We start from the raw sequence: 71,409 nt of genomic DNA, 5'->3' as shown, positions 1-71,409 counted from the left end.
CCAGTGAAGGCACATATGGAACACTGTGTCCAAATCTGGTTACTACAATACAAAAAAGGCTCTGAAGAAAGGAAGGAAGGAAGGAAGGAAGGGAAAAGAAGAAAGGAAAGAAAGAAAGAAAGAAAGAAAGAAAGAAAGAAAGAAAGAAAGAAAGAAAGAAAGAAAGAAAGAAAGAAAGAAAGAAAGAAAGAAAGAAAGAAAGAAAGAAAGAAAGAAAGAAAGAAAGAAAGAAAGAAAGAAAGAAAGAAAGAAAGAAAGAAAGAAAGAAAGAAAGAAAAGCAAAGAGCAAAAATGATAAGTAGTCTGGAGGCTAAACATACGATGAATGGTTGAGGGGATTAAAAGAACTGTGCTACAAATTTGGATTTGACTTCAAGGTTACAGTAAGCTTTCAGGTTCTTAATTGTTTAGGGTCATATTCACAGCACTCAGCAAAATAGATGATTAAGATTGCCAAAGCTGATTCTTCAACATACAGAAAAATGTTTGCTAGCTCAGATCTGAAGTGTACTTGAGAAAGAATTACATTAAGATCGGTGGCTTGTTTCTATTCCCTTATGTAGGTAAGGAGGCTTCTATCCATTTCTTTCAGTGATGGTAACTTGGAGACAAAATAACATGCAGACATGATAAATAATACAGAAATATAAAAATGAAAGCACACAAATAAGATACAGTAAAAGCTTTGAAATGAGATCACCACATGTTCTTGAACAACAGAACATTGCAGGACCGATGAGAGAATTTTAAGTAGGAGGTCTACAATGAACTTGGATCTGTAATGGCAAAGTACAGCCTTTTGCTTCAAATGATCTTGTGTGTCTTCAATAAAACCCTATGAAAATAAATGCCATTTTACTATTAAAGATTTGAAATATCATAGAGGTTACACCACAAATGTCTTTGCTTCTCACCTTGTAACTGTTCCCTGATTTATTTCTGTGTTAATCTCATAATGTGTAATTATGTACTTCCTGTGTAATGGAAGCATTCACTTTTTTAATTCAAAGCATTTTGAGTTTCATTGTTTATAAGACTTACAGAGCATTTGCAAAGATGAGTAGCATGTCATTATTTGCTTCTTCTACACTCTAAAGGAATGTAAAAGAAAGTGGGGAGAGATGGATAAAAGCAAGTTCTGCAACAAATTTAAGAATTAGGTACTTGCTGTATCGCTGAGGAGGGAGGGTAATACTTCATGTAAAGTCTTTACTCCAGGTAATCCTTGACTTAGAAGTGTAAATTCTGCTGGTCAAGAACTTGATCACCATAGGACCATGCCTGATTTTACAATCATTTTTATGGCAATCGTTATACAAATCCATTGTCTACAATGAGTGTTTTTTACTGAAACCAAAAAATAAATGCCGATTGCCAGCAAAAACCTCAAATTGCGGTTGCCAAATGCTACAAATGGTTATAAAGACTGAGTGCCCAGAGTGTGCTTGTGTGACCACAGGTAGGGGGAGGGTCAGAACTTTGGATCCGGGTGGTAAGTATCCCTGGGGAGATCCACCATCATTTCAAACAGTTGCTAAGTGGCTGGTCTTAAGTCGAGGACTATCAGTTCTGGCTGTGGGGACACTCTTGTTATAATCAATAGTTTTCTCCTGTTTTTCTTCATTTCCTGATGAAGAGGCTGTCATTTATTCAACTTGTTAGATTTAGATTCCATTCTTCCCTCCCCATAACAGCCTTGGGAGGCTGAGCTCATCTAGTGGATGATTCGCCTAAGATATCTCACGAGCTTTCATGGCTGGGGGCAGACATTCCCCAAGGGGTCAGCCTCCAGCTTCACTTGGCCAGGGATATTTTTTTCCTAATATAGTCTGTGGATCTGGTCATCTTTGTAAAGAACACTGACCTGATTTATTTGAGTGGCTTATGGAGTTGTGCCTAGGGGAATTCCTTTTTCTGAAGCTATTGCAGCAGCTACTTCCAACCTCCCCATGTTCTGACCCTCGGTGGGTGGCAGCACCTGGCTGACTCTGTCTGGGTTTGTCAACCAAGCAGCTGTGGGTCCTGGTTCATGAAGGCAATCCTCTTTTGTACTCCTGCCCAAAATGAACACGGGCATGTCCATAACGTCACCGACCATTGAGTTCAATTTGAAGAAAATGTTACCCTTCCCTATTGAAAGAGACGATCGGTGAGAGCTTTTCCTCATGTACAAATTGTACTCGGCAGCCTCCTGATTAGTTGCATGCTCCAGGGCAAGTGGAATTATTGCTTGCTTTCGCTGACTTCATACCTTTGTTATTGCTGCACTCAGCAATGACCCACTATGTCAGGAGCAGTGTAATCCCGTTATAAAAATGTCTCACTCAAATTATTTCCGATTAGTATTGAAACATTTATAGTTTTAAATATCTAGAATATGTTGTACGATTAATGTGCTGAAGGATTCATTAATTTATAACTCCCAAGACGTTGCAGAAAGCAGCCGTGGAAAGTGTGAAATCCTTAATATGGAAAGCTGTCTCTCACCAAAGGGCATTTTTCTAAGTTCAGTCTGCTACTGTCTTTGTGTTGCATCATTAGAGAAATACGTGCTATGGCACAGAGAAGAGGAGAAAGAAGCTGATGTAAGAAAAAATCCATGTGGATGTGTTATCAAGCTGATAAGGAATACTGTCTGTAAAGCAGGTGCAGAGCATCTGCAAATATCCTGTAGGAATAGACGGCTTTTTGGTGTAATGAATGATCTCAAATATTTATTTTGATGGAAGATTAATATTTTACCCTCAAAGTATTTATATGAGTATATTTAATTTGTGCTATGTTTAATGCTAGTAATGCTCCAGAATTTGTTCTCCCCTTCCCCCAAAATAAATACTGTAGATCAGGGGTGTCCAACCTTGGCAACTTTAAGACTTGTGGACTTCAACTCCCAGAATTCCTCAGCCAGCAAAGCTGGCTGAGGAATTCTGGGAGTTGAAGTCCACAAGTCTTAAAGTTGCCAAGGTTGGACACCCCTGCTGTAGATGCTTCATAATGGAATGCTTGAAGCAGATTTCAAATGGGTTGATTCTTCTCTTTCACTCAGTAGAGAATAACGGCTCATTATACTGGACTGTTACAGGGCTAGAAAGGAGAATATGAAATACAGTTAGGAAGAGTCAGATGCAGACTTCTCCCAAACAAGATGGGATTCATGTAGAATTGAACTAGGCTGAGTCACTAGTAGAATCAAAGGATGTGGAGTGTGGTGATTGCAGAAGTGCTTTGGTGAGGTGCCCTCTCTGTGTGTGTTCACCTGTTTGCAAATGTGTTATATGTTAATTTGTGTAGTTTTTACTTCCAACTCTTTTACAATGAAATTCCATATTATTGTACCTTTTGATTTGTCTATTCCAAGCAGGATGTTTTAAAAGCAGTGCCCTTTATTCTTGCCAGACTTGGCATATAAAGAGCCTCTTCTAGGAGTTAATAAACAAACACAAACAAAATGGATAGCCATTAGCTGTGTTTTGCTTTTTTCAATTCTGGAGGCCTTAGGATAAAATGTGTGCTAGTCAGAGTAAGAGAAAGTTAAATTGATTTCATGTAGCTGCTCTGTAGGAATCCATCCCATGGAATCCTTTTCACATATGACCAGCAATCAAGGGAGACTTTATCGGACTGCAGATTCTGTTGAGAAAGCCATTGGTGCCCCCCCAGTCCCAACAGAAGAAGATGAAGGATCAGAGATTATGCAGAATTTTTAGTTCTGTCTTAATAATGAGATTTCGTTTTCAGGCAATTGTTAGCAAAGGCTTTCTCATGTAGATGCTTTAGCATTGTAGGTCAGTCATTGGCCAGGATGCATGTGTGATTAAAGTTGTGAACCAGAATGTTTGGGGACATTGTGTTAGAAATTGTTAGCAACCAAGATTTGTGAAATTATTGGTAGTTGTGATGACCCAGGGTGGGATACAAAACAAACACAGTCACAGAAAACAGGTGAAGCCCCTTTTATTCCTTCAGTGTGCTTCCAAGCTTCAAATATCTTTGACGGAAGACAAAAACACGAAGAAGGAAAAAAGTAACACAAACCAGGCAAGATAAGGGCTGGAGGATGTCCACAGTTAACACACACTAGGAAGGACGCCAAACTCAGAGAGGAACCATAAGCTAGAGATATTTCCATGCTTTGTTTCCAGCGTTCGCCCATACGCATGTCTGTCCTCTTATTCAGTTGTCACATCTGCAGCCCATGAAGAGGATCAAGGCCTTCTCCTCCCAAGGAGACCACGTCTCTCCCTTATCCTCTCCTCCCTGCGTGCCCTAGGATGGAGAGGGGATGGGCCTGGGTCCTCCTCTGGCAGCTCAGCCGGCCTCTGCCCTTCCCCAGCCTCCTCCACCACCTCCAGAGCCACACTCCCGTCTCCACCAGGGGCAGGACAGTAGTATTGATTGTGATATTCTTCTGAATTGCCTTCCTGGGTTCGATTTCAGGGGTTTGAAATGCTGGGATTCTAGTCTGCTATCATGAAGTTAATAGGGTGTATTTTGGAGGCTATTGTTTTACACCATGGCACTAGAATTCTACTGTTGCCCATAGAATTGCGTAGTTTGGTTGTGTCCCAATGCATTTTTATATTTCTGTGAAACCAGTGTGTGGTTTACATCCAACAGAGTGCTTTTTGACATGTACTTTTAAGACTACAATTAGCATCCATAGAATAATTTGGATTTGACAGTGGGTCAACGACAAACACGTTGAAGGTTAATTCTGAGTGATAAATTTGCTCTTGATTAATAGAAAATTAAGCAATACAATTGAGATTTAGTCTGTTCTAGAGGTAGGGAACTTGTGCCTTCCTTAAAAGAGTAACATTGCTTTCCTATTTCTTTATGCTTGTAATTGTTAAGATTTGCATTGGTTTAATTTTCTATTTTCTACTTTTAATAATTGTTGGCGTAAGATACTCAGCTTTTTACTCAACTGAGTGGAAAGTAGAATGTAAATTAAATAACCAATTGACCATATACTGACAAAATTTCTGAGGAGGTGGCATAGAATATGCCTATCCCGTTATTTAATGTGCTAGCTGCAGTAATTCATGTGCTGGCTTCATCTGTATCATAAACACCTTGAAGTGATGATGAAACTCTTTCAATGTGCTCTATAATGGGTTAATCTTGAAAAGCGTTTGGAAATAGCTGTGGACATAATATGCGGCATCCAAAGTGCTATTCAGTGCAAAGTACAATGATCAGATCATACCAGTATGAAAAAAACAGCTGGTTTTGAAACTATCCAGCTGTTAAATATCTTCAGCATAGGCCCTTTAGGTATGCCCTCATTTGCAGAGACCCATACAAAGGATTTCAATGCTCATTTCCTGAGTGCAACATTTTGAGTGAATTCTCATATCTTTTAAATTCCATGTCTCAAGTACTTATAACTATGGTCTTAATTTGTTTGTATATTTTGCTTTCTAGCCCTTGCCCTGAATATTTCTCAGATGAAAAGATAAGATATAAATTCAATAAATCTCACTGAACCTGGCCTTTTGTACCTATAGATCTGCATAAACTGAATGTACAAGCTAAAATACTCTACTCTTCTCTTATAACTGGACTTTACAGATAAAGATTAGTATATTGGGCAAGTCGGTTTGCAAAGGAACTGTCTTTGTAATTGTTGGTAATCTAATCTAAATCATCCCCAGAAATACATATTAAATTTAGGAAATATGAATTCAGAAAAAGTTATGTCTGTTATTAAAAAAAACTAGTGCTAACTAAAAATCCCAAAAGAAATATAAAAAAATTGGGATCCCCTGACAAAAATGTGGAATGGCGCAAGTTTTTTGAAATGTGTTACCCTTATGCAGAGATTTCAATTCTTCACTTGGTAATGTGCACAAAAGAGCAAAGATTGTATTGGTTTTGCATAATTGGCACTTTTAGTTAAATAGGCTCAATCCAATATTAATTCAGGAGGCATCACTCCAGAATTCTTACCTTTCGTTCCAATTCTTCATTTTATTCACACAAAAGACAACCTTGCAAAATAGTTGAACTAAGAGAGAATAAGTAGCCCAATGTCACACAGTGAGTTTTCATAACTGCTAGAAGACTCGTACCTGTATATTCTGGCTTCTGGTCCAATCTTCTAATCAATATGCTACAATTTTAATTATTAAAATGTTACCTTTTTTTTTTTTTTTTGCTGTCAGGCATCTTGTGCTGTTGTTGGGTGTTAGAGGATTTCAGTATGTGTTCTGACCCAAACCTTGTTCCAAGGAAACAAACATGAAACAGAGGTACAAGAAAAACGTTTTAATGATTCTTTACGAACTCCGTTCCTTCACGGTTAAAAGGCTGTTTCAAACTAATTGTCTCTGATAAGAACGAGCCTTGCCAAGGTTATGCAAGGCTGCCAAGAACACTAGATAAAGTTGCCAAGAAATATTTCAAACACCAAGAGTCTCCAAACACCAACCAAGATATTCCAAACGTCCACAAGGCCCTGAGTGCAAAATTTTCTTTGCTTCTTGCAAAGAACTCTGGTTTCTCAGCTGGCTTTTATCTCTTAAGGGAGGGGCCATTACTGTGCTGCCTTACTTCCGAGTCGCCCGTGCTGCTGCAACTGCTCTGGGCACAGGCTCCTCGGGGACTTCTTCATCACTGCTGCCAGCTTCCACAAGCTCCGAAGGCAGCACTCCACTCCCTGATGGTCCTGGCCCCATCCCTGCATCACACGCAGGCCCCTTGTCCGAGTCCTCACTCTCCGAGACACCAGCCGTCCACACCTGCTGCTGATGAACCCCAACAGTATGCTGCAGAAAGTTTTTTGAGGTAGTAGGTGAGGGATGTGGAGCCGGTCTACAGGGCTACTGTGGAACACGCCCTAAGCTTTTTATCTTGATGTGGCAGAAAAATTGGTGGTGTCAATCCTAGTGATAAGCAGAGAGCAACCCCACTCAGGCAGCCGGAGCATGTTGGGCTGCTGGGGGAGGTTTGATGGTCTGGAGTGACAATGACATAGCACCCGTAGAGAACCATCAGCAGTTCAGCAACAGTGCTAAATGCCTGTTTTTCCACTGGAGTTATAGGAGCTGGGAGGAAGCCAGTGAAGGACTGAAGGCAAGTGCCATATCAGCAGTAACACCAACCAGATGTTTTTGTGGGAGGCCATCCTCGAAACTAGCAGTACTAAACAATGTTCATTTAGTCTCTACGCTTGCCTTTCTGGCCAAGGTCACCGAGGAGGCGGTAGGTCAAGGTCCTGGTGGTTATCTTTAGACATGAGATGGGGCCAGGTTGCTTGTGGGACTGCCTCACCAAACCTTTCCGCCTGCCATTGAGGCAGTGTCACTTGGTGGGTCCTTGGAAGACTGCCTCCTTTCTCATGGCACCTGTCTTGGGGATCAAACATCCTCCTTGAGATACAAGCAACCATCGCAGGGCTGTGAAGATTTTGGACCTTCTCCTTGGAGTCAAAGTGCTCGTAAGAGCTCTGATACGGTTGAGGTGCATTTGTTCCCGAGATCGCTACCGTTGATGCTTTGGATTGTGTTTCTGTTTCATTTTTACCTGCCCAACACCTAGGGTGCCTTTGATAGATGGGCAGCCATAGAAGTATGATGATAGATGATAGATAGATAGATAGATAGATAGATAGATAGATAGATAGATAGATAGATAGATAGATGATAGATAGATAGATAGATAGATAGATAGATAGATAGATAGATAGATAGATAGATAGATACTGGTGTTTCTTATTCATATCAGTATGTTGATCTTTTTTGAGGGGAATAAATTTCATGAAATATTTGAGCAGAGGTTGTTTTGCTTGATTTCAAAGCTAATGGTAACAGTGCATCAGTTTACAATAAAAAGGGAGATTTGGGGCAGCTGATTTTGGTAGCTGGTTTCCATAGAAGCAGCTCAGAACAGTATGTGTCTATTAGGGAAATCCATAATTAACTAACTGAATGCAAACATGGGGGAATTCTTTCATGTTTCTGTTCTGCCGATAATTGTTTTTGGTTACTTAGCTCGTCTATAAAAATTCTGTTTACTTCAGTTGAAAACTGATGTTGCTTTTTCTTTTAATGAATCAGATTTAAGCTTTAGGTCTGTCAAAATCAATATTGCAATTATTCATCGTTATAATGCCCAAGTTTTTTGTTTTTTGTTTTTCAACTGAGAACAGCTGTTAAAAAGGCAGGTTGGGGTGTGTAGTGAGTCCGGAGCAAGAAGCAAGGAATCCTGGACCAGATACAGGTAGTCCTTGATTTACAACCAGAATTAAACCCAACATTGATGTGGTTAAGCGAAAATTTCTTCAGTGAGTTTTGCCCCCATTTTACGACCTTTCCTGCCACAGTTAGGTGAATCACTGCAGTTGATAAGTTAGTGACCTGGTTGTTAAGTGAATCTGGCTTCCCCATGGCTTGTCAAAAGATTGCAAAGAGTGATCACATGACCTTGGGGGCCCAGGAATGGTCCTAAGTAAGAACCAGTTGCCAAGCACCTGAATTTTGATCACATGATCAGGGGGTGCTACTAAGGCTGTAACTGTGAAAAATGGTCATGTCATTGTAACTTTGATCAGTTGCTAAACGTTATAAGTCGAAGACTACCTGTAGTGTAGGAGATGACCAGGCTGAGCCTGAGGGAGGGGTCAAATGCATCATAAATCTCGCATCCCTGCGCCCACAAGAGAGCTAAATCCAGCCCACCTTGAATAAGCATAAGCGCACCAACGTGCCTACCGTCCCTGTCCTATTGTTTCTTTTATTTTTCTTATATGTATCCATGTATTCATAACTATGTTTTTTTACTCATACCTATTATCTTGTAAGCAATTGACAAACCAAATAAATAAAATAATAAATGAATGTCTTCCTTCTCTACCACTAATTTTCCTCAACCCTTAGTAGTCCAGATCCTTATAGAGAGCTTAAGCTTGCAATAAATCTTTATACTCAGTTGAAGGGCCTCAGTCTCCTGATTTCCCCAGCGCTTGACATACAGTATCGCTTTGTAAGCCTGTGCCAGATGTAACCAAATGGCCATCATAAGAAGCAGGTTTGAAACAATTTGTTACAAAAAATCAGGGAAAAGAATCCCAGTATTTAAGTTGTTATATATCTGGTTGTTAGTCTTCGTTAGAAATTTATGGTGTAAAAGTTGATGCTTTTCTGTGTAAAGCAGGGCTCGCCAACCTTTCGGACCTCAGGGACCGCTAAGTTCATAAATGACATATATAAAAAACGCAAACAATTTTTCTGCGGATCGCCAAAATTTTCTCGCGGATGACGTGGTGACAGCTGGTGTAAAGTACCTTATCTTGAAAGCCATCCTTGACTTCCCACAAAAGCATGTCACAGATTAACAGATAATCAGAGTTGGAAGGGACCTTGTAGGTCATCTAGTCCAACCCCCCTCCCAAGCAGGAGACCCTACACCATTTCTGACAGATCCAGTCTCTTCTTGAAAGCCTCCAGGGACGAAGCTCCCACAACTTCTGAAAGCAACGTCTGCTCTATTGATTGATTGTTCTCACTGTCAGAAAATGTCTCCTTATTTCCAGGTTAAATCTCTCCTTGTTCAGATCTGTAATCTCTAGATTTTCTGGGAGCAATCCTTCCATAATTATAATTTCTGCTCCCACTATGCTGCTGAAAAGAAAAAGCTTAGAATAATGGGACGAAATAACTGTACAATGAGATTTTTCTCCCACTATTATTCTTGGTGTTCCAGAGAATACTCCAACTCTTTAGAACTGATTTTGATAGAGGGGGAAACTTAAGAGGATATTTTACTACTGTATTGTTCTGACAGCAGAACGATTTCGTTAGATTTTGTATGTAGCAGGTTGGCTCAGCCTACAGAGTGGCATGTTGGAGGTCTCAAACCTCTTTTGGAAACCCTTTGAATATCCACTCCTTGTTTTGGCTCCTGCTGTGGGTTGGTTAATACCACTGATCGGTGACTTTCCTGACATCCTCTCCCTTATCTTGCTATGGGTGAAAGATCTGACTCTCCCAACCTGAGCTGTCCAGTTGGCAATTAAAAGGTACTGACGAAAAAAAAGGCTCTGATGCAAACTCTGGCGACTAGACAATTTAACTCTTCCTTTGGGAAATAAACCAATTTCACAAGTCATGAGCAAAATCAAACTTTTAAAATGCAAGAATCCCTGTTTACAGAAATCCCTGTTTACATAGTTAAATACGAGTAGGTGGGGTGAGTAAAGAGAAACTACAAAATAGATAATGCAATGCTCTGGACAGATCACAAGGTGGTGCTTGTAATGGGCTGTGGGAATAACCTTGAGGAAGAGGAGGAAGAGCTGCAACCAAGGCAATGGTCAAATAAGAGTCCAGAGCAGGAATGGAATTTGGGAAAGGCGCTTAGACTGGACCCTCCTCTTTAGGATAAAGGCATGGTAGGGAGAGGCACATTCACAGGTGCAAGGTTCTATTATGGAAACCCTGTAATAAAAGTGGCTTTACTATACATGACTTTGGGGTTCAAGTCTGGCCTACCTTGCAGGGCCGGTAGCACTGGTCTACTGCAAATTCTCTCCCAAGGCATTTGAAACAGGAGTCAAATTATTCCAGAAAAAAAAGGTATTTTAATATAATTAATAACCTTGTACATGTGTGAGTTTTATGTAAATTGGACATAAAGCTCAGATTTATAATTAGGAGAGAAATGGAAAAAATTGGCACCACAGAGTAAAAAAATAAACACCAGTGTAATACGGAATCCTGCTAATTATTTTTACCTATGCCTACAGAAATAAACTATTGTTATCTGTTTTAAATTACCTGGCTTTTCTTCAGATTCTTGGAGATTCCAAAATAGAATCAGAAACTGGGGAGAACAAGTGTTAGCTATTGGCTTTTCCCAACCCAGTTCACAGCTTCTGCTCTTGTTTTTCATTCTGTTAAAACTTCTTTATATATGGAAATACCTGACTCTCCAAACATGACAAGGCACCTATCTCCTTTGTGAATATAGATTGAATTTGAGATGAGGGAACATATATACTGTGTCTGAGCTTGCCAATATTGCCACCTACAGCCGCAACTCCATCGAAGATTGAGAATGTTAACAAGGCTTTGAAATCTGTGGAGTTATGAGGATGTAATATAAGGTAAAGCCTGCTGCTTAGGGAACCAGATTAGCTTATATGTCAAACCACCTATAGGGCAATATTACTACTGTCCTCATCTTTCCTATTACCTGTTTCCTTAGCTTCTTATGACTATAACTTTGTTGTTTTCTTGTGATCACCCTGAAAAAGCCGCAAAAAACAACCCCCCCCCCCACACCACAAATAAAAAAAATTAATTCTTCCCCCCCCCCCCCCCCCCCCCCCCCCCCCCCCTTTTTTTCATTTGGGCCCCCCCCTGCCCAAAAACCAACCCAAACCAAAAAAAAAAAACACCCCCCCCCCCCCCCCCCCCCCCCAACCCCCCCCCCCCCCCCCCCCCCCCCCCCCCCCCCCCCCCCCCCCCCCCCCCACATACCCCCCCCCCCCCCCCCCCCCCCCCCCACCACCCCCACCCCAACCCAACCCCCCCCCCCCCCCCCCCCCCCCCCCCCCCCCCCCCCCCCCCCCCCCCCCCCCCCCCCCCCCCCCCCCCCCCCCCCCCCCCCCCCCCCCCCCCCCCCCCCCCCCCCCCCCCCCCCCCCCCCCCCCCCCCCCCCCCCCCCCCCCCCCCCCCCCCCCCCCCCCCCCCCCCCCCCCCCCCCCCCCCCCCCCCCCCCCCCCCCCCCCCCCCCCCCCCCCCCCCCCCCCCCCCCCCCCCCCCCCCCCCCCCCCCCCCCCAAACCCCCCCCCCCCCCCCCCCCCCCCGCACCACCCCCCCCCCCCCCCCCACCCCCCCCCCCCCCCCCCCTATGTTGATTTTTTTATTGAGTATCCTATTATAATTTATGTTGATTGCTTATTTATGTTGATCCTATACTATCACTTGAGTGTTGTATCTTATGATTTATGATTATTGTATTTTATGATGATGATCATGATTTATCACTTGTTGCTTGTGTCTACGTGGAGAGCTTCTGCAACTGGGAAAAAGTTCCTTGCGTGTGTCCAAATCACACTTGGCCAAAAAAGAATCCTATCCTTATTCCATTGCCATTCCATTTTGCATGTACAAGGTAACAGGTAAAGGTGATTTGCTATTTGAGAATGGCCCACAGTTGTTTGTTGCAAACTTTTTTTTCCATATCTTAAAATAATGAATATATGCTTCAAAACAATAAATGATTTTGTCAGATTCTTTAAGTCTCACTAGAAGCACTAAAAGAAGCTAATTTCAGTAAAATGCAGAGGCGTGGAATGTTACTGAGCTCTGAGAAATGCAAGATCCGTTTTGTTTTCTTTATTAAACTTACCATGCTGCTCGTTTTTGAGCTTTTTGTGGAGCTTAAAATAAATGTAGAGTTTTGCTCATAGGCTTACAGATAATCCTGTCTCCTTATTGTCTCCTAAATAAATAAATAAAAAGTTCCACAGATTCCATAGCAGGATGGCTTCAGTAGATCTTTTCTCTGGCAGTATTGGCAGCTGCTATAATGATTATTAATGTTGAAGGGCCTTGGTGATATCAAATATAAATCTAAAGTCTAGATTCTAGACCTTCTCTCATAAAATAATAGATAAAACGAATGTGCATGTTGATAGTGTCACACTTTATATTAAATATTCCGGGCTAACTAACAAAGTGATTCAAACCTAAGTTGAATCCCTAATAAAATGATTTCTTACTGCTTTTTGTTCAGGACAGCCAGTAGAGGTGACTTCGTATTTTCTGCTGATCGCTTGGTAAGCCATATTTTTCATGTACTATGTTATGCTCATTCATGAAGGTGTTATTACCATAATGACTCCACCCTTAAGCATAGATTATTTAAAAACCAGTCATTAATATTAATGATATAGTTTGATTATTATATTGTGCTTTCCTATTGTCCTGTTCCCCATTTATGTCAGAGGTATGGTTTAGGGCAGGGGTCTCCAACCTTGGCAGCTTTGCTGACTGAGGAACTCTGGAAGTTGAAATCTACAGGTATTAAAGTTGACAAGGTTGGAGACCCCTGGGTTAGGGTGCTTCCAGCTTGAATTAGCTGGTGACATCCCTGTTGCCTGGGGGGCATCCATGGGGCTCCTCTGATGTCCCCATCAAGGAACTGGAGCGAATGGTGGGAACTCACCCCACCCACAAGCCCAGCACTCTCAAACGTGGACTTGCTGACCTCCAACCCAGGGCCCTACACATGAGCAAACACACTCCTTGTTTTCCTATTGCAATTCCATCAAAGTTCAGTGAGTTTTGTTAATGAAAAATTTGAATTCAAACAAATACTATTTTTTTAAAAACAGAATTTTCTTTTTCCCAGCGGCAAGATACATTTGCTTGTTTTACCAAGTAAAATACTTCCACATAAAAATTTATACATAAATCTTTAGGATATATATTCAAGAATACATATGGATTCTGAATCAGTTGGTATTTTTACTTAATGTAACCAGACTATAGGACTATTGTTGTATTTCCCAATATCAGTTTTCTTGGAAATACCTATTTACATGGAATCCATACGTTTTTCTCCATTTGATAAATAGCGCTAGTTGATTCGTGGAGATGGCCCCCTGCTTGTGGTATATACAACTGAAAGTGCGAAAAGCCATCCTTCAAGCGTGTCTTGGAAATCTTGTTTTGTTGCTTGTTGAAACATTCTAAAATCAAAGAGTTAAATAAATAAATGCTGTTGTTTGTATTGGTTCAGCAGTAATGCCCATAGATAAGGAGAGAATCCTCCAAGATATTCTGTTTATCCACCGTTGTGACTGTCCTATGCAGTTAGACCTCAGCTTACGACCATTCGTTCAACGACTGAAATTACGACGGTGCTGAACGAAGGGACTTGGGACCTGTGCCCGATGTTACAGCTGTTGCAGCCCTCATACATTATCACATGATCAAAGCTCAGGGGTGCAGCAGCCCACCCACCCTTAGAACTGGCCGCAGCTCCTGCCTTCTCTCTCCCTCCCCACCATTTATGCCCTTTAATGCTGGGGAGGTTCCAGTGGTGCATGAAGCAGCCACCTCGCCAGGACCGAACATCTGGGAAGTCTTCACAGCAGGGTACCTAAGCAGCTGCCCACAGCTGGCTCCAAAGGCCAGGAGACTCTCCAGAGCGGGAAGCAGGCCTACCCCCACCCCTGAAGCCCCGAATCCCTGGGAAGCTCCAGCACAGCTGCCCTCACTGCCCTCCCCTGCCCAGTGCCAAGTGGCTTTCACCGTTTTCTTCCTCCCAGGAGGCGGCTCCACCTCGCCCTTTACCAGGAAGAAAAAGTTAAAGGCAGCCACTCAGCTGCGGTGCCTTAAAATGCCCCTTTCCCCACTTTCCTGGGTGGGGCTGGAGGACTGCAGCCACTTCCTGGTGAAGGTGGGGGGGAAGAAGAACTGCCCTTACTTTCCCACAGCAAAAGTTTAGCACATCTCTCTTCTTTTTCTGTGCAAAGGGCCAGACTGGACATGCTTCATAAGCTCAATTATAGCATTAGCTTAAAGAACTTTTGGCTTCACTTTCCTGGGTTAAAACCATCAAGCACCTATTCCTAGAAGAGATCAGTGTCAATGGAAATGATTCCTATGATCGGGCGGCACTTGGCAACCAATCATAAAAGCGAGTCAGTTGCCAAATGCCCAAGATGGGAGGTGGGCAACATTTTATGATGGCCAGAAGTGCTTAATGGCCATAAAACAACCTTCCTGAGGCTTTTGTAATGGCCATTAAACAATTGGCAATAAGTGGAGGATTATCTGTAGGCTTAGTTTAGGCAGGAGACAAATTTTGCTTGCAATAAAAGTGAGAAATGCTTTTATTGAGACTTTGGTTTTGCTGTGATTATTTGAATTTTACTTCCCTTGCAGATCAGACTCGTAGTTGAAGAGGGATTAAATAGACTACCCTACACAGAATGCACAGTGACCACTCCAACAGGTAAAAAGAAGGTAGAAGCTCCCAAGGCGTGGGAATGTCCCAGGCCAAATTATATAAAGGTTAATAAACATTTGTTCCAATGGTGCTGAATGAGGAGACACGTCTGGACCTTGAAATTGGGCTCATTGCAGTGTTCCCACATTCGTGTAATTGTAATTCAGGTGCTTGGCCACTGGCTCACAGACTGTTGCAGTATCCCACAATCACATGATCACTATTTACAATCTTCACTACAGGTTTCAGGCAAGCAGTCCATGGCAAAGCTGGCAGGAGGTTGCAAATGGTGATCGTTGGGCTTAAACCACCTAATGACTGGAACTGCCATCTGAAGTTGATGCAGTCGTGTGCTGTGTTGTGTTACGACCATGTCATTTAGTGATTGAGTTCCTGGTGCCATTTACTGTTGCTAACCAAGGACTAACTCTATTTAGTGCAAAGCTAAAAGAGATAGATAACACATGGATAAGATATCGTACAGTTAGCGCAAACAAACAAAATTATTAAACAAAACACAGAATGCTCTTTAGCAGCAATTTAAATAAATTCCTTAAGAAATTGGTCTCCGGTTTTTGTTGTCCCGGCCATCAAAGAACAGCAAAATTTAATAGATTTCTAAAGAGATCACATAGGTGACCTGCCTTAAAATGATAAAGACTACATGACATCCTGATGTAAATATATATACTGTATTATATGTTTCTGTAGCAGATGGCTTACATGCTTATCGGTAGTTCAGGTTGAGCAACTAAATCTTGAGGTACACAAATAAAAATCCAATAAACAGAAGGCTATTTTAGCTCTGGTCATTCAAATGCAGGTAATCCTCATTTAGCAACCATAATTGGGACGAGCAACTCTCATTAAGCAAAGCAGTCACTAAGTGGGACATCCTATGACTGCAACTGTATTTTCCTTTTCTCAACAACCCCACCCTTTAGAACGCTTATCCTGGTGTGCTAGCAGAAGGGAACTGCGTTCAATGAAGAGGAAGGATTGCAAGAAGGCAAGCAGATACACACCAAAAGGAATGCGAAGGCACTGTTAGCCCCTGAGTCCGTTTGGCAAACCAGTGTATTTCCCATTGTTCCTCTTTTGTAATCCCTTCCTCTCCAATCTCTCTGTTGTACAGGGAGTGGGGGGGGAATCAGGTCAGGCACACCCTTGCAGAACAGAAAGGAAAGGATTGGAAAGGAAGGAGTAACGAGAGGAAACGGGCACACAATGGGAAATATACCGCGCTGTTTGGGTAGCATGCTCCTGGCTGCCAGGGCCAGTGAATTGCTTTAAATGTGTATTTCCATTGTATGATTTACAATCTGTTTAAATCCCTTCCTCTTTAGTGTTTCTGCTTATAAGGGGCGGGGGGGGGGGAATAAACAACAGGTCAGACAGAGAACAATGTGCACTGATTATAATGGTGACATGTGACTGCGAGATGCTGTTTCTAGCTGATTGGAACTTTGCGTTATTGTGCATCTGACCCTAGATTTGATTCAAGTGAGTCTGAGAAACGTTGCAACTATAATTAACTAGCAAGGAGATGATAAATTCACTTACTTCGTATCAATATGTCCTTCTAATAGTTTGAGAGCTTTTATGTAAGCAAGAGCTCTGTATTGTCTGATTCATAGATTAGATCCAGTTAGCAATAAGATTGTGTTTCTTATTTTATCGTCTTATTAAAGGAGTCTAAAGCTCTGGTAACGGTGAAGACAAAAACCCCTTTAGGCTGAGCATTCCTCCTGAAGATTTCATGACTACATCCATGTAATTTTCTTGGAAACCATGTAGCTTTACAATTATCCATGTCTCAATATATTTTAATTTTCCAGCCTGGGATTTCCTAGAGGTCTTTAATACAGATAGGGACAGGTTCAAATTGGCTATGTGTTTTGGTTTAATATTTGTTTCTGCTGTGGTTGGCCAGGTGTTAATTAGCTTCAGATGTTCAAAATCATAATTCTAAGCAAGAAGCACTATTATTTCATTCTGGCAGAAATGGCTGAACCAGCTGCATTATCAAGCCAGAGTCTACAATATATGATTGGAACAATAGTCTGTAAATAAATAGAGTTGTCTGTAGAGGCTGTAAATAAATAGTCTGATAATAAATAGAGTTCTCTTAATTTTGCTTGGACTCTTGCTCAATGCATTAGCCTAAAAATAGCTTTCTTGACCTGATTCGTTCCTACATGCAGGCTGCAGTTTTGGAAGTCACAGGGGAAACCTCTTGGAAAATTGGGGAAGGCTTCAGGAAACCAGTCAGGGAGCTTCCATAGTTATTTTGGTACTTCTTTGCAGATGTGACTGGATTCTTTCTTCAGATTTCTGATTTGAAGTCAGAATATGAAAGACATATACAACTAATTATTCAACAACATCAACTCAGTGAGTTTTTCTATCTCTGTGTGTATCCCCCCAAAAAAGTACGGACTAAACTTTAGAAAGGAAATTTATTGACTACTGTACAGATAGTAATGAAATTTCAACACTTAAAAAGTTTGCAATGAAAGTGCATTTTAAGTTAAATTTTATTTCTCATCACTGAAGGTCAACCATTGCAATATTGTCCTTTCTTTCTGTGACTGTTCCAAATTTATAAGACTTCCTGTTTTCTTATTTAAACATGTCATTGCAGTAAAAGCTGTCTGGGGAATGAAGTTACTAGGTTTACTACTGAATAACTTGAAGGATACCAACTCCGGAGAAACTTCTTTATTTTTATCAGAGTAAAAAATTCTTTATAACAAATAAAAAGAATATTTATGTCTTTTCAACAGGGTACAAATATGAAGGAGTGAAATTTGAAAAGGGAAACTGTGGGGTCAGCATAATGAGAAGTGGTAGGTCACTTAAAATTTCCTTGTGTGCTTGTTAGTATTTCTTATTATTAATCACGTTGTATCACGTTATCGATAACACCAGAATGCAGATTGGAAAATAATGCACGGGCCTCGCCTAAGCAAGATAGTCAACCCCATTTAGGGAAATACCATAGAATTATAATGAGGTTGAGAGTGCAAATGCCAATTTTTAAAGTGAGTGACCCCCCCTTGCTTTTCTTCGCTGCATAACGTCTTCCTGTTTCCCTCTCCCAACGAAGGGGAGGCCATGGAACAGGGCTTGCGCGATTGCTGCCGATCTATACGAATAGGGAAGATCCTGATCCAGAGCGACGAGGAGACGCAGAGAGCCAAAGTGTACTATGCAAAATTTCCGCCAGACATCTACAGAAGGAAAGTCCTCCTCATGTACCCCATTCTGAGTGAGTGCTTTAAAGGCGGTATCGGAAGCTGTGTGGGCTGCAGAGGGCTCGGCTGGAACAGAGATAAGCCAGTGAGGACAGGCTTAGCTTGTGATGAGCTGCAAAATACACCCATTGCATGCTTTGCTGGAAGGTCTAGTCCAGAGGTCTCCAAACTTGGCAACTTTAAGATTTGTGGACTTTAACTCCCAGAATTCCCCAGCCAGCTTTGCAAATGGAGCTGGCAAAATATGGATCCTAGGCTGCACATATTGAGTAAGAGGCGTCTAATCATATAAAACGAATAATGGGAGTTTGCCAATGTAATGTAAGTAATGGCACGCCTATGTAGAATTCCACAGATTTTTAAAATCTTCATGAAATACTTGGTAATCGGCTATTTCTTTCCAAGTTCTAAACTCTTCTGCTTAGCCAAATGCTTCGCCGAAATTTCTTAAAAGAAATTGGGAATAGATTGTGCCACAATTAGACTCTAACTCCAGTTGTAATTATACTGAAAGGAAAGATGACTCTGACACACACACACAAAGCTTGAAAAGACAAGTTGGATAATCCACCTTTGCTTCCTTCCCTCTCTCTTCCCACTCCTCCCTCCTCCCCCGCCCCCCAATGGATCAGGCACTGGCAACACGGTGATCGAGGCCGTAAAGGTCCTCATAGAACACGGGGTTCAGCCCAACGTTATAATCCTGCTGAGTCTCTTCTCTACCCCCCATGGTAAGTTCAGGCAAACTAGTAGCAATTCATAAAATAAAGGTATTTGTGGTAAAGAGTTTAAGCTCTCTTTTCATCTGAGGAGATCCATACACGTGCTGGAAACGGGAAATTATAGACCACAGTAGAGTTGATTTCTTTAAAAAGTGGCAGATGGTCAGCATAGATCTACAACCAAACAAATATGTAAAGCTAATGAGCACTCGATCAAGCAATCTGTTACACGGAGAAACATAATCATAACCCCTTCTGTTGCAAGATTTTGAAAAACAGACTGTCTGGTTGTACTTCAGAAAAGGCATGGATGTGAGCATCCTCCAAATATTGTAGATACAATTAGAGATGGGAGTGAATAATTATGAATATAATCCTTAAACGTTTGAAAAGATTTTCAACATTGCTATGTAGTGAAATCCTTTCATGTTAGAAAAGGCAGACTAAATGAAGGGAATTGTGTATGTGTATTTGATGCCTATGAGGACACAGCTAAATTTTTTCTTATGCAAATAAGAATATTCTAGAGTGTCATTTCTGTATTATAGAAGTATCATTGAATTTCTTGTTTGACAGCTGTGGAAACTGTCACATGTAAGCTTTCACATAGAAATTAACTACGTCCAAAGGAAATGCAACTGGGAAAGGGGGGGGAAAAGGAATTTATGTCAACTTTTGATTAAAGCTTGTAATAATTGGATAACGGTATATTCCAGAAGTAGAAAATCAACATAGCTACATATATAATTTAGTTTTCTTTTTTTTTAAGGTGCCAAATCAATAATCCAGGAATTTCCAGATATCACAATTTTGACAACAGAGGTTCATCCAGTCGCTCCTACACATTTTGGGCAGAAGTATTTTGGAACAGACTGAAGTACTTAGCCCGTTTGTGTTTTGTTACTGTAAGATATTACACCATTTTTCTACATTTTATAATTTGAAGTTGAGGTATCTATGGGAATATTTAACATCTTTGGGTTTGGTTTGGTTTTATTTTTGTCCAAAGGTGGAAATAGTTGACCTGCACTAATTTTTTTATTTAAATGGATAGATACTTGATCTTAAGTCTAGTTTTTGTTTTAATAATGAGATGGGGCAATAAAGCAGACCACAGACATCTAATGTTGGGTTATTCAAATTGTTGCCCTCTACTTTATTTATTCTTTGTAGCCAATTTGGCTGATTGCAACGGTAAAATAAACTAACTGTGAAGGCACCATTGTCTGTATCTTTCATTGTTTTTATAGTGCAACTGGACTTTTTCCTGGAACAGATGGATTTTTCACTAGAAACCATTGGCACATTGGTGCCAGTCTTTGGATATAACTTGTTTTTGTAGATTGCATCCTTAAGCTGTATAGAAGTTGTGTAACTATAATAAAGATGTGTAAACAAAATGCAGGCACAATTCAAAAGATGGTGTGTGCAAAACATGACACTACTCACACTTGCTCGCATATGGAATATATGGACTAGGGGAAGAGGCAAGGCCATTGAAGAGGCAAGTCCCATCAGATCTGGGTTGCAGAATTTGGAATAGTCACACCATAGTGGCAAAGGGATTCAGAAAACACTTCACCTTTGCTGCCATCTGGTGGTTGCCCAGATTTTTATACCACAGGTCAGTTAGTTTTCTTTTGATAGTAAATCTTACTGATTTTTAAATTAAATACAATTAATAATACAAAGGAGAACAATTAAAGAGAAAACTAATGTTTCATTTCATTGCAGGTGACTTGTACACAATTTTAAAGCAAACCATATCAGAAAGATAATTGCTTTATATTGAAAACAGCCATTATAGGTCACTGTCTGGACAATATTTTTAGCTTGGCTATGATGCATCAGTAATTGTCTCCTGGTTGCTAATCAGCTGGTACCCTACAACCACAAACCATTTTCATTTTTCTGTTCATCATCAGATCTAAGGATATTTATTTTCGTTTCTTTTAAGAGCACATTTTACTTCTTATTAAAATATGTTTTAGGTATATTGGACATTACTGCTAAAATCTTAAGCTTGGAGATGGTTAGATAAGATGTCCTCTGGTTGGAAACTGAGTCTGTTACTAACAGAACCTGAGTAAAAATCAGCTAAATCATAATGGCAGATTACATCATACAAAACAAGAGAAATACATTAACCCAGTCTGGACTCCTGGTATTTGAATTAAAAAATGCAGCCTTACACAATACATTTGAACTTATTTAAATAATCAAAGGTAATTCTACAAAACATTTTTATTGTGAAATATTTCCATGCTGTAGACTGCTACATGATCACGAACATACATTTTTTCAGTTAATGAACCTGAGAGAATATAACCGTTAAAACATTCAGGAGACCCAACAAGAACAGCAGAATATGATACAACCAAGAGATTCTGAGAATCCTTAGGAATGATTATGCTCCACTATACTGTACTTAAGTAATCGTTTTGTACGTTTCTGATTATAAAATCAAATGGGGAAATCCACTCTTTGATAGATCATCAATGAAACAATTGTATCTTGATTATACAATACCAAAGAAAAGGCCAGGATGGGATTATTCTAGATAGAGAACAAAATATTTAAAAGTATAGAATAAAGGGCTATGCAATTTGCTGCCACCCCCCGCTCCGCCCCCTGAGATGATTAATCAGTAATATCCAAACTAAAGGTTAGTGCAATTTTACAACAACACTCAATGATTAAAACAAAAAAAAGACTTGCCAAAAGTATTTTGCAAAAGTGCAGTCAAATCAATAGCTGCTGGTGACTCATGCAAGTGTTTGACAAGATTCATCCATTCTTTACTTTCTACATGTGGTCTTTCACTGAGTAATCTTTCCTCCCTGCCATAGGAAGTAACTATTATTTAAACTGCTCTTAAAAGGTCGGAGAAAGAATTGAAATCTAGCTACAATCTATTAAGTAGAAGTAAGTATTTTTGAGAAATCACTGGTACCTTCAAGTAAACTCGTTTACGACTCTGCTACAGGAAACACAATCCACTTTAAAAATTCTACGAAGGTAAAATCAGCTCTCTTCTTCCATCAGCCCTGGCCAACACAACCACATTTTAATGCATTTATCAGTGTTTTCAGGCAGGTCCTGATATACTTGTTTTGTTTGTGGTGGGAAGCAAGCAGTGCGACTGGCAAAACAGCAAACCTCTTTTGTTTGTACTGTCACATTATTACAAGGCAGACATTTCAGGAGATTGAGCTCAAGCAGCTTCGGTGGTACTCACCGTTCTGCATACCTTCACTGTTGATGGGTCACAGACACATGTGAGAGTGCAGCTATATTAGATCTTCCCAAAAGTTGAGAAGGGAGGTAGACAGGATACTGCAGTGTTTCTTAACCTTGGCAGCTGGAAGAAAGCTGGCTGGGGAATTCTGGGAGTCCAGCCATTTTCCAGCTGCCAATGTTGAGAAACACTGAGATATTGTATGTCCCTATCTCTGCAATATACCTAGGTGAGTTGAGGAGGAAGGAATGGTATGTATATGTCACATTCAATTTGTCATTATAGATACGTCATGGTCCTGCCTTGTTACGAGTAAATTGTGCTTTCAGTTGTGCACCACACCTTACATGAGAAACAGTTATAGGTTGGGGCCAAATAAACATTTCTTACATCGTGTTAGCTGACTCTCACTATATCGGCATGCAACAACGATAGTATTCAACAATTCTGATGATCTCCAAAATTTAAGCTATATACAGAAGGCCAATTCTTTTAAACACAGATTTCGTACCTAACTACATTTGTCTCGCTGTCCTTAGCAGACCTCAATGTGATGCTTTCAGTTTTGTGGTGAGAATGGGATGCACGCTGTTTGCAAAGACCCTTCGGTTGATTTCCCGGGACCACTCTCTGCTGCTCCATCTTCTCAGAAGGACATTTCATGCCAGGAATACGTGGGCAATGTGGAACCATGGGAGCCTTTGTGAAGTTTCTGAATCTTGGACATTCAAGCATGGAAAAGTTCCACCTACATTAACGCCAAACCGGTTCCATGAATAATGCTGGACAAAGTGCAAATTTTATAGCTCCAGTGCACAAAGGTTATTTTGTTCCGCAACACAAGGCAAGATTTGCCACAAATGAGTCCCAATACTAGGAAGAAGATACTTCTCACAATCCAAAGTTGTGTTTAGATTGATGAAAATGTGTGGCATTTTGCACACCCGTGATTGCTTTAAAAATGGCTTAATGTATGAAAAGTATACCTTTGCTGGTTGCAACAACAAAACTAATAGTTAAACGTAATAGGAATCTAGAGACAAACATCACAATATTGGATCATAATTCAAATGCTATAGAGCAGAGGTCTCCAACCTTGGCCACTTTATGGTGGGTGGACTTCAACTCCCAGAATTCTGGTAATTGAGGTGCCACCCAGTTTAAAGTGGCCAAGGTTGAAAACACTGCTATACAATACCATAAATTCCTTAAGTAGCCATTTAAGGCCTTTAATTTCTTCCTGATACTCAAAAGAATATGCTTGCAAATAGTCTTATTACTACCCTTCCTCCCTGCTTCGGAATTTCAGTTGGTCCTAAGAAATCACAAAAAGGCTAACGAGATGACTAAATACTAGTTATAATATTCTCCGTGGAGCTGCTGCGAGCATCCAGACAGTGGGAGGTGCTCCAGTCTTCACTCTAACAGGCTGAGCTATAATTGAGGAACGCTCCTCCTCCTCCATGTGACTCCTCCATGCGTTCCCCCACTTTTAGCTCAGCCTCGCTAGAGACAGGCAGCTTGTTCGTTTATTCCTTGGCCGATCCAGGTTCCTTTCGCTTTTTTCTGCAATTCAGGTTTGATCTCTCCTTTCTCCTTGTTCCCTGCGCTTTTAGTTTTCGTCCCAAATTTAGTTTAGGAGCTTTTTCGCTCCTTAAGGGGGGAAATAGGGGGTTTGGAGCCCTTTGCCCCCCCCCACCCCCTTCCTCTTCTGCCGTTTTTCTTGCCGCGCTACAGCTGAGAAGCGGCTTGAGATTGCGCTATAGATAGCGCTGCGTTGCGCCTTCCCCCCACGAACACTTAGAAGAAGGGAGCTTCTTTCAACCCTCGTGTTTCTTTCTGCCTTTTTTTCCAGCCGTTGGTGGATTTCAGAGGGTTTGGGTGTCTCTGGGGTAGTCACGCCGGAGCCGGCGGCCATTTTGAGGGTGCCTCGTGGCCGGCCGCCATTTTGAATTTCGTATCTTTCCGATCGGGCTGCGAGGCTTCTACAGGCCCATAGCGGGACCGACAGGCCATGTGGAGCCCGGATTTTGAGGGTAGAGTGGTTCAGTGCCCGGTTACCCTTTGTATGGTTATTATTGTTGGCTTTCTGTTCTTGCCCGCAGCTCGCCCAGAGACTCAGGCACTCACTTCCCATTTTTGTTGGGAGGCTGCCTCAGGAGGCCCACCTTTTTTTGTCCTTTGTTGGTTATTCTTATTCATATTTTTTTCCTTTTTCCTGGCCTCTGCGTTCATTTGGTGGATTGGTTATTTAGGTTTTTTAACTCCAAATTTATTTCACTTCTTCTTACTAAGATAAGTTGAAGGTACATTATTGTTTTATTTCTGTTCCTTGGCTGGACTTGATTGGCATTTTTTTGGGCCCCGCCCACAAAAAAAATTAAAATAAAATAAAATAAAAATAAAATAAAATTCGATAAAGAAAATAGATTATAATTAAAAAAAAAATTTATCCAAAAGGGGGACGCGGCCCAACTATAGGAAAGCCGGCCTACGTTGTAGGTCGAACTCCCAGGCGTGCCAACCGCCTTTTTCCTTATTGTCAAAAATCTTTTTTGTGTCATGGCAGAAGGCAATCCTAGTGGCTCTTCTTTGAAGGCAAAGTCTAAGACGCACTATCTGCGCAAAAGGGAGGTTTGACAAACGATCTAAAGACTCGCATTCTGCACATCCTGCCCTGCCCTCTGCTTCTACTCAACCCCCTCCCCTTTCAGGTCAACCTTCTCTTTCCAGATGCTCACCTGCACATAGCCACCAGACTTCTCACACGCCAGAGGCGACTTTCACACCAACTGCAGCGGGCCTACGTCCAGAAGACCCGTCCTCAACCATTATCCCGGACAGCATTAGAGAGTGGATGCAACTGGCCATCAGACAAGGGACAGCAGAGGGTATCCAGCAGTTGGCCAGACCAGGTTCTCAAACGATGGCACCCGAGGCCAAATCGATGTCCGGACGATCTATCTCCAGACTGGCTTCACATCACGGTCAGGTACCTTCCCAAGTGGAAGCCCCCTTCCCGGAAGGGGAGGTGAGCCAGGAAGAGGAAGAAATGGGGTTTGAACCCTTCAGGGAAAAGGAAGGTTCAGACAGGGGGTCGATCCAATATTCAGAACCATTTTTCGAGGTAGACCCCATGGAAGGGGAGATGTCCGAGGACGAGGGCATTTCCCCTGACCAGCCAGTATTCGTAGGCCTATTTAAGCCTCACTTGTTTAAGTCCTTGCTATTCAAGGCAAAGAATGTCTTGGGCCTGGCTTCCCAGTCTCCTTCTGAACCATCACCAGCGATCCCGGGGGGACCAGAAGACTCAGTTTTCAGACAGCCGGTCATTGAAACCGAGGTCATTCCAACTCCCCCAATTTTTTCCGATTTGGTTGCAAGGCAATGGGCCTCTGCGGGCCCCCCTCCTGCTCCTTCCAGTCAAGACAAGAGATTGTTTAATCTCGACTCGGAGTTTTCTAACATGCTAAACACTCCGGAGGTAGACAATCCCATAGTGAGACTAGCATCCTCATCCAACCCCACCGACGCTTTAGAAGCGCTGAAGCCGGAGGATAAGCGAGCTGAGATGGCTCTGCGACGAGCGCACCAGTCGGATGCTTGGGCCATCCGGTCAGCCACAGCCGCGTCATTTTTCACCCGATCTTCTATCAGGTGGCTCAGGCAGTTAAAACAGCATGTCCCCCCGTCAAACACTAGAGCGCATCAGGACATTGCAAAACTCACGGCCGCAGCAGAGTTCGCGGCCGATGCCACTTTTCATTCCGTGAAATTTTCCGCTAGGGCCATCTCCTCGCACATTTCTGCCCGTAGGCTACTCTGGCTTCGGCACTGGCAGGCCGATGTCAAGAATAAAGCCAAATTGGCCTCAGCTCCTATAGCAGGGGGAAAATTGTTTGGCCCAGCACTTGAGCCGTTGCTGATGGAGAGCCAGAATAAGAAGAAGTTCCTCCCATCGCTTTTTCGAAGGCAAGAGTCTAGAGGGTCTCAGTCCTTTTGGAGGAGCTCCTTTCGATCCTCCTTTCCACCGGCTTTCACCCCTAGGTATCAGGGCTCCCCGATGTTCCGGTCGACCTATCAGGACCGGAGCGACTCGGGGGATAGAAATAGAAGGGGAGGCTCCTACAGGAGACCCTTCCGAGGCGCAGGGAATAAAGCTCCCCGCCGTCCCAGGTAGCCCTTCAATTTCTTATCCCATTGGCGGTCGCCTTAAGTACTTTGCCGACCAGTGGGACTTATCCACGTCAGATTCCTGGGTTAGGGACACTGTAAGATTTGGTCTCCCTCTCCAGTTCCAATCGGCTCCCCCAGAGCACTTTATGGTTTCTCCCCTTTCCAGAGACCCGACTAAGCGGGCTCTCATGGCGGCCGCTATCACTCATCTTTCCGATATCAAGGCCATCCAGCCCGTGCCTTTGTCACAGCGGGGAGGGGGGTTCTATTTTCTCCTCTTTTTGGTCCCGAAGCATTCCGGGGGTTGGAGACCCATTTTAGATCTAAAGAGGCTCAATCGCTATGTTGTTCATCACAAATTCAAAATGCATACACTTCAGTCAATCTTACAGGGTACTAGGAAGGGAGACTGGCTCACTTCCATCGACCTCTCTGAGGCTTATCTCCATATACCCATTCACCCCTCGTATTTCAAGTATCTGAGATTTTGTTATAACAATCAGCATTTCCAGTACGTGGCCCTTCCTTTCGGTCTCGTCTCGGCCCCGAGGACCTTCACCAAGGTGTTGGCGGCCCTGGCGGTGTACCTTAGACACTTCCCTATTCGCATTCACTGCTACCTTGACGATATTCTTATTTTGTCTCCTACCCGACATTAGGCTGAGAGTAACACTAAGACTACCCTCTCAGTGCTTCAGGCTCACGGATTCCTCGTTAACTGGGAGAAGAGCCAGCTTAACCCTTCCACCCGTATAGCGCACCTAGGAGCTGTGATTGATTCAGTTCAAGGGAGGTTATTCCTCTCTCAAGAGAGGTTCACCAGTATACAAAAAGCTATCAAGACAATCAGGCAGACTAGAAGGGCCTCATTACTGAACCTGTCCAAGTTGCTTGGAAAGTTGGTCTCATGTATATCAATTATTCCCTGGGCACGCTTACATTCCAGATCCCTGCAGTGGTTCCTCCTGCCTTACCAACATTCCGGAAGGAGCAACTCAGGTCTCGTGGTGAAGGTCCCCCCAAGGGTTCTCGCCTCGCTTCTCTGGTGGACAAGACCATCTACCAACCGAGGTCATCTCTTCAAGGAGCCCCAGAGGGTCACTCTCACAACAGATGCCAGCCTTTACGGATGGGGAGCCCACATGCAGTCGCTTTCAGCCCAGGGAACTTGGTCAGCAACCGAACGGCGCTGCAGCATCAACTGGCTGGAGCTGCACGCAGTATATCTGGCTCTGCGTGCCTTCCTCCCCCAAGTACGGGGCCGTCACATTCTGGTTTTAACAGACAACACTACCACCAAAGCCCACATCAACCGTCAAGGGGGCACTCATTCTATTCGTCTCATGAGGGAGGCCGAGCGAATCTGTCGATGGGCAGAGAGACATCTCTTATCCATCAGGGCGGAGCACATCTCGGGGGTCTCGAACGTCCAAGCAGACTGGCTGAGCAGGGCCACGCTGGACCAATCGGAATGGCGCCTTCACCCCTCCTTGTTCAGGGAGGCAGCAGCGAGGTTCGGTCAGCCCTTGGTGGACCTGTTCGCATCTCCTCTCAACGCCCAGACACCAAGGTTCTTCTCTCGTTATCCTGCCGATGGCGCAGAGAACCACGATGCCCTATGTTGCCCCTGGCCCACCGCGCTTCTATACGCTTTCCCTCCCCTCCCGCTGATACCCAAGGTGATTCAGAAATTGATCCTCGAACGGGCAGAGGTCCTCCTGATAGCCCCGTTTTGGCCCAGGAGACCGTGGTTTGCGGATCTTCGCAATCTGTCAGTGGCCCCGCCGTGGAGGATCCCCCTCGACAGGATCTCTCTGTCCCAGGGGACCTCTTCAACATCCAGACCCGCAGTGGCTTCAGCTAGCCGTCTGGAGGTTGAGCGGGAAAGGCTAAAAGATGAGGGCTTGTCGGCCCAGGTCATCAATACCATCTTGGCAGCAAGGCGGCCTTCGACTACCCGCATTTATGACGCAACCTGGAACATCTTTTGTAAGTGGTGCCGTAAGTCGGTCCGTTGATCCGTTCTCGCCTTCAATCGCCCAACTCCTAGCCTTCCTACAGGCCGGGCTAGATAGGGGTCTCTCCCCCAACACTCTGAGAAGGCAGGTCGCAGCCCTGTCCACGGTGATCGCTAGCAGCTCTTCTGGTTCACTCTCCCACCACTCTCGCATAAGGTCTTTCCTTAGAGGGGCTTCCAATCTGCACCCTCCGGTGATCCACAGATATCCTACCTGGGATCTTAATAAAGTTCTTATGGCATTAACTAAACCTCCCTTCGAGCCTATCGGCAAGAAGGATATCTGAAATAGCAGCTCTATCCGTGAGAAAGGACTTACGTGTCTTCCACACTGATCGGGTGGTCCTGAGACCAGATCCCGCCTTTATGCCTAAAATCAACTCGGCCTTTCACAGATCCCAGGAATTGGTTCTGCCTAATTTTTGCCCCAAGCCTTCTCGAGAAAGGGAAAGGCAGTGGCACACTCTCGATGTGCGAAGGGCTCTTCGTATTTACATCTATCGTACACAATCAATCAGAAAATCAGAGTCCTTATTCCTGTCTTTTCAGCCAAAGACGCTGGGCTGCAAGGTTTCCCCGTCTACTGTTGGCCGCTGGATTAGGGCTACTATATCCAAGGCCTATCTGGCATACTGGTTGGTAGAAAGCATTCCAACAAGCATACTTTTATCCCAATAAACTGGAAAAGTTGCTTTAATTACAAAACAGCCTTTCCCAGTCTGGCAGCCAGCATATGCCACTGCATGAGGGAAGTACCCCCAGCCATCATCCCAGTCCTTCTGGGAGGGTGCTAAACTCAGGGAACGTCAAAAGCAGGAGTCTTCAAACTTGGCAGCTTTAAGATTTGTGAACTTCAACTCCCAAAATTCCTCCTCCAGTCATGTTAGCTCAGGAATTCTGGGAGTTGAAGTCCACAAGCCTTAAACTTACCAAGTTTGAAGACCCTTGGTGAAAAGAGTCAGTTCAACTTGTGTTTCCACTATTCTTGCATAACTGGGCCAGGCAAAGGTTTAGGAGCGCCATTCATACAAGATGCTTTGTGAGTTTTACCCTTTTTCTCAATTTGTGCCAAGCTACAGGTAGTCTTCGACTTAGGACCACAGTTGAGCCCAAAATCTATGCTAAGTGAGAAATTTGTTAAGAGAAATTTGCCCCATCTGTACTACTATTACTATTAATCTTCTCATCACTCCTTATTGCCCCTCCCCTCCCACTTGTGACTGTATGACTTACCTTGTTGCTTACAATTTATATGGACTGTTTCCTAGTATGATCTGATTGCTTATTGTACCCTATGACTATTATTAAGTGTTGTACCTGATGATTCTTGACTCTTGACGAATGTCTTTTTTCTTTTATGTGTACTGAGAGCATTTGCACCAAGACAATTTCCTTGGGTGTCCAATCATACTTGGCCAATAAAGAATATTCTATTCTCCGTAGAGCTGCTGCGAGCATCCAGACAGTGGGAGGTGCTCCAGTCTTCACTCTAACAGGCTGAGCTATAATTGAGGAACGCTCCTCCTCCTCCACGCGTTCCCCAGTTTTAGCTCAGCCTCGCTAGAGACAGGCAGCTTCTTCGCTTACTCCTTGGCCGATCCAGGTTTTTTTGCTCTTCTTCTAGAATCAGGTTTGATCTCTCCTTTCTCCTTGTTCCCTGCGCAAGTAGTTTTTCGTCCCAAATTGAATTAGGAGCGTTTTTCGCCCCTCAAGGGGGGAAATAGGGGGATTTGGAGCCCTTTGCCCCCCCTCCCTCTCCTCTGCCGCTTTTCTAGCCGCGCTACAGCTGAGCAGCGGCTCGAGATCGCGCTGTAGATAGCGCGGTGTTGCGCCTTCCCCCCACGAAAGCCTAGAAGGAGAGCTTCTTCTTACAGCCCTCGTATCGTTTTTCTGCCTTTTTTCCGGCTGTTTGTATTTATTAGAGGGTTTTTGCGTCTCTTGGTAGTCGCGCCGAAGCCGGCGGCCATTTTGAGTGTGCCTCTTGGCCGGCCGCCATTTTGAAAAATTTTACTCTTTCCGATCGGGCTGCGAGGTTGCTAAAGGCCCATAGCGGGACCGGCAGGCCGTGTGGAGCCTGAATTTGAAGGGTAGTGTGGTCCAGTGCCCAGTTGCCCTTTTCATTTTACTTCTAGTTGGCTTTTTGTTTTTCTCCGCAGCTCGCCCAGAGACGCAGGCACTTACTTCCCATTTTTGTTGGGAGGCTGCCTCAGGAGGCCACCCCTTTTTTTCTCTGCTTATTCTTTGCCCTTTTCTGGCCTCGGCGTTCATTTGGCGTATTGGATTGTTAGGATTTAATTTTAAAATTATTTACTTTCTTCTTGGTAAACAATAAGTTGAAAGCAGATTATTATAAAAAAAATTTCTTTTTCTTTGGACTTGATTGGCACCTTTTGGGCTCCGCCCACAAAAAATAAAAATAAAATAAAATAAAATAAAACAAAATAAATTACAATAAAATTTTTTTTTATTCAAAAGGGGGCCGCGGCCCAACTACAGGAAAGCCGGCCTACGTTGTAGGTCGAACTCCCAGGCGTGCCAACCACCCTTGTTTTTGTTATCTAATATCTCTTTTGTGTCATGGCAGAAGGTAATCCCAGAGGTCCTTCTTTGAAGGCGAAGTCAAAGACGCACTATCTGCGCAAAAGGGACAAGGACTCCTCCAAGGCCTCTCAAATGGATGCCTTAAGGCGTCATAAGGCCTTGGAGAAGGAGTTTGACAAACGATCTAAAGACTCGCATTCTGTAAATCCTGCCCCGCCCTCTACCTCTTCTCAACCCCCTCCCCTTTCAGGTCAACCTTCTCCTTCCAGGTGCTCACCTGCCCGAAGTCGCCAGGCCTCTCGCACGCCTGAGGCGACCTTCACACCAACTGCAGCGGGCCTACATCCAGAAGACCCGTCTTCAACCATTATCCCGGACAACATCAGAAAATGGATGCAACTGGTCATCAGACAAGGAATTGCAGAGGGCATCCAGCAGCTATCTAGACCAGGTTCCCAAATGATGGCGCCCGAGGTCGAATCTATGTCCGGGAGATCCATCTCCAGACCGGCATCTCATCACGGTCAGGTACCTTCCCAAGTGGAAGCCCCTTTCCCGGAAGGGGAGGAGACCCAGGAAGAGGAAGAAATGGGGTTTGAGCCCTTCAGGGAAGAGGAAGGTTCGGATAGGGGGTCTCTTCAATATTCAGAACCCTTCTTCGAAATAGACCCCATAGAAGGGGAGATGTCAGAGGATGAGGGCATTTCCCCTGACCAACCTGCATTTGTAGGCCTGTTTAAGCCTCATTTGTTTAAGTCCTTGCTATTCAAGGCAAAGAATGTCTCGGGCCTGACTTCCCAGTCTTCCTCTGAACCATCTTCAGGGACCCCGGGGGGACCGGAAGATTCGATATTCAGGCAACCGGTCGTCGAAACTGAGGTTATTCCAACCCCCCCAATTTTTTCCGATTTGGTCGCAAGACAATTGGCCTCTGCGGGTCCCCCTCCCGCGCCTTCCAGCCAAGACAAGAGATTGTTTAATCTCGACCCGGAATTTTCTACCATGCTAAACACTCCTGAGGTAGACGACCCCATAGTGAGGCTAGCATCATCATCCAATCCCACTGATGCTCTGGAAGCGCTGAAGCCAGAGGATAAGCGTGCAGAGATGGCGCTGCGGCGAGCGCACCAGTCGGATTCTTGGGCCATCCGGTCGGCCACAGCCGCGTCATTTTTCACTCGTTCGTCCATCAGGTGGCTCAGACAGTTGAAGCAGCATGTCCCCCCGTCAAACACTAGGGCTCATCAGGACATTGCCAAACTCACGGCCGGAGCGGAGTTCGCGGCTGATGCCACTTTTCATTCTGTAAAATTTTCGACTAGGGCCATCTCATCCCACGTTACTGCCCAAAGGCTGCTTTGGCTTAGACACTGGCAGGCCGATGTTAAGAATAAAACTAAGTTGGCCTCAGCCCCTATAACAGGGGGAAAATTGTTTGGCCTGGCACTTGACCCATTGCTGATGGAGAGCCGGAAGAAGAAGAAGTTCCTTCCATCACTGTTTCGCAGGCAAGAATCTAGAGGGTCCCAGCCCTTTCGGAGGGGCTCATTTCGCACCCCTTTCCAACCTTCCTTCACCCCTAGGTATCAGAGCTCCCCGACGTTCCGGTCGGCCTATCAGGACCAGGGCGATTCGGGAGACAGAAATAGAAGGGGAGGTACCTACAGGAGACCCTTCCGGGGTGCAGGGAATAAGGCACCCCGCCATCCCAGGTAGGCTTTCAGCCTCTTATCCCATTGGCGGTCGCCTTAAGTATTTTGCCGACCAGTGGGACTCATCCACTTCAGATTCCTGGGTTAGGGACACTGTAAGGTTTGGTCTCCCTCTTCAGTTTCAGTCTGTTCCTCCGCAACACTTCATGGTTTCTCCCCTTTCCAGAGATCCGACTAAGCGGGCTCTCATGGCAGCCGCTATCACTCATCTTTCTGATATCAAGGCCATCCAGCCCGTGCCTTTTTCACAGCGGGGAGGGGGGTTCTATTCCCTCCTCTTCTTGGTCCCTAAGCATTCCGGGGGTTGGAGGCCCATCTTAGATCTGAAGACGCTCAATCGCTATATCGTCCGTCACAAGTTCAAGATGCATACACTTCAGTTGATCTTACAGGGTACCAGGAAGGGTTACATCCATCGACCTCTCCGAGGCATATCTCCATGTACCCATTCACCCCTCGTATTCCAAATATTTGAGATTTTGCTACAACAATCAGCATTTCCAATATGTAGCCCTTCCCTTTGGGCTCGTTTCGGCCCCGAGGACCTTCACCAAGGTGTTGGCAGCCCTGGCAGCTCACCTCAGGCACTTCCCTATCCGCATTCACTGCTACCTTGACGACATTCTTATTCTGTCCCCTACCCGGCATCAGGCTGAGAGTGACACTAAGACCACCCTCTCAGTGCTTCAGGCTCACGGATTCCTCGTTAACTGGGAGAAGAGTCAACTTAACCCTTCCACACGTATAGCTCATCTAGGAGCTGTGATTGATTCGGTTGAAGGGAGGGTCTTCCTCTCTCAGGAGAGGTTCAGCAGTATCCAAAAAGCTATCAGGACAATTAGACGGACTAGAAAGGCCTCGTTGCTGGACTTGTCCAAGTTGCTTGGAAAGTTAGTCTCATGTATATGAATTATTCCCTGGGCACGTTTACATTCCAGATCCTTGCAGTGGTTCCTCCTGCCTTACCAACGTTCCGGAAGGAGCAACTTAGGCCTTGTGGTGAAGGTTCCTCCAAGGGTTCTCGCCTCCCTTCTCTGGTGGACAAGACCCTCTACCAACAGAGGTAATCTCTTCAAGGAGCCCCAAAGGGTCACTCTCACAACAGACGCCAGCCTTTCCGGATGGGGAGCCCACATGCAGTCGCTTTCAGCCCAGGGAACTTGGTCAGCAACCGAACGGCGCTGCAGCATCAACTGGCTGGAGCTTCACGCAGTATATCTAGCCCTGCGCGCCTTCCTCCCGCAGGTACGAGGCCGTCACATTCTGGTCTTAACAGACAACACTACTGCCAAAGCCCACATCAACCGTCAAGGGGGCACGCATTCCATTCGCCTCATGAGGGAGGCCGAGCGGCTTTGTCGATGGGCAGAGGTGCATCTCTTATCCATCAGGGCGGAACACATCTCGGGGGTCTTGAATGTCCAAGCAGACTGGCTGAGCAGGGCCATGCTGGACCAATCGGAATGGTGCCTACACCCCTCCTTGTTCAGGGAGGCAGCAGCGATATTTGGTCAGCCCTTGGTGGACCTGTTTGCATCGCCACTCAACGCCCAGACACCGAGATTCTTCTCTCGTTACCCTGCCGACGGCGCAGAGAACCACGATGCCCTCCGCTGCCCCTGGCCCACCGGGCTCCTGTACGCCTTTCCCCCCCTCCCGCTGATACCCAAGGTGATTCAGAAGTTAATACTCGAAAGGGCGGAGGTTCTCCTGATAGCCCCGTTTTGGCCCAGGAGACCGTGGTTTGTGGATCTTCGCAATCTGTCAGTGGCCCCACCATGGAGGATCCCCCTCGACAGGATCTCTCTGTCCCAGGGACCTCTTCAACATCCAGACCCACAGTGGCTTCAGTTAGCCGTTTGGAGGTTGAGCGGGAAAGGCTAAAGAATGAGGGTCTGTCGATCCAGGTCATCAATACCATCCTGGCAGCAAGGCGGCTTTCGACTACCCGCATTTATAACGCAACCTGGAACATCTTTTGTAAGTGGTGCCATAAGTCGTCCGTCAATCCGCTCTCTCCTTCAATTGCACAAATCCTGGCCTTCCTACAGGTCGGTCTAGATAGAGGTCTCTCCCCCAACACTCTGAGAAGGCAGGTCGCAGCCCTGTCCACGGTAGTCGCTGGCAGCTCTTCTGACTCACTTTCCCACCACCCTCGCATAAGGGCTTTCCTTAGAGGGGCCTCTAATCTGCACCCCCCCGGTGATCCACAGATATCCTACCTGGGATCTTAATAAAGTTCTTACGGCTTTAACTAAACCTCCCTTCGAGCCTCTCAGGGAGGTGCCACTTCAGTTCCTCACATTCAAAGTGGTGTTTCTTGTAGCGATAACATCGGCAAGAAGGATATCTGAAATAGCAGCTCTGTCCGTGAGAAAGGACTTATGTAACTTCCACACTGATCGGGTGGTTCTGAGACCAGACCCCGCCTTTATGCCTAAAATCAACTCGGCATTTCACAGAGCTCAGGAATTGGTTCTGCCTAATTTTGTCCCAAGCCTTCTCGAGAGAGAGAAAGGCAGTGGCACACTCTCGATGTGCGAAGGGCTCTTCGTATCTACATCTATCGTACACAGTCAATCAGAAAGTCAGAGTCTTTATTCCTGTCTTTTCAACCAAAGACACTGGGCTGCAAGGTATCCCCGTCTACCATTGGCCGCTGGATTAGGGCGACTATATCCAAGGCCTATCTGGCGCAGGCTCTCCCTGTTCCTAGTGGGATTACCGCTCACTACACGAGTGCAGCCACCTCGGCAGCCTGGGCTACTCAGGTGTCGATTCAGGATATCTGTCGAGCAGCCACCTGGGCGTCTCCATCTCCCTTTATACCTCACTATAAAATCGATGTTTACGCCTCAGCTGAGGCATCCTTTGGCAGGCGAGTCCTTCAACAGGTGGCAAGAGATCCAGAGGTGATTCCGGACCAGACGGAGTCCCTCCCGTAGAACAGGCCATGCTTTGGTATGTCCCACTGTCTGGATGCTCGCAGCAGCTCTACGGAGAATGGCCGTTGGTACCTACCTGATACGCCCGTTCTCGTCGAGCTGCGTAGAGCATCCAGCCCCACCCTAATTGGTCCGTCTGGTGGGGAATCCTGTTTCGGCCAATGATGTATATAGTTTGCAGTTGAGACTTGTATTATAGTTGACAGGAGAGGATAGTTGTTGTCTTCTCGTCTTCGTAAAACTGGGGAACGCGTGGAGGAGTCGCGTGGAGGAGGAGGAGCGTTCCTCAATTATAGCTCAGCCTGTTAGAGTGAAGACTGGAGCACCTCCCACTGTCTGGATGCTCTACGCAGCTCGACGAGAACGGGCGTATCAGGTAGGTACCAACGCCCATTCTATGACTTTCCTTTCTATGTTAAGTGAATTGTTAAGTGAATCACTGCAGTTGTTAAATTAGTAACACAGTTCAGTGAATCTGGCTTCCCCATTGACTTTGCTTGTTAGAAGATCACAGAGGTGGGATTCAGCCGGTTCTGACCCATTCTAGAGAACCGGTAGCGGAAATTTTGAGAAGTTCGAAGAACCGGCCAATACCACTTCTGACTGGCCCCGCCAACCCCATCTCTTCTCTGCCTCTGACTGGCTGGATCTTCTTTGGTTGCCCTGCACAGGAGAATGGAGCTGGAAAGCAGGTTAGTGGGGTGGGGAGGGAATGGGATTTTGCAGTAACCTTCCCCTGCCAAGCCACGCCCACCGAACTGGTAGTAAAAATTTTTGAATCCCACCACTGGTCACACTATTACCTTTATTGTCAGAGTACAACATGTGTACAATGAGGTTGGCTGAGCCTCCCTTTGTGCACCCCCCCAACACAACTCACAGTGAGGACAGAAGTCTCTAACCCAGTCCCAATCTTATTACACTATGTGACCTTGTTGCACAACACGCCGGCCATACAAGTCTATCATACTATGTTGGCATGAAGTTATTTTCCGTTCATGAGTCAATTGTTTCTTTGGAACTCATGCCAAGGCCTAAAAGTGCCAGGATCTTCACTTCCCTCTACTTTGATGTCCCTAATTCAAGAATTTCTAAAAGCAGTTGAGAATTCAGGACATGAAGTGGCTGAAATTGGAAGGGCCAATTCCTTCGAGATCCCGTTAAGATTCACGCTGATCAGACATGATTTTTCTAAGGCACGCCTTATCCAATCACTGCCTCCCAAATTCGGGAGCCCCCTTTCAGTAAGAGGTCAACCAAGCCAAACAAGCTTTTCTCCTCCTCTGGTAGTGTTAACAGAGTGGACCTGAGAAATGTTCAGTAGCAGCTGAGATGCTTTTCTCACGTAGCTCCATGAAGTTGGAGACACATCATTAAAAATTAGTCCCCCAAATACATGTTCTAATGTTTTAGTGGATTATCTTTTTGAAATGTTGGAGTGCAGCTGCATTTGTCAATTTGTTAATTAAATGTTAACATTTAATTGCTCTGATCAATGTGAAGAAGAAAAGAGTCTTTTAAGGAAGGGAAACACATTGCAATTGATTGACAGCACCGTTATGAAGTCTAACTAGGGAAGAATAACAGTGTTAAATGTGGACCCACGCAAATGTCTATTTTGCTTAAAACGTATAGCATTCAAAGGACTAATATGATTTATCAGCAGGGGAAAAAAATGTTTAAACTAGTTCTATTGAAATTAGTAAAGCTTCAATATTTGCCATAAGATTTGTGTGTGTTTCAGTTTCTCCAGCTGGCGTCTTTCTACACTGAGAAAAATTAGCGCATTAAGGTTTTTAAAATTGAACCTAGACGATTCTGGTCTCCCCTAGAGCAGTGATCCCCAACCTTTTTTACGCCGTGGCCCGGTATCCCCAACCTTTTTTATGGCGCGGCCCGGTACCGACATCAGCTGGGCGCCGCCATCTTGTTTTGATGAAAAAGTGCTTCCGGTGAGCTCACCGGAAGCACTTTTTCATCAAAACAAGATGGCGGCGCCCAGCGCTTCCGGTGAGCTTTTCCAGGTACAAAATGGCTTTCTACCCGGAAAAGCTCACCGGAAGCACTTTTTCATCAAAACAAGATGGCGGCGCCCAGCAAGCCAGCGGCCCGGTAGGACTTGTTCCACGGACCGGTACCGGTCCGCGGACCGGTGGTTGGGGACCCCTGCCCTAGAGAATCAGCAAAGGGTGCAACTGCACCAAGGAAGCCCAGCCAGCTATGAAACTGGACTACTTCTTAGCATGGGCATTTCCAAAACCCCACTGCAGCAAAAGATGCATGACAAGCAAAACCAGAGGGGTCCCAGGCAAATCTTGGAGGGAGACCTAGCCACTATAAACATGATGGGCTGCCTCTTCCAACTGCAGAATTTTTTTTAAAAAGTCTTCTTTAAAAAAAATGATCCGATGGCCCCGGTGGGGTGGAGGAACTACCCCAGGCAGGACTGGAATGGGCTTACATTGAGGGAGTTCAACTGTTGCTCCCTCTTTCATCTGCTTGTGTGGCTGCAGGGGGCGGGCAGGGAGGCGAAATGTAGCATAAACAGAGAGAGGCGGCTGCCCGGTTGGGTGGCGCCATCTTGGCACTGGGGGAAGTTGGTTTAGCTCCAGCCCCAGCCCATCTCCCTGATCCCGTTGAACAAAATGGCTGATGTCTATAGCCTATTTCCAATGATCTCCTATGAGGGTGCTGGGCTGGGTGTTTTTTTCAAAGTTCTAAAGAGAGAAGATCAGAACCTATTTCTGAACAGTCGCTGAAAAGCCTGAAAAAGAAAATCTCTTGGCGGAGGGAATCCCACTTGGATCAAAACCTCTCCTTGCAACGTCCAGTCACCAAGCGCTCACGTTAAAGGAGCAGGAGGAAGCGCAGCTTTTTGGACTTCTCTATCCATGAGTTTCTTTAGGTGTTTGGGAAAAACGAATGAAAACGACGGAGAGACGCAAACCTTATTCCTGATCAGATTATGCAAAGGGTTTTAAAAGTCCGCGAAGTGAGGCTGGCCTGGCTCCAAGCAAGGCCTCCCCTGCACGCAAAGCCAGGGGCCAGGCTTTCTCTCCCCTTTGGCAGGCAGGCATTTGTGTTGGGAGGCAACCTCTGTCTAAAGATGCCCAGAGCCACATGAGCCTCCGGGGTCATTGTTGTGCAATTCAGAGACTAGGTTTTTGTTTTTTCGTAGCAGAAACTAATCCAGTAGCTGAAGCTGTTCTGAATGAATTTCGGACAGTTGGAGGCACCTACAAACGAGGATTGTGCTTACATCAGAAAGGACAACTCAAAAGAGACGGGCGTTTTAGCAAAATCAGAGTTGAGGCTGAGTATGTTTGGGGCCCCGAGGGTGTGGGAGGTTTCCTAGGGCTACAGAAGCAATGCATGTTCGTCCCATTCTCTAGAAGTAAGACTTGATTTGGCAGCCATGATTCCTGTTTTGAGCCGTCTGCTTAACTGTCCGTCTCCACCGTTTCACGGAGCTGTTCTTCCTATTTGGCAAAACGCGACAACGCGCAGTCCAGGCCGTTAGCTAAATGCCCCTTAAGGCACTTGGAGATGCATTTGCACTAAGCAGTTTTCCCTTCTTCTGGGTAAGACGTACAAAAAAAAAAAGGTCATGAATAGCCTTAATCACTTCAGAGCTGCCATGTTAGAAAAAAATAATAATAATCCATAATGTGTAGCAAACCTTGGAAGTGTCCCCAAGGACAGTCTCCTCCAGAAGGGTTTCAGAAAGCAAGAATTAGCCTCCAATGCTGCTTTTCCATTTCTGGTCCAAGTGCTGCCTTTCCCTTTTTTATGCCTCTTGAGTCTCCATCACCAGAGGAAGCTAATGAGACAGGGAGGAAGCAGGAAGTGAAGTGGGTTGCAGGAAAAGAAAGGAATAAGGAGTCTAATTAAAAGCATTTCTATTCTACTCCTAAGGACCAAACTCAACACGACATTAGGCAGCCCTGCATTTCATGCGTACGTTGAAATAAAAAGAAACCACACCTGCAGATGGGCTGACAATGATCAAGATCAGAGCAGGTGCAAGGAGGGGGCGGAAGAATGGAAAGTGTTCATCAGGAGCTGCTATTTGATGTTCTGGAATGAAATTTTTAATTAGGGAGGAAAGACTCCAAAGGAAAGGAAAGCGCCAATCGGTTTGGCTTGGACCTGGGATGCTGCTTTCCAAAGGAACCATTTCTCTTTTCCCTCTTTCTCCTGTTTGCTGTAACTTTTAAGTTTGAAAAAGAAATGACACGACCCCAAATTCCCTACTTTTGCCCACCGCTTTGATCGCCCCTTTGCAAAACTAAGGAGCACAAATACAGGTAGTCCTCGACTTACGATCCATAATTGGGACCAGAATTTCCACTGCTAAGCATCGCTAAGTGAGTCGCGCCCGGTTTTTCCAAATTTTTCGGCCATGATTATTCAGTGAATCATTGTGGTTGTTAAGTGAGTTCTGGGCTCATTAGGTGAGTTCCACTTCTTGTTAGTGGAATGGAATGGAACAGGTCTTCTAGTCCCGCCCTAGACCATTCCAGATAAATGGGTGTCCAACCTTTTCTTGAAAACCAAAGGAGCATCCGTGACTTCTGTAGGCAAGACGTCCAGATCAACTATCTCATGGGGAAAAACATTAACCGAAAGAGGAAGGCTAAGCTTTATTTTTTTTTAATCTGAAGAAGAAATCACTTACCAGAGCTCACGAGTTGCACAACCTCAGCTCTTCAAAGCTGCTACGTCTCCATTTCGATGGAAAGAGAAGTCCCTTGCTGGTAATCTGGACAGACAAACAAAACATATCCACTCAGTAAGACAGAGATTGCCCTTCCTGCAGAGTTGTGTAGTTGTGGAGCGCCATTTTTCTAGGCTGAGGTTGGTGTGTGTGTGGGGGGTCTATTTGGCTTGGAATGGCCTGCTGGGGACTCTGCACTCTACAAAGACAGAGGAAGATCGCATGTCCTTCGCATCCAACTAGAATTTGGTACAATTACTGCGATTACTTCCCAATTCTGTATTTAATAACTGCTCCCTTTTTTTTTTTTTTTTGTAAATTTTATTTGAGTTTTCACAAAAGAAAAAAAAATACAAATAAAACATCTATTTTGAAAGTAGCGTAATCCCGGGTTACATTTCTTCGTACAGACACAAATTCAACTTCATGCTCATTTTTATGTTCTATTCCATATCTTATTACTATTTTACATTTTCTGCACAGCTTCTCCCCTGTTTTAATTTTCTCAATTTTATTTTAATTATCCCATCTCAATTCAAATCATTATATTTATATTTTTTGTCTGTCCTGTTTCAATTATCTATTATCTTTTCTCATTAAACAAAATTTCTCCTGTAGTTACTGATTGGAGTATGACGCCTTTATATCTTTTAAGTTTATCCATTTAACTCTTATTTAGGCTTCAATATATACCCTAAAGTTATAACATTCAATATAATACATAACTTCCATTTGGATTCTGCTTGGTACATTCTTAAAATACACACTATATTCTTAAAAAAAGAAAAAATTATAAATGTATGTGATTAAAACAACACATTCCATTCCAATTCAATTCTATCATTACTATTAATATTCATTAAAATCTTAACTTCTTTAACATTACTTTTCAATTAAATATCATACTTCTATGGGAACGATTATCAGCTTTCCATAATTAATTCCCTCTCCTCTTCACTTATATTTTATAAAACGTTAACTAATTAAAATGTTCCCGTTCCTTCCTAATTCAATTTTCTCATTTATTTTATTTCATTTATTTTATTCACAAACATTTCACTAAATTACATTATTTTATCCCTCATTTTAATCATACATTGTTTCCAATTTTCTAAAGTTATTTCTATTACTAATATAACAAAAACAATCTTATGTACCTTTACAGAATCCCTTTTTCAGTTAGGTTTTCACCCATTATCTCTAAATAGGTCCTGTTTCTCTATATCTTGCTCCGGTCCTTTGTAACTTCTTTTCCTTTCCTTCTTCCCTCTCTTCTTCTCTCTGCCCTTTTTACCCCCTTGTCTCTCTACCTCTATTTCTCTCTTCTGTATTCCCCTTTTCTGTTGCTTCCAAGTATTATACTTATTTTTCAAATTATTTTTCTTTTCTTTGGTTGTTTTTTTAAGTCTTAAATTCTCCATTCTCTTTCCCCCCTTTCCTTTTTCTTCCCCACATAAAATTGCTTGTTCATTAAAGATGGCTTCTTCTTTGTCCCAGTCTTCTTGTTTTGCAGTCGTTTCTTGTTTCTCATAGTTCCAAATCTCCATTTCTAAGAATTGAAAAACGAAGCCAAAAGAACCCTTCCTTTCTTGTGCATCTTCTTTGTACTTTTTAAGTTCCATTTTCAATTCATCCAGAAGTGGTGCCATTGTATAATTTTTTAAACAACTACCCAATTAATTTTAGTCATTCAAATGTAATAACCAAGGATCCAAAGATTACCAAATAATCCAAATACACGCAAGCTGTTTCTTTTTGCTCTTTTTTTCACTTTCTCTTCCTGGTGTTACTGTTTAGTTACAAAGCTTCAGTTAAAATATATCTTTTAGAAGTCTTGTTGAACTTTTACTGTAGATTCTATTTAGTTCCAGGCAGTCTCCTCCCTCTTCCAGATCCTGCCCTTATTCTTTTTCTCTCCCTTCCTGCTTATGAAAAAAAAATTTTTTGTGTCCAGAAATCTTTATTATCCCTTTGACATTTTGTTTTATTTTCAGCTTAATTGCCTGTTGATGTCAAAGCGGATTTTTCCAATTTCTTATTTAAGTCTCAGTTGTCAGTATAGGGAAGGAGAGAGAAGTAAAAAAAAGCCAAACCTTTCCCTTTTCACTTTCCTTCGCTGCTTCCGATTCTTCTTTGGGAGCGATGTTATTTTTTGTAAGTTTAAATTCCAGGGTACCTTAGTTGTTGCTTTTACAATTTAACCCGGTCAGCCAAAACTTTCACTTTTTATCTTCCTCCTGCACATTCTTTTCCGGTCGAGTTCTTCTTTGTGTTGGCATTTCTGACCACCGCTGCAACCGCCTTCGGGAAAGGGAGTAATGGCCAGCTGAGGAGGAGAGATGCGGCTCTCCTCGACCCTGCTGGCGGTCTCCCCCCTCTTCACCACCTCTACGGGGTGGTTTAGCCCCGAAACCAGCCGGCTCGGGGCGCTCCAGCGGTGAGCCCAGACCAAAACCGTGCACGATTGCAGATTTCTGTCTGTCGCCGAAGAGACTTCAAACTGGAAGCCATAACTGCTCCCTTTTAAACCACTCAAAAGCAAATTTGGCAGAAAATATTTGGAAGGCCCACAAGAGCTGCAGCCAGGAGGTTTACTACTTTCAGAGTCTGAGTTTGCATGCATATTTAGGTAAGTATGGGCACGTAGACACTCAGCCTGCCTTCCTTAAACTTTGCAAAAAATGCATTTGAGATTTACAGCTTGGGGAAATGGTCCCTTCGCTCCCCTTTCAGCCAGGCTTCTGTGCTGGGCCATTAACTCCCCCCACCCCAAAGAGGAAGACAAGCTGTTCCCTAATCCTGCAATCAATCTGATCTTGATGGCAACCTCTCCAGTCCCCCGTTGAATAGGACTTGATTGGTAAACAACGTGGCCTTGGGTTGGAAGCAGAGAGCAGGAGTAACTTTTTAAAATAACTGATTGCAGCCCTCTTCATCTCCTAAAACCCTGCTTTTCAAGCAAAGGGTAAAAGGCAGAAGGGACCCTACACTGGAACCACTGGGCACATCTGCAAAAGCCTTTGCAGGAAGAACAACATGGGAAAAAACACGGTCACGGGGGGGAAGAAAAAGACTGTTGTGGTTTGTAATGTATGTGCCATGTATGTATGTAGGCCCACAGAAGATTCAGCTTGTATCTAGGGCAAATGTAAACTAAATGAATAGCTCCAGGAAGTCAACTCAAAGCTTGACTGCTGCAAAGTGCCCTACATGGGGCTACCCTTGAAACCTAACTGGCCCAGAATGCAATGGGAGGGCTAGTCTCCAATTCTTCCCTAAATCTGCCTCAATGATGAGGAAGGGGCTGTAAGAAGGGCATCTCTGTTTCTGCTGCATAAGAACGACTGGCCCAGGGTTGCTGATTCTTCCTCCCCCCTGAGCCCCATCCACTTTTGGATGTCTGATGCCCACTTTTTTCTCTTTTTTTTAATGTACAGAGCAGCGTTTGTCAACCTTAACTTTTAAGATCTGTGTGTCAAAACTGCCACCCGTCAAGCCCACAATTGACATATGTGTAGCCATTTTATTTAGCCTTCTTATATATCCCTTTTTTTCCTTTCTCTTTGCTGGCATTGGGGGGGGGGTTGGGGCTTGCCACATTCCAAAGGTGGGAGGAGTGGAGATAGAGACAGTTGTTTAGACTATGTGGTGCTTCTTCCTGTGGGAACAAAAGCTGACCCTGCTGAGACCTGAAGGTGGAGACTGATGACACCAGGCAATGTTGATTTACTTCTATTGGAGAACGTGACTTCCAATATTATGTGGTGTAATTCCGGGTTATGTCAGATCCGGAATTACAACAGACTTTGCCAATTTCATGCTATTCTAAATAAATGTTTGCTGCTTTCTTTTTGAATGGATTTCATCACTTGGAAACCTGACACCTGTGCTTTGCATTTGCTAGCTACCAGTCTGCCATGAATTATTGGGGGGGGGAGCTGGATGAGGGCGGGCAAGCTAACGATTCATCATACCTGGAGACACAACTTCAAGGTCAGAAAGCTGGGAAAGGCATGTACCTCCGTACCACTTACTTTCCCACAACGTCTTATTTGACTATGATTAGACAATGAGGGATCAACAATGGGAAGGGACAAACGGGGAAAAGTTAGCTGGCACGCAAACCCCAGTTCTGGCTTTGCTGTATTGTAATCCACTTGGCCTTTAGTAAAGTAAACCTTTCACACCAAGTGGAGTCGAGGGTCGTTCTTGCTTAAGGGACCAAGTTAGGGCAGGACTGACAGTGTGGATTTCAATTCCCAGAAATCCCCAGCTAGCAGGAACACTGGGATGGAGAAAGGTTGACTTAATGGACCCAAAGGAGAAATCTCTATTTTTGATAGCTAAATCGGAAAGCACAACATCTGCAGCAACATCACACAGACAACATGTTATGTATATGTAAATAATGTAGCTGGGTTGACAATATATAAACTACAAATATATATGTTTGTAGCTTTATGGAAGAATACTGTAATGTATTATGCTGTGTTCTGATTGGTTAATTATGCTACAAGTTGCCATAAGAGAGAGCTATAGATCATGGTTTAATTCTCTTTCTCTTTTTCACTGATGATCTCTCTTGATACTGACTACGGACCGATACTGACTAACCCTGTTTAGTTTGATATTCTGTTGATATTGAAGGTTATTTGCTGTACTATGGTTTGATATTTGTCTGCTGTAAAAGACATGAAACCGGTAAGAAGATTTTATAACTGGATATTTCTGGACTGCTAAAAGCATGTATGACATGGACCGTTTATTGGACTGTGCTATTTCTTCAAGCAAACATTAATACAACTTGTTCAACTCTGTGTGGCTGTATATTTCTTCATAACTGTTCTAATAAACCGTCTTCCATGTGCATATCCTTTTTATACAAGGGTTACTCTGCACATATCCTAACACAACATACAAAGATGCAAACAGAGAGTTTCACCCGTAGTCTGCTGCTTTGAGGTCCACACCATGGGGTTTTGCAGCATTTTCATCCATGTGTTCAATTCTCCACTTTGCCCCCCCGAGCCCCTTCCCCATGACAGCCCCCTCCTCCTCTCTGCACCAATGCCCTCCCCCCTGCATTTCAAACGGCAGCCCCTCAAAGGCTGGCCTGTCCTTACTCTGCTGGTTGCCATCTTCCATCCCGTCTTCCTCCCACTGCTCCTCGTTTGCCAGCAGGGGATTTCGGGCTTCACTCTGGGCTCGGATGGGGAAGGAGTGTCCATCTCCCTGGCTGTGGAGAGAAAGGCGGCATGGAGGTGAGGGGAGGGGACCCCAGAGAGAAGAAAAAAGCCAACTGGCAAATGGCAGAGCTGAGTCTTGTTGGCATCGGGCATCAACAGAGGAGCAACAGACTCTTCCGGGGCTCGCAAACTTCCCTTTAGATGCTCCAGTACAGAGGCCTCCAAACTCGGCAACTTTAAGACTTGTGGACTTCAACTCCCAGCAAAGCTGGCTGGAGAATTCTGGGAGTTGAAGTCCACAAGTCGTAAAGTTGCTGAGTTTGAAGAACCCTGCTCAAATATATAACCGAACTGGATTAGTGTGATGACCCAAAGGGGCGTGGCACAAAGGCAACCCAGTCAGATAATCAGTAGGAGTCCCTTTATTAGCTCCAACTTTGGCCCCAATGTCCTGGTTACCTTCTGGGCTGGAGAAAAAGTCTCCCAGGAACAGCCTTTGGTTGCAGAGAATCGAGTCCAAAACACGGTAAAACAAAAACTAACTATAAATTCAATCCAGCCAAAATGAGATAATTAGTTTGGCAGGGCAGGAGCAAGAATTCCAAACATGAAGGCACGGCAATAACTCCACACAGTTGGGAAGACGCCAGGAACACAAATAAGAAACAACAACATAGGATAAAGTCACGTTTGCTCCCAGCAGCTGCTGCAGTCAGCATGCATTTCTTTTAAACTCTCATTCCCAGCTGTGGCTAATGAAGGGAATCAGGGCCCTTTCCTCCCCCATAAGCCACGCAACCCACGTTGGTCTCTTCTCCATTCCTCCCTGCATGCCCTAGGATGAAGAAGGGGTGGGCCTGGTTCTTCCTCTGAATTCCCTCTCCCTTGTTCTCTCTCTTGTTCTACCTCTCCCTTGTTCTACCTCTCCCTTGTTCTACCTCTCCCCTGCTCTGCCCAGCTGGACTTTGCCCTTCCCCAGTTTCCTCCACAGCCAATGGAGCCACACTCCCACTCCCTGTCCTGTCAGCTGTTCGTCTTCCTCTTCGGATTCAGACTCTGACAGGGGCATGACAATTAGTTGCTCTTCTGCAGAGAAGCACAGGGAGTCATCGAACTGCGAGTGCACTTGAGCCCAAAATTTCTCGCAAATGCAATTTAGACCGGAATTTTAGTCCTAAATTGTTGCAGTCATAAGTCAAGGCATCACATGAGACCCAATTTTACGACCGTTCTTACAGTATATGTAAAGTGAATCACTGCAACCATTAAATGAATCATTTATGCAAATACAGCATATCCAATGGGCATTTTTTGTAGTTTTCTACCAGAAAGCAGCAAAAAAATAAAAAAATTGCAAATCACGGTGCTGTGACCAAGGGACACTGCAACCAGTCGTAATTGTGAGCTGGTTGCCAAGCACCCAAAATGTGATCACGTGACTGCAGTGGGAGGGGGGCAGCAGTCGTAACTTTGAGCATCTGTTTTGAAGTCCATTCTAACTTTCAATGTTCATTAGGCAAGGAGTATCTGCAGTATTTGCCTGACATCTGACCCATAAACTGACTCCAGAGCGGAGTGTCTGAGCCCGTAAATAGGAGCTGCAGGGAAAGAGCTGTTACCAAAGATGTATTCTACAACAGGGGTCCCCAACCACTGGTCCATGGACCGGTGCAGGTCCGTGGAACAAGTCCTACCGGGCCGCTGGCTTGCTGGGCGCCGCCATCTTGTTTTGGTGAAAAAGTGCTTCCGGTGAGCTTTTCCAGGTAGAAAGCTCACCGGAAGCACTTTTTCATCAAAACAAGATGGCGGCGCCCAGCTGATGTCGGTACCGGGCCGCGCCATAAAAAAGGTTGGGGATACTGGGCCGTGGCGTAAAAAAGGTTGGGGATCACTGTTCTACAATGTCTCTGGAAGCATCGTTGTCTTTAAACCAGGAAAAAACAAACCTGAAGAAATTTCTGTATTCCTCTTTAAACAAGGGAACAGTAGAACATCTGCTGGTTGCCCACCATGAATGCAACACAATCTTTACAGAACAGAGGCGTCATCAAAGGAGTCACGTCAGGAACAGGGTTAATTAATGACTCTGAACTGCCAGCCCAAAGAGATTTACAGGCTTCGGCTGGGGACAGTTTGCAGGTCACGGAAGAGGAGGGGGAGGAGCTGCCTTCCAGCCTGGATCTGAGAGCATGCAGGGCAGAGAAAAGACAACAGCAATGGAGATCTGCAGATTACTCGGGAGGAGGCCGCGCCCGTCTTGAAGGGCTGCTGCACCGGAAAGCTATTTATACACGGCAGGCAGAGGGAGGCGTTGCTGGGAACAACATGTTTAGTTTGTGGCTGTGCATTTGTTTATGCTTCCTGCTTGACTTTGTGCCTTTGAGACTCCAAACTTCTCTTGCCACGTGAGCTCTTGTGGATGTACTTTCAGCTTTGCCTGGTGGCTTTAAGTTTGTTTAGTGGACTGACTTGTTGGAGCAGCTTTGCATTGGTTTTATGATAGGCCATTGCCTTGTGGACTAATCTTGGCCTGCTCGTGGCTGGCTTTATTCGAGGCCAGATGAAGGGAACTGTTGGGGAACATCAGTAAAGCTTTCTATAAACCACACTGCCGTGTGTGTGTGTGTGTGTGTGTGTGTGTGTGTGTGTGTGTGTAGGGGCAACACAGTTACTAAGGTCCGGGCCTGAGAGAAGCCATTTGGGCTTGTGGACACCTACAGCATTTTGAAAGCATGTTCACGGGTGCATTCACAAAGCAGCCATGAATGTGCTCTTTAGCAGAAGGTAAACCAGGAAGTTGGCACGGGGCCGCTTCTTTCACATCAGCAGACACTAAATAGGGTTACTTTGGTTTCCCCTGTCCAGTCGTGTCCGACTCTAGGGGGGATGCTCGTCTCCATCTCCTAGTCAGCATTGTCCAAAGAGATTTCTGTGGTCATGTGGCTGGCATGACTGTACGCCAAGGCACACAGAACACTGTTACCTTTCCAACAAAGTGGTACCTATTGATCTACTTGCATTTGCCTTGCTTTCCAACTGCTAGGTGGGCAAGAGTCAAAGACGGGAGCTCACCCCGTCGTGTGGCACTCGGAGGCCACAGCTTTCCAGCTGACAAGCTCAGGGTCTTTAACCGCTATGCCATCACTTCCCCTGGCAGAAGGGCATCCTGGCCAAAACACCAGCCAGGCCAGGAGATTTCTTTTCACAAAGACAAAAGTGCTTTGCTTTGCAGCAAACCAGCTTCTCTCCGGCTCTTTTTATAAATCAAGAGGAGGATTTGCAGAGCACCCAGACAGGTTTCTGCTGGCCCACAGCTTCAGGGGAGGAGGGGGTTCTCTCCCACCTGCACAGCCCCAAACCTCCCTTTGTGGCGAAGGGAGAGGGGGAAGGGGAACTCGAATTCTATCTCCACAGCTGGTGGGCGGGTTGCTTTCTACTTACCTGGACTTCACCGGGAATAACCAGAGTCTCTTCTCTTCCCCAAATACCTGCTGGAGGTTCCTGGCCAAGCCGAGGTTGAAGCCGTTTTTATCAGGGCCGCTGGAGAACACGGGAGCCGAGAAAGCCTCTGCAGCAAAAGAGAAGGCGGTCTCAGGCGCTGGAAAGCGGACCCGATAAGAGAGGGTTTTTTGGGGGCTGCACCTGCTAGAAATGAGTCACCACCTCCAACCCTCCTGCGGTTTCAGTCCAGGGAAGGCTAGCAAGCAAACTGGAATCTGAGCCGGGGTTTCGACAACCTCGTGTTTTAAGATGTCAGGCTACTGAAGGTAAGGAGGATCAGAACACAGAACAATAGATTTGGAAGGGACCTTGAAGGTCTTCTAGTCCAGGGTCTCCAACCTTGGCACTTTAAGCCTGGAGGACTTCAACTCCCAGAATTCCCCAGCCAGCTGGCTGGGGATTTCTGGGAGTTGAAGTCCTCCAGGCTTAAAGTGCCAAGGTTGGAGACCCTGTTCTAGTCCATCCCTCTACTTGAGCAGGAGATCCTATAGCCGTGATGGCGAACCTATGACACGCGTGCCACAGGTGGCACAGAGCCATTTGTGCCGGCATGTGAGCTGCAGGCAAACGTACCTCACTGGGCATGCGCACACCTCACAGCTGATTTTCGGCCGGTTTGAGGCCTTTTTCGCCCTCCCAAAGGCTTGAGGAAGGCTTCTGCAGGCTTTGAAAGCCGAAAACTAGGCCCGTTTTGTCACTTCCTGTTTTTCCATAAATACTGGAAGTGACGAAACGGGGCTAGTTTTCGGCCTGCAAAGCCTGCAGAACCCTTCCTCGAACAGGCCGAAAATCAGCTGTGAGGCGCAGTGCAGGTAAGGGAGCGGCAGGGTGGGTGGGGATTGCGTGTGCATGCATACGGGATGTGGGGGGCATTGCCTTCTGGGTGCTGGCATGCGAGTGCAAGTGTGCAAGCGCACGCACATTTTTTTGGCACAGGAGCCCAAAAAGGTTAGCCACCACTACCCTACACCATTTCCGACAAATGGTTGTCCAGTCTCCACAACGTCTGAAGGCAAAGCTGTTCCATTGGTACTAATAAAGGAGAATATTTGTAGGTTGATATGAGGATGATCCAACAGGTCTTAAGTTGCCTAATTGTAATAAAAAAATTGGGAAATGCTTTTTCATAAACAAAAATAGTAGCGGAATAAGAACAAGATGAATTAAGGAGGAGTTTTTGACCAATGTTTCTCAACCTTAACAACTTCAAGCAGCCCTGGGGAATTCTGGGAGTTGCAAGTCCACACATCTTAAGAGTTGTTGAGATTGAGAACCTCGGTTCTGGACCGTGAGAGCTCTTCGTCTGTGGGACTACTGGCCTCCTGGGTTCATGGAGGCTCCGTCACTGGGGGGTTTCATGTCCTCGGCGTCTTGGCTGGGCTAAAAGACCCCCCCAAATCCCTTCTGACCCTGTGATCCTATGAATAACCAACAAATAGGAATCCAAAGATGTGTGCACAAGGGTTCCAGGATTCCAGAGTGGGGGACTGGGGGCCCATTCTTGCATTCTGGAAAGTGTATCCGTCCATTCGGTCGCCCAAAAATGGGCTGTGGCACAAATCTGCCTTGCCCATAGCTTTCCTTCCGAAGCGGTGAACGCCTTACCTAGAGTCGATCTGTTCTGACTGACGAGCCAGCAGTGGTAGCCAAAGAGGAACAACAGACTGACCAAAAACATGACTGCCACAAAAAGAAGGAAGAGGACGTGGAACCTGGAATGGCCACTGGTGGGCTCCACCTGCAAAGAAAAGCGGGAGAAAGTAGGAGGAGGGTCGAAACAGCCAGCGTGTCCAATTATTTGCAAGTCTGGCTTGGGCAGACCTTGGAGGACCAGGGAATGCCCCTACCAGCCCTATTCTACTCTACTCTACTCTACTCTACTCTACTCTACTCTACTCTACTCTACTCTACTCTACTCTACTCCACTCCACTCCACTCCACTCCACTCCACTCCACTCCACTCCACTCCACTCCACTCCACTCCACTCCACTCCACTTCTATTCTATTTCATTCCATTCCTTTCCATTCCATTCCATTCCATTCCATTCCGTTCCGTTCCGTTCCATTCCATTCTATTCCATTCCATTTCTATTCTATTTTATTTCATTCCACTCTATTCTTTTCCACTCTTCTATATTCTACTCTATTCTACCCTCTTCATTCCAATATCTATTCTATTCTGTTCATTTTCTGCATTCTATTCCATTCCATTCCATTCTTTTCTACTCTACTCTTGTATATTCTACTCTACTCTACTCTACTCCTCCCTCAATAACCTTCAGATAAAAACAAAACACCACAAAAATTCTATGCAATGCCAAGGTCATCCATCTTCTTTTTTTAACTGTTACCCCCTTCAGTTCAAAGATGTCCTCCAGATGTGGCTGAGTGACATCCCGCTGCCTTCCTCCCTGACCATCTTTGATTAAGGCTGCTGGGAGGTAGAGAGTTCTGCGGAGTTTTTAGAGTACAGGTAGTCCTCAACTTATAACAGTTCATTTAGTGACCGTTCAAAGCTACAATGGCACTGAAAAAAGTGACTTATGACCATTAGTCACACTTAACGACCATTGCAGCATCCCTAATGGTCACGATATCAGAATCCAGATGCTTGGCAACAGATTCACATTTATGACAGTTGCATTATCTCGGGGTCACGTGATCCCCTTTTGCAACCTTCTGGCAAGTAAACTCAATGGGGAAGCCAGATTCACTTAACAACCACGTTACTAACTTAACAACTGCAGTGATTCACTACACAACTGTCTCACCAAGCAACAGAAATGTTGAGCTCAACTGTGATCATTAAGTTGTGCACGACTTGTATTGTTTCTCCCTCAGCAAATTTGAGATGCATAGACCCTGAAGCCCTGACCACAAAGCAGCTGAGGGCTGGACAAGAAGTAATGGTTGGGAACAATCTAGAACTGAGGCGAAATTTCCTGACAGAGAAAATAATTAATCAGTGGAATGGCTTCCCTCCAGAGGTTGTGGTACTCCAACAATGGAGATTTTTAAGAAGAGACTGGGCAGCCACTTGTCTGGAATGGTATAGAGCCGTGATAGTAAACTTATGGTACACGTGCCACAGGTGGCACGCAGAGCCATTTGTGCCGGCACGCGAGCTGCAGGCAAACTTACCTCACTGCGCATGTGCGTGCCTCACAGCTAATTTTCAGCCGGTTTGAGGCCCTTTTCAGCCTCCCAAAGGCTTGAGGAAGGCTTCTGCAGGCTTTGTAAGCCGAAAACTAGGCCCGTTTCATCACTTCCTATTTTTCCGGAAATACCGGAAGTGACGAAACGGGGCTAGTTTTCGGCCTGCAAAGCCTGCAGAAGCCTTCCTCCAGCCTTTGGGAGGCCAAAAAAGGCCTCAGACCAGCCAAAAATCAGCTGTGAGGCGCAGTGCAGCTAAGGGGGCGACGGGGGGTGGGGAGGGTGGGGATTACGCACGCATGCGTAGAGGGTGTGGGGGCACGCGCATTGCCTTCTGGATCCTGGCACGTGAGCACAATTTTTGGCACAGGAGCCCAAAAAGTAGCCACCACTGGTATAATCTCCTGCTTAGGCAGGGGTTCGACTAGATATAGGGGTTTCCAACCGTGGCAACTTTAAGACTTGTGGACTTCAACTCCCAGAATTTGCTGGCTGAGGAACTCTGGGAGTTGAAGTCCGCAAGTCTTAAAGTTGCCAAGGTTGGAGACCGCTGGACTAGAAGACCTCCAAGGTCCCTTCCAATTCTGTAATACCGATACAGAATGCAAGACCAAACAGCTGAAGGAGAGGGGAATATGATCCATTATTATATATTTTAATGATAAATTGAAGGACACTAGCTTTGAAGTAGAAATGAACTTCCCCAGTTTTGAAAGGTTAGGATTGTAATAATGCCTTGTACAATGGCAACTTTCTTCCGTTCAGAAAGAGGTGTGTTTCCCGCCGCCGCCCTGGGACTGGTTTTGACCCCCAGAAGGTTTCGGCCTCCAGGGACATGCAGAAAGTAAGCGGTGACCGGACTCCCCAACTTACTGTCCAGAATTTGATGAAATACTTGAAGACTGTCGCTGCAATAAACGTGCAGTACAACAGAGAATAGGCTAAAAACAGTAGGAAGAACTTGTAGTTAGAAAAGCCGATGCAGTTGTTCACCCTGGAGGAAAAAAGTGACGACAATAAGAAGGAAGGTGGAATCAAAATACATTTGGAGAAATGATGCTATGAAAAGCAAACGCAGCAATGAGCACCCTGGGTTCTGATGCAGCCAAATGTCCACCTCCAGCCCAGCGAAGAGTCCCTGCACACCCCAGTCCATGGGCACAGACCCAGCCCACCTAATGCCCTCCTTCCCTCCAGCCCCCTCCAGGGAGGGCCTGCCTCTTTCCTCCCTTAGACACTGACTTCAGATCAAGGCTTATGTTGCCCTCCAAACTGGGGTATGGTTAGTCTGACCTCTTTGTTTTACTGCATTTTAGCCCTTGCTTAAGAAAACTGGGATAGCAATTTTCTTCCCTAATAAGGCTTTGGATTCTTCTTCCTCCTGGATGTGAAGTGTCCAAAAATGAAAGACTCAAACGTAATTTTAATTTCTGTATCACTGCACAGAGACCAGGGCTAGAGTGTCCAGCTAATATACAAGTGTTCATTTTTCTTCTTCATGTCCCTTCTTCATGATTAAGATCTGCTTTTCTCCTTCCAGTAATTTGTAAATATTCATTTCATTTCTTGGTATATTCCAGCCTTCATCGAGTAATTCTTGCTGCATGTTTAATCTAGTCATTCATAGAGAATGGACTATATCTGCATATATAACTACATTTTTTTTCTTATTGTAACTCTCTCCAACTTGGAAAGCATTTGAAATCTCTAAATCTGTGTTTCTCAACCTTAGCAACTTTTAACATGTGTGGATTTCCAACTCCCAGAACTCCCAGCGTTCTGGGGAATTGCAGTACACACATTTTGTATTTGCCAAGGTCGAAAGACACGGCTTTAGAATCATAACTTTCTGCAAAGCTCCAGAGAATGAACGATATTTGAGAGGCAGATCTTGCTTAGCTCTATGGCAGTGTTTCTCAACTTTGCTGGCTGGGGAATTCTGGGAGTTGAAGTCCACACATCTTAAAGTTGCTAAAGTTGAGAACGAATGCCCTAAAATTCAAACCTAAAAAGCCAATGCATGAAAATGCTCTTTTTTCTTCATAACAATGCCCAAGTCTATGATAGTCCTCTTTGGCATATTTTAGATTGTTTTTTCTAATTTTTTTTTAAAAAACCTGCTAGTTCAAACTTACTAGGATACATTCTGTGTCTCCATTTTTGTGGAGAGTAAGGTCAAAAAAATAAAGCCAGGTAGTTGGAACACACCTGGCACAATTGCATCGTTCCATTTACTATGCATTTGTGGAATTCCCCCAAAACATATTGGGGGAAATATACCAAGGTAAGGAGAACCTGCACCAAAGAGAGGTACAATGAGAATTCCTGTTAATAGAATATGAGATTCTGAATCTCCTTTCCAGATTTGGGATGGACAAGAATTAATAATGCACTTTTATACTTGAGATATAACACCCAGTCCTTCTTTCTGAGTAGCAGAAAGAGAAATAGTGTAAACCCACCAGTGTGATATTCCGTTTTCTTTTGGCAGGTAGTTCAAAAGCGCAAATGCATTGGGTCAATATTTGTCAAGTCAATGGTGAAAGGATGCAAGGTGTTGCCTCAAGAATGCCATTTCACATGCATGGTGCACAATGGATTCATGGCACATTTTTTCACACTTTTCTATGCATAACGATTTGGGGTGTGCACTGTTTCGCATGAATGTTTATTGGAGTAGCAGAACCAAAGTTGGAGTTCTGAATTTTAAGCAGTGTTGGTGGAATGAGCCGGTCAATTTCAGAAATTGATATACTTCTGTCCCTGAAACACTTTAATGTATATGTGATAGATTTATGAAATGGTGGTCAAAAGTCCTTACCATGGGCAGTGATGGTCCATTTTTAACACACATCTATTAAAAAAAAAAAGATAAAAAATGTCAGGAACCACAGAAAAGAAGTAGAAACCACAGACTTTGTTCTTTTCTAGATCCAGGATTCTGCTTGTGTTTTTTTTTTAAAGGTGATGTCATTTATTAGTGAACGATAAAATTTCCAGGTTGCAATTTCATTTCCCAGAAAGTCTCTTTGGTCATGATGCCCCCTTGTGTTTCTGTTATAGCACGTACATCACAGGACACAGTTGCAGTATCTTAGGTCTTGATTATCCTTTGAAAAAGGGATTCTGTGTTTGCTACCAGCAGTTGAATGAATAAGGTGTTTGTTTAGATTTAAAGCTTTGCAGAAAATTGCTCCGGGTATCAGGCAAACATTGCTGACAGTGAAAATATAAACTTCATTTACCCATGTAGTAGGGCTGTATTGATATTATCCTCCCTATCTTCTCTACTACCTCCTATCTATGATTTATCATATTGTTGTATATTATGATTAATGATTATATCTGCGATGTATATGATATATGATCTATCACTTTGTTGCGGATATGTACACTGAGAGCTTAGAGACAAATTCCAATGACACTTGGCCAATAAAATATATTATCTATTCTATTCTATTCTATTCTATTCTATTCTATTCTATTCTATTCTATTTCTATTTCTATTTCTATTTCTATTTCTATTCCTATTCCTATTTCTATTCCTATTCCTATTCCTATTCCTATTCCTATTCCTATTCTAATCTAACTCGACTCTACTTTAATACTCCCTCAATAACCTACAGATAAAAACAAACTACCACAAAAATTCTATGCAATGCCAAGTACATCCATTTTCTTTTTTAACTGTTGCCACCTTCAGTTCAAAGTCAGCCTGGAGATTTTGCCCTCCCCAACAAGTATATACTTCTCTCTCTACCTGAACCTTTCTGCCAGAAGCAACACAACTAAAAAGAAGGTGCTGGACAAAAACAAGGCTGTAATAATAACAACTGAAATTACGTGTCTGCAAAAGTAGACGCCTTGTTTATAAGGATGATGAGGCAGGATAAACAGGGAAGAGGGCCCTTTGGGTGTTGCAAGGGGGTCAATTTCATCAGGGAACCCAAACATTTCCTAAGCAAAAGCCCATCATTAGGCTAATTTTTCAAAGAGAGTCAACCTTGCCTGCAGTCCTTCGAACATCACCGTTTCTCCTGTCCTCTGTGTTTCTCAGCCCGACAATCCCACTGCCAATTCACAGTTAATCATTGGGTTGGGTTGGCTTGGGTTGGGGTGAGATGGGGGAATCTGCCTTCTGACTGGCCAACACAGCAGGATAATATCCTAATAATCGTCTTAATCATCGAAATGTGGGTAGGTTTCCAGCATTTTCTCACTCAATAATTTGACTAAGACCCGGAAGATCTTCTGCAAATGAGAGGCAGGACCAGAGTCTCACCTAGAGACAAGTAACAGGATGCCTGTGCCAACTCATAAAACATTCCTGTGCCTGTTTTAGTAGTTGCCATAAAAAAAGGGGGTGGGAAGGAAATCTGGAAGGGCAGTGCAGCAGTTTGGAAGCGAAAGTACATTCCAACTCTTCTCTTTAAAAGAGAAGTAACTAAAAACTAAAAGATTGTAACTAAACTACCAGAGCTTTTGCCCAGGAACATATTTAATTGGAGAACATGAATGATGACACCCAGCCTGTAAAGGTGCTCAACTGGAGAATCTGATTTATGAGACACCCAGGGGGGAAGTGAGGGGAAACAGGGTCACAGGGGACTGTGAATTACGTAGGCCAGAGTTGGCTTCATACGGGGCAGGGCCAGTATGTTGCCTCTAATGAATCCTTTGAAGCGTTTTGAAGTTTGGCTCGAGAATCATGATTTAATTAGGGCGATTGCTGGAATCCTGACAGCCTGAATGAGCCTGGGAGATTGGGTGAAGAGATCCACCTCAGAGAACCCACAATTTTGGGCTCAATTGTGGTAGTCTGTTAACATAAGGAGGGTCTCACAGCTGCATAATGGATGGGGAAACAGGCTCAGGAGGGACCATCCTTATATTAAGAGACTAAATTCCAGTGGTTAAGTGAGAAATTTGCTAAGGAGTTTTGCCCCATTTTGCAACTTTTCTGGCCCCATTTATTAAGTGAATCTCTGCAGTTCTTAAATGAGTAACATGGCTGTTATTAATTGACTTTACTCATCAGAAGGTCTCAAAAGGCGATCCCATGACCCCGGGACACGGCAACTGTCATAAATATGAGTCAGTCGTCAAGCACCAGATGACCATGGGGATGCTACAACAGTCATTAAGTGTGAAAAATGGTTATAAGTCATTAGTGCCGTTGTAACCGGTCGACCGGTCACTAAATGAACTGTTGTTAAGTCAAGGGCTGCCTGTATAAAAGTAACAGCAGGAGAATTGCCCTTTCAGACTTGCAAGGTTCTGTTAATGCAGCTGTACAATAAAGTAGAATTCGCCTATCTATTCGTGTTTCCTCTCTGCTCTACCTGGCAAGGCTGGCAGACATCACAGATTAAACAGAGTTGGAAGGGACCTTGTAGGTCATCTAGTCCAACCCACTGCCCAAGCAGGAAACCCTACACCATTTCTGAAAGATTAGGAGGCTCAAACTGGTGAATCTGGCAGCAGACACCACCTATATGAGAGCTCCCAGGAGATTTGTGGCACGAAGCTTCCTTTGTACACGTTCCTCGTCCATCACAGTGACTGGCGTTTTGTTCCTGGGAAAGAACACACTGCTTCCTATTTCAGGGAAATGAAACCAAACCTGTAATTTGGCAACCCTGGCAAGCTGGCATGTCATTAACTTTGCATCCATGCTAACATCAGCTAACAAGTCAAGGCACAACCCAGCCGATGGCCATGTTTTTGCCTGCCCTCTTGCAAACGAGCCCTGCATTCCAGTCAGTCAGCCAAAGCCAGATCCAACTCACGGCTGGCCTTTGTCATTTTCAAAAAGAGAAAAGAGATTGTTTCATTGCTCCAATGCCTTTCATTATAAACAAGACTGTCCAACTATACCTTTTCACCCTGAAAAATCTCCAAGGTAAGAATAACCCTGGAATGTTTAGCCAACATAGCTTCTTCCCTTCTCTCTCTATTCTTTCTTTTTATTTTAAGTCCTCTTCCTTGAATTGTATGGAAATTTAAAAAGTTAACTTAGCATGACATTAATGATTTCTAATACAGCCAAAGTCAGTGCTTCATGCGTTTCTTTTATCTCTTTTATCTTTCTTTTTTGTACTTATTTTTTTCTTTATACATTCTCTCCCTCTGAGTTTAGTTTATATTTGCTTTTACTGTTGTAGTTAAAATCTTCAGAGTATGTGTGCACAAAGGTTGATAGGTGGGGGTGTGGAAAGAGAGAGAAATGATAGAAATGGATGGGTGGATGGATGAGAGAGAGATGAGAGAAGGGAGGCAGGACAGACAGATACACAGACAGAGGACAGGTCCCTGGGGGTGGGGTGGGAACTGATATAGGTCAAGTTGTGCAATCAAGAGCAATAACACTTAAGACTTATATACCGCTTCACAGTCCTTTGCAGCCCTGGTCTCTACGCGATTTACAGAGTCAGCCTCTTTCTTGCCCCCCAACAATCTGGGTCCTCGTTTTACCCACCTTGGAAGGATGGAAGGCTGAATCAACCTTGAGCCTGGTGACATTCGAACTGCTGAATTGCAGGCAGCCGGCACGCAGCAGAAGTAGCTTGCAGTCCTGCACCCTAATCACTGCGCCAGCACGGCTAAAGCAAGCAAAACTATTTCTTTCTATGTGTCCAGCCAACAGCATCCTGTGTAAGTGTTGAGCTAACCTTCAAGCCGCATTGGTTATGGATGAAAAGAGTAAACTTACACAGCGCAAACTGAGCAATGGTGACAACGGTCAGGTTTGATGAGCTGACATCTGTCACAGAATCGAATGGCTGGAAAGAACACAACAAAAATGCCCCTAATTAATCATCATCACGAGTGCAAATTCCGTCTCATAAACTTGTTACTAGAAAGACCAAGGCATCTTTTGCAACCTTGGCAACGTTTAAGGTGTGTAAACTTCAACTCCCAGAATTCCCAGCCAGCATGGGGAATTCTGGGAGTTGAAGTCCATACATCTTAAAGCTGCCAACTTTGAGAAACGTAGGACTAAGGCAAGATTTGAGGGCTATTTTGAAGATAGGCGATGCCTTATATAAAACTACTTCCTAGGTGGCTGAATGCTACGGGAGAGAGATTATGGTGTAGAGACACGGGATTCATTCCAGCTGAACTGATGACTTTATGGACAAAGTCATTTCTTGACAACAGAAGTTATTTAATGCTTCCTTTTTCTAGGATGATTGGTCAATTTCCTATATCGGAGTGAGTCCAATTCCTCCAACTTTTCTGGTCAAGCTTTTCAGGGGGTTCTATCATATTTTTTTACATAAAGCTTCTCTGATGATTTATTAGTCCCTGCTGAATACAAATGGCAAATTATGATGCTGATTTTCCATAAATTTACTGCTGAATTGTAGCATGCTCATCCTGGATATGAACACTGCTATTCATCATCCACTCTGGTGAAATCAGGAACAAGAATCAGAAAAAAAAAACACCCCAGTACATCCAATAGGGCAGGGGTCCTCAAGCACGCCGCATGGACCGGCACCGTCCGTGGAACATTTTCTACCGGGCCGCCAGTTTGCTGGGCGCCGCCATCTTGTTTTGATGAGAAAGTGCTTCCAGGTGAGCTTTTCCGGTTGGAAAGCGGTGTTTGGGTCCTGAAGGAATCTCGCGCCTTAGTTTCATCGAAGGGGGGCGGCTTTGAACAAAACTAAGGTGCAAGGATTCTTTCAGCACCCAAGGCAAGGCGAGCCGAGCGACCGTCCCGAAGCAAAGCCCATCGACAAAGGTACAAAGGAGGAGTTGAAGGTGGCGGGAGAAGCGGGGACGACTGGCTGGCCGGTCGCTCGGCTCACCTTGTCTTGTCATGCGTACTGATGCCAGTACCGGGCCGCGGATCATTTTGTGATGCTGGTACCGGGCCGTGGCACAAAAAGGTTGGGGGCCACTGCAATAGGGGACACCTTTACATTCCATGGGGGGAGGAGCAATAATTAGGTCAGTTTTTCTCTATCTTGTGCCCTCCAGATATATTTTGGATTAGAGCTTGCAGAATTGGCAGCCAGAAGGGGCTATTTCCCCAGATCTGAATTCACCCCACCTCGAGTTTTACCATTCCAACTGGCATCAAGAAATCACAGTGTAGATTTCAGCTGAGGTGAAAATGCTAAAACCAGCCAGGGAAAAGGTTGCAATGATGTCACAAGGCCTGCATTTTGGTTTTAAGAGCTGGAATGAATGAATGAATGAATGCCTTATCGGTCCTTCGCCTTTAAATACAAAAGCCAGACATTTTGTCACCACTGGTTTTGATGATGCTCTTCGTCTCCCCCAAAGTTCCCCCCAAAATGGGGGGGTCCGTCTGGGTTGCTTGCCCAAACCAACTTGGAAACTTACCGCCATTCCCTGTTCTTGTGCAAACTGGCAACTTCCGGGCCATCTCTAGGAGGATCTGCCTTTGGCCCTCGGGCCTTTCTTCGTTCTCATAGCGCTCCTTGTCGGCATATGACATGTGGAACTGGAAGTAGGAGAAAACGAGTGAAACACACACAGTTGTAGAACAGGGGCCTCTTTATGAGCTGGGGACTTCAGTCCCCAGAATTCCTGTGCCAGCTGCCTTTGAAGTGGCCACTCTGGAAACATCTTGCTTGAACCTGACCGGTCCTGGGGGGAATCAGCAGTGGGAGGCAGTTACGGGAGGGAAAAGTTGAACAAAGGGATTTTGGCCCACGATTCTCAGTTCTGCTATACGCTTGACTTCTAAATAAAAGTATACCTTTTCTCCACAAATGGAGCCAAGGATTGTTCCTACTTCGAGGTTCAAGTGGTGGCAAGTCTGACATTAGGAATGGAGGTGACCAGAGGCACAGGTGTGCTTCAGGTGTCCAAAAAAGAAGCCACCTTCCATCACTGACAGAGAACACTAGGCAACATAATAAATGAAGATTTAGTGCAGGGGTGTCCAACCTTGGCAACTTTAAGACTTGTGGACTTCAACTCCCAGAATTCCTCAGCCAGCTTTGCTGGCTGAGGAATTCTGGGAGTTGAAGTCCACAAGTCTTAAAGTTGCCAAGGTTGGACACCCCTGATTTAGTGTCAGTTTAGAAGAGTCCGTAGCAGTGATGGTATTCAGCCGGTTTGAACCGGTTCAAGCGAACCAGTAGCAAGGATTTGGCAAGGGTCGCTGAACCGGTAGTAAGCTCTGGCTGGCCACGCCCCCGTCCTGATCGCCTAGTCCAGGGGTCCGCAACCACTGGTCCGCGGACCGGTAACGGTCTGCGGAACAGGTCCTACCGGGCCGCTGGCTTGCTGGGCGCCGCCATCTTTTTTTGATGAAAAAGTGCTTCCGGTGAGCTTTTCCGGGTAGAAAGCTCACCGGAAGCACGCTTTTCATCAAAAAGATGGCGCGCGCTTCGTGAGCTTTCCGGTGAAAGCTCACGAGCACGTCATCAAAAGATGCGTAGCGCATTTGAGCTTTCCCGGTAGAAAGCTCACCGAAGCGCGCGCATCAAAAGATGGCGGTGAGTGCTTCGGTGAGGTCACCAGGGTACTTTTCATCCGGAAAAGATGGCGGCACCCATTTGATGAATGCTTCTGGTGAGGTCACCGGAAGCACTTTTCATCAAAAGATGGCGGCGCCAGCTGATGCCGGAACCGGGCCGCGGCATAAAAAGGTTGGGGATCACTGGCCTAGTCGCCACTGGCTCGTTTGCCCCGCCCGCCTGACACTCGCCCCTTAAGGTATTTCTTTCTTTTTTCCTCCCAACAATCAACTGTTCATACGATCAGCTGTGCTGGGATTCCCCTAGCTGGGTTACTGCTTCGCCCAGGAGGGTCACCTGAGGCCCAGGAAGGCAAAAAATGGAGGGGTGCACGCCCCCCTCTCCAATTTTTGCCTTCCTGAGCCCCAGGGGAAACTTCTGGGAGCAAAAATGCCCCCCCCCCAGGAGGCTTGCCTGAGGCCCAGAAGGCCCCAAAAACGGGTGGGGGTGGGGTGGCTGCAAAAAAAAAGAAAAAAGGCCATGCCCACCCAGTCATGTGGCCACACCCACCAAACCACACCCACCAAGCCAGGCCCACAGAACCGGTAGTAAGAAGTTTTGAATCCCACCACTGGTGAGTAGGAACACATTCAACTTCTCTGCCCATTTCCCTCTGCTAGAATCTCGTGAAGGCCAATTATTGGTGTCCACCAGGCAGCTCCTCCTTTTGTTACCAAGATGGCAATAGCCCTTAGACTTAGATACCGCTTCACAGTGCTTTACTAAAGCCTCGAAGCGGTTTAAAGAGTCAGCCTCTTGCCCCCAGCAATCTGGGTCCTCATTTTACCAACCTCAGAAAGGTGGAAGGCTGAGTCAACCTGGAGCCGGTCAGGATTGAACCCAATCCTGGCAGTGAGCAGTGAGTCAGCTTGCAATACTACATTCTAACCACTGCACCACCACGCCACCAAGATGGCTGATTTCACAATTAAAATATAGCCAAAACTGAAGCCCTTATGATTATTTCTGCCCTCCCATCAGCTCTCCTGGTGGGGAAGATTTCACGAACTTCTTATTCACAGAGACTTTGCCCCTGTGGATCTGGGGAGTAGAAGCTCTCCCTCCTGTCCTCATGTGGTGCCCTTTCTATGATCCCCCAAGACTTGCTCTGATCACCCCAAGCATCTCCCAATACAAGAATGTTCGTGTTTATAATTTTTTTAAAGAGATGCTAACCCCATACCCATGTATCAGGTGGCCAAATATCTGCACTAAGTAATACAGTTGCACAGAATTTTTAATTAGACATATTGTTTTATTGTCCCATTATTTTTTTCCCTTCCTCAATAACAAATTGCTGTGTTAAACTATTTCTCTCTTTTTAATGTAAAGGCTGGCCAAAGACCCCAATAGAGATATTTGATTTATCTCAGGATCTAGCACAGGGGTGTCCAACCTTGGCAGCTTTAAGACTTGTGGACTTCAACTCCCAGAATTCCTCAGCCAGCAAAGCTGGCTGAGGAATTCTGGGAGTTGAAGTCCACAAGTCTTAAAGTTGCCAAGGTTGGACACCCCTGATCTAGCACCCCATGCTTTACACAGTGGCACTCAACGGCTTTGAAACTCATTGAATTTGGTAGTCAACACATTTTCACATGAGCATTTTTGTCCCCGGTACTCATTGTTTGTTTGGTATTCAATACCTAAGCATTCGATGCATTGTCAGCGTTGGCTACCTTCTGATTCACTACATTATTTCTTATGGGAAAAACCTATTTGGTACTCATTATTTTTGGTACTCATAGCACCTCCTGGAACCAATTAATGATGAGTATCCGAGGTACCACTGTAATTGTAGCTGCCCCCAAACTGATCCACTTGCTTTCTGACTGTGAGAGCAGATCTATAGTTATGATGACATGGCCTATTTATTCTTGAGGGTGTCCACACCACTCTCTTTATTTCAGCCTTCTCCATCCAGACTACATTCTCTCCAGACCTCTGACTCAACTCTAATTTGGGAGTTGAAGGTTACACTTCTGGAAGGCACCCAGGTGGGGGAAGACCGGTTAATTCCTTTTATAAAAGTCCTGAGTTTTACCTTTTTGTCCGGTTGAAGTGGAGGAGTAAATATAGACATCCAATATGTCCATATGAAGAATACAAAGATGATATGGAATACAGTGAGGTAGGCCACTAAAGAAGAAGAAGGAAAGTATTAACCAAGGAAGCAGAAATACCCATTTTGCTCCTAATCCGTTAATAATATCCTTGACTTTCACAATAGACAGCTTCTCTCAAAGTGCCTCTATGCTTAAGACTGGGAGGATCAATGTGGAGTATGGGCTTATTTATTTATTTGAATTTATATGCCGCCCATCTCGTGATTCGAAGCAACTCTAGTTAAGTCCTCAGGCTAGAAAAGGGAAGGACATGAGTTCTACTCCTACCTTAGGCCCCCAATCAGCTGGGCTAGTCACTTTCTCTCATCCCAACACAGGAGGCCATGGAAAACCATTTCTGGAAAAAAAAACTTGCCAAGAAAATAGCAGAGACTTCTGCAGGCAATCTCCAAGAATCAGACGTGATTGAACAGAAGAAAAAAATGCTTATGAAGGGAAGTGAGACGCTTCAGGGGGAAAACACGGTCATCCCACGAGGAAGCAAGATACATTTCTCCCTATATTATGAATTCTTCAACTGGCCAGGAATACAAAAAAGAAATGCATAGTTTGAGATCCCTTTCAAACACAAATTGCTGGGGGGGCAGGGAGGGGAAGGACATGGATTCCATCAAGAAAGGGACGATGGAGGAGAGAAATCTAACCCCCTTCCCAAGCCCAGAACTGCTAAGAATCTCAATCTAAATGGGGAGCTGAACTTTGGGGTAAGCTGCCCAGAGCTACCCTGTAGTAAGATGGTAGCCAATACATTAAACAAAACAAAACAATTAATAAATAAATAATCAACCAATCACTCACTCAAACTTCCTGGCTAAGCAAGCAATTTGAAACTGGATCACCAAGGCCCAGCTTCTCCCTTGCATGTCCCCTTAATTCAGGGGTCCCCAAACTTGGCAACTTTAAGACTTCTGGGAGTTGAAGTCCACAAGTCTTAAAGTTGCCAAGTTTGGAGAGCTCTGCCTTAATTAGTTGAGTGCAACTTAGATCCTCCTACATCCATCCACCACAAGTGATGGGGACTTCCGAGGTCTTATTTCAGGCAGGGCCTGGGGACACTTTGCATTTCCATGAGCCTCAACCACCCCTCGGGTAGAAGACTCCCATCAATGAGTCCTTTCTATCTCTCTGGGATAATCCTACAGGATTATTATAGTAGGTGACTGCAAAGACATCTAGAGCAGAACAAAGTATAAAGATCAGATATAATAAATATCCACCTACCTTTTTCTACAGAGTTCGTCAGAGTCACTGAAAGAGAAAATAAGGACATCTTCAAATGACGTATCATGGTTTCCACAAAGAAATATGCTTGCAATTACATATATGCTGGCCGTGTCTGAAATTAATTTTTACCTTATGGGTCATAAATCATTGTATTATTAATTCCACTGCATTGATAGTCACTTATTCACTTGATTTATTATCCTTATAACTGAAAGGGCACAAAAACCAATGACATGTGGAGTTACTTCTGAGTACTTACTTTCTTGTTGGCCTACAGACAGAATCTTGCCAGACTAAAGCAAGATTTTTTTTTCCAACAAGTTTATTCATGGAAAGGATGAGAGCTTGGTGGAGACTATAAATGGATTTGGAACTGGTGCTGATCTGCTGCAGATTTATTAAAACCTTCCTTGGAAGTTCTACTCTACTCTTCCACTTTTTCTAATTTTATGAATGAGGTTAAGACCTTCTGTCTTTTCCATCTGAATTGGATGATTTTAAAAGATTACACCTGTTGATTTAATTAGCTACCATACTTGGCATATGATATTAGTAAATAAGAATAGCAGTAATAACTATAGATGACATCCACCTTTCGCTCCTTTTTAGCTCCATCTCATTTGCCTGCCTGCTTCTTTAAGCTTACCTGTGAATCACTTTTTACACCAACTCAAAGACAATCACACCTGCCCACATTTAGTTGGACTGAGCTTCCATTCATTCCAAGAGTGCTTATCTTTCCAGGCCAAAAAAGGGAAGCCCAGAATATACACCTGAGAGATAGCAGCCTACAACCAATTGGTTTTTTTCCCGGCTGTGTCATAGCTGCAGTACTGCAAAAATCACTTGCCATGCTCAATCAAAGCTGCTTTCAAAGTCCTACTCGACCCAAAAGAAGGTGAGCACAATATATACACTAACAAGTTGAAGCAAAATGGCTTTACCCTTCTTCAAAACCAGAAAAGAAGACAACATTGTACATTTACAAATATTTTGTTTCTTGCAGGTTCTTTCATTGTGGATTTGGTCACATTTTCTCCTCCCAACAATTAGGCTGAGAAGAAGATCGCCAAGGACTAAGCAGAACAGAATAGTGGCCAACATCTTTAATAACCTGGATGTCAGCATCTCTTTAACAAATTTAATTGATTACAATATTTTAAAAACACTGAATGTGATGGACTTCATTGACATACATTTTTGTCCTTACACCTCATACAAGATCTTCCGGGAGGCATTCTTACTGCTGCACCTTCGTCTTACACCCTCAGGAGTATCACATGGGTCACTTCTGCTGAGAGGCAGAATCCCTCTGCAGACTCCCTGTATGAAGAAAGCCACAGGCTTGCCCACATTGCTGTTTTGCCAATGGGCATGGCAAGCCAAACCTTTCTGTGGCAGTGTGTATGTGCACGTACATGTAATCTGAAAGACTGACCTGGAAGCAAATTAAAACAATTTTCTATCTATGATGCAAACTCAGTTTTAATTAACTGAATCAATGGGATTAACAAGCCACCAGCTGCTTTAAATTCCCAGGTAAATGGAGTGGCTCACACTTGCTTTGAAACAGTTTTACAGACAAGTCTGTTTCCTCCTTAAATGAAGGTTGGCTGATGGTTGGTACTGTTGGTTTTCTCTGGTACCATCAACTTCAGGGGCTTCTTGAAGAGAAAGGGATGTTTCTACCTTTAGAGCTCCCTCCAGTAAACCCACCCTTGATTTCCGGCCTTGGCTTCACTTGGCGGTTGCTGGGACAAGCCCCCTCTGCGGTCTACTTTCTCTCCCAATTCTCCTATGAGGGTCATTATGTAAATGGGTGAGCTATTTTTTTGGAAACTAAGAGCTTTAGCACCACTTTGATTTTTGCTCCAGTCTATCGAAGAGGTCACACAAAGGAATGAGTCTCAACAGAAGATGGGATTATGTTGCAGACGTCCTCAGCTACAGAACTTGCTTCTAATGGATTAGGGGTCAGGGGTATCTATCTTTTCTCTCCTGAATGATGAAATGTTGGGAGGAAGGGCTCTTGAAGGACCCCACAGTCAGATCTGAAAGTAGAGACTGCAGACTCTAGAACAGGGGTGTCCAACCTTGGCAACTTTAAGACTTGTGGACTTCATCTCCCAGAATTCCTCAGCCAGCTGGCTGAGGAATTCTGGGAGTTGAAGTCCACAAGTCTTAAAGTTGCCAAGGTTGGACACCCCTGCTCTAGAAGTTTTAATAAACTTTGGTCCAGCTGCCATCATTTAACCTTTTTAGATGCTTTTGGCCTGGATGATTGAGTCTTCATTTACATTTGCAATATATTTTGGGGAGAAGCCCCTGCATTTGGCATGGCAAGAGTTAATTCCAACGACTCTCTGCCTAACTTGTCATTTTGACTGTAGAAGTTACTTGGGTGAGTAATGAAACGTCTCAGTTTAATACATTTTGGTCCAGTTGCCATATGATTTAATCTTTCTAAATGCTGCAGAATCCAGTTTCTAAGATCCAAGTGGGACCTGCCCCAAATTCACCAAGTACTGTAGCTTTAACAAAGTTCTAATCAAATTTAATCCACCCACTCTGTATAATGCTCTTTATAATTACACTGAGCTGCATTAGCAGATTGTTGTAAGAAAGCTCCCAGATTGCCTGGGCTCATGCGGCACCCTAAACAAACTGCACTTCAGAAAACAACAGGGAAGAAATGCTTTTGCCCTAATGCCAGCACGGGGTCACTTTGCAAAAAACCACCAACTCGGTTCCAGCCAGACTGGGGAATTCTGGGAGTTGAAGTCCACAGAGCTTAAAATTGCTGAGCCTGAGCAGCAGTGCCTTAATGTAAGTGGGATGCTTTAAAGCAGTAGCAGCCGCCTTTTTTCCCCCCAAGCTCACCTGGAAACAAACCAACAAACAAAGCTGAGCTGCTTTTGAGGTGCAGCTTTCACAAGACATTGGAAGCGCTTCCTACAAACCATATCTGAGGCACTAAGTGCAGCCTGGTACGCCAACTGGGCAATCCGGTTTTGTGTGTATATTGGTTCTCTCTGCACAACCCCTGTGTTGGTTCAAGGAAGGGGAAGTTACAAAGTCAGGTGAGCAGCATCGTCGAATTGAATGATCCCAGAGAGGCTTTAAGCCAAGAAGGGAGGGGAGAACATGGCCCTTTTATGTCTTGTGGACTTCAGCAAGTCATAAGACTTAGAATAACTTTAGTGTCACTTTGGAATGCACACTAATTGGCATACATTCAAAGGGAATTTCGTTGCATGCAGTTCTCAAAGGGTCACCACCTCAGATATACACTACATAAACATGACCAACAAATAAATAAATCAAATAAATATGCATATACCCACAAACAGGACCTGGAGAAACACCACAGTCTAGTCCGGATGTACGCATGTATTAAAGGCTCATGGTTCCCACCCTTTAAGCTCTTTAAACCGATCGCCAGCTCCTCTTCCTGCTTCTAGTGGGAGAAGCAAGCCCCAGAGCTCTGCTGGCTGGGGAATTCTGGGAGTTGGAAGTCCACATGTCTTAAAAGTGGCCAAGGTTGGAGACCCCCAGTATAGGGTCTCTGGCTTGAACAGGGGTTGGACCACAGGACCTCCAATGTCCCTTCCAACCCTATGATCATATACTCTATCAGCTGGAGAATTCTGGGAGTTGGAAGTCCACAAGTCTTAGAAGTGGATACCTGCATAACTGGATAGAAGCATTCCTGTCAAACAGACAAATGGTCAAAATTGGGAGCATCCTATCAAATTCTGTACCTGTCAACAGTGGTGTCCCCCAAGGCAGTGTTCTAGGACCAACTCTCTTCATACTCTACATAAATGACCTCTGTGATCATATTAAGAGCAATTGCGTCCTCTTCGCTGACAATGTAAAGCTATTCAACACCACAGACAATACTGTCACCCTTCAAAAAGACTTCAACTATGTATCAGAATGGTTAAACAAATGGCAACTTCAAATCTCAACAAATAAATGCTCTGTCTTACATATTGGCAAAAAAAATCAGAAAATAAAATACAGGCTGAATAGTCAAGACCTTGTTGATGATCCAAGCTCTGTAAAGGACCTTGGAATACTCATCTCTAATGACCTAAGTGCTGGAGCCCACTGTAACTACATAGCCAAAAAGGCATTAAGAGTTGTTAACCTAATCCTATCTACCTTTTTCTCTGGTAATATCACACTACTAACTACAGCATACAAAACATTTGCTAGACCAATACATCTCATCAGTCTGGAATCCACATCACGTATCTGATGTTAACACAGTTGAGAAAGTCCAGAAATATTTCACAAGAAGAGTTCTCCACTCCTCTGCTCGTTGCAGAATACCTTATGCCACCAGACTTGAAATTCTAGATCTAGAAAGCCTAGAACTACGCCGCTTTCCGTCCGATCTAAGTATAGTATATAAAATCATACATTGCAATGTCCTACCTGTCAATGAATACTTCAGCTTCAACCACAACAACACAAGAGCAAACAATAGATACAAACTCAAGCTTAACCGCACAAAACTGGATTGCAGGAAATACGACTTCAGCAACAGTGGTCAATGCCTGGAATACTCTACCTGACTCTGTGGTTTCTTCCCCAAACCCCAAAACTTTAACCTTAGACTGTCTACTGTTGACCTCACCCCTTTCCTAAGAGGTCTGCAGGGGGCGTGCATAAGCACACCAATGTACCTACCGTCCCTGTCCTATTGTTTCTTTTTATTTTTCTTACATGTACCCATTTCATGTATTCCTAACAACTATGTATATACTTATACCTATTATCTTGTAAGCGATTGACAAATCAAATCAAATAAACAAAAATAATAAGAAAGAAAGAAAGAAAGAAAGAAAGAAAGAAAGAAAGAAAGAAAGAAAGAAAGAAAGAAAGAAAGAAAGAAAAGTGGCCAGGTTTGGGGACCCCCTGCCCCAGAGAGATAAACCCCCCACCCACCCCCATTAAAAAAAAACACACCCCTCGCTCCCTTCTCGATTTTGTCCACCCGGCGGGCGGAGACGACTTAAAAGGCAGCTGGGCGAGCACCAGCCTCGTTTGCAAGGCGAGGAGAAGCCCGGACCCCTTTGCTCGGTTAGGATCCCTGGGGCGGGGGGAAGGTTCCTGGGGGAGGGCAGGACATTTGGGGGTTGTGGGGGAGAGGGGCGACCTGTCCAGGCTCAGCAAGAGGACAGCGCCTCCCCCCCTCGACGCCCTCCTCCCCCTTGGAAGAGCTGGACGGGGGTGGTCCTGCGGCCCCCGCCCACCTGGGAATTAACCAAACACACCTGGCAACCCAAAGAGTCCCCAGAAGCCTGGGACTCCAGTGCCCATCATCCCCAGCCCCCGGGGGAGCTGTAGCGCAGCACCGTGTGAGGAGGGAGCCCCGGCTGGGGAGGATGGGAGCGGCAGCGCTGGGGGGAGAGGAGGGAAAAGCGCTTCCGCCCAGGCTGGGGACGATGGGTCGCGAGGCCCCCTCCGCCCGCGGCGCCCTCCTCCTCCTCCTCCTCCTACCCAGGCAGAGCTCGACGACGTAGGCGTAGTAGGACCAGAGCACCACCAGCGCGATGATGAGGACGGGCAGCCAGCCGAAGACCCGCTGGCAGCACCGCAGCCCCCGCGACAGCGCCATCCCCGCCGCGGCGCCCCTCGCGGGCCGGGCCCGGCCGCATCAGCGCTCGGCTGGGCGGGGCTGGGCGGGGCTGGGCGGCGCGCCCGACCCCTCCCTGCCTCCCTCGCTCGCTCGCTCGCTTGGGGCTCGGCTGGGCCACCTGGCTGGCGAGCGCGCGGCGCGACGGGAAATGTAGTGCCGGCAGAGGGCCGCCCGTGGGCCAGCGCGGACGGCAGGTAGACGCGCATGCGCGCCCTGCCTTCGCACGCCCAGCTCCCCAGGAAGGCGCGGGGATGGCCGAGCGCTGGCGGGGGAGGACGCAGCTAGGAGGGGATCGCGCGCTGCTCTCCGGAACGGTGGATGGAAACTTTTCATCCTAGAAATAAGGAGGAATTTCCTTGACAGGGAGAGCAATCAACCAGTGGAACAGAAGTTGCCTTCGGAAGATGTGGGAGCTTCATCACTGGAGGCTTTCAAGAAGAGACTGGGCTGCCACCTGTCAGAAATGGTGTAGGGTCTCCTGCTTGGGAGGGGGGTTGGACTAGATGACCTACAAGATCCCTTCCAACTCTGATTATCTGTTAAATATCTGTTAAACAGGAAAACCTACACCATTTCAGACAAATGATTGTCCAGCCTCTTCTTGAAAGCTTCCAGGGTTGGAGCACCTACAACTTCTGAAGGCAACTTCTGTTTCACTGGTTGATTGTTCTTACTGTTAGCAAATTTCTCCTTAGTTCTAGGTTGCTTCTCTCCTTGATGAGTTTCCAACCTATTCTCCAAAGCACCAGAAGGCAGGTCAAGAAGCAATGGATGGAAAC

At 44.8% G+C, this 71,409-nt stretch overlaps 2 protein-coding genes across 3 annotated transcripts in view; one reads left to right on the top strand and one right to left on the bottom strand.

The window, feature by feature from the left end:
* The window catches only part of UPRT (uracil phosphoribosyltransferase homolog), a 25,491-nt gene extending 5,326 nt beyond the window's left edge, over nt 1–20,165 (top strand). The window contains exons 2-7 of the mRNA XM_026685460.2: nt 12,745–12,787; nt 14,904–14,973; nt 17,754–17,816; nt 18,077–18,238; nt 18,857–18,955; nt 19,716–20,165. Coding sequence (XP_026541245.1) covers nt 12,745–12,787; nt 14,904–14,973; nt 17,754–17,816; nt 18,077–18,238; nt 18,857–18,955; nt 19,716–19,822 — 544 coding nt within the window. The 3' untranslated portion in view covers nt 19,823–20,165. The remainder of the gene's footprint in view (nt 1–12,744; nt 12,788–14,903; nt 14,974–17,753; nt 17,817–18,076; nt 18,239–18,856; nt 18,956–19,715) is intronic.
* An 18,151-nt stretch (nt 20,166–38,316) lies between these two features.
* On the bottom strand, nt 38,317–70,668 carry ZDHHC15 (zDHHC palmitoyltransferase 15). 2 transcript variants are annotated; one of them, XM_087971991.1, is made up of 12 exons: nt 70,492–70,668; nt 64,978–65,004; nt 63,675–63,769; nt 60,489–60,609; nt 58,846–58,915; nt 54,955–54,987; nt 53,007–53,127; nt 50,585–50,717; nt 48,920–49,046; nt 45,416–45,528; nt 40,254–40,337; nt 38,317–39,395 (listed from the first exon to the last, which is right to left on the bottom strand). In XM_087971991.1, exons 1-11 carry the CDS (start codon nt 70,607–70,609, stop codon nt 40,294–40,296), a joined length of 1,002 nt encoding a protein of 333 aa, XP_087828117.1. In that variant the 5' UTR covers nt 70,610–70,668; the 3' UTR covers nt 38,317–39,395; nt 40,254–40,293. The 2 variants fall into 2 exon arrangements, with proteins under 2 accessions (XP_087828117.1, XP_087828118.1); XM_087971992.1 differs by lacking the exon at nt 54,955–54,987.
* Nucleotides 70,669–71,409: the final 741 nt, after the last annotated feature.

Source organism: Notechis scutatus, chromosome 10, assembly GCF_049901735.1.
Source record: "Notechis scutatus isolate UNSWTSFEM ecotype Mainland chromosome 10, rNotScu1.2, whole genome shotgun sequence".
NCBI classification, from domain to species: domain Eukaryota; kingdom Metazoa; phylum Chordata; class Lepidosauria; order Squamata; family Elapidae; genus Notechis; species Notechis scutatus.
The sequence above is the reverse complement of the archived record's forward strand: the minus strand, read 5'-3'. Positions and strand labels throughout refer to the sequence as shown.

Bases quoted from the DNA above. Each gene is read 5' to 3' on its own strand.
- ZDHHC15 (XM_087971991.1), bottom strand. From the start codon at position 70,609: ATGGCGCTGTCGCGGGGGCTGCGGTGCTGCCAGCGGGTCTTCGGCTGG. The intron at 65,005-70,491 runs GTAGGAGGAGGA...TTTCTCTTTCAG, and splicing joins CGTCGTCGAGCTCTGCCTGG to TGACTCTGACGAACTCTGTA. The intron at 60,610-63,674 runs GTAAAACTCAGG...TCCTACTTCCAG, and splicing joins CACTTCAACCGGACAAAAAG to TTCCACATGTCATATGCCGA.